This window comes from Cibotium barometz, chromosome 29 (assembly GCF_041138505.1).
Source record: "Cibotium barometz isolate CiBa-2024 chromosome 29, ASM4113850v1, whole genome shotgun sequence".
In the NCBI taxonomy this organism is placed as follows: Eukaryota; Viridiplantae; Streptophyta; class Polypodiopsida; order Cyatheales; family Cibotiaceae; genus Cibotium; species Cibotium barometz.
Window position 1 is genome coordinate 30,636,124 of NC_141074.1, and position 72,089 is coordinate 30,708,212.

General features: G+C 44.0%; 3 protein-coding genes across 3 annotated transcripts; 2 read left to right on the forward strand and 1 right to left on the reverse strand.

Moving 5' to 3' along the window:
* Positions 1-22,097: 22,097 nt before the first annotated feature.
* On the reverse strand, positions 22,098-56,501 carry LOC147622043 (maltose excess protein 1-like, chloroplastic). The gene is made up of 9 exons (XM_086823122.1): positions 56,159-56,501; positions 55,761-55,979; positions 33,598-33,888; positions 33,403-33,492; positions 32,157-32,258; positions 31,963-32,081; positions 31,780-31,842; positions 31,630-31,691; positions 22,098-22,447 (listed from the first exon to the last, which is right to left on the reverse strand). The coding sequence occupies exons 1-9, from the start codon at positions 56,381-56,383 to the stop codon at positions 22,353-22,355; spliced, it is 1,266 nt and encodes a 421-aa protein (XP_086679248.1). The 5' UTR covers positions 56,384-56,501; the 3' UTR covers positions 22,098-22,352.
* LOC147622044 (uncharacterized) lies at positions 50,260-50,820 on the forward strand (the record flags this gene model as incomplete). The annotated part of the gene is made up of 1 exon (XM_086822729.1): positions 50,260-50,820. A coding segment is annotated over exon 1 (561 nt), but the record flags the coding sequence as incomplete, so codon positions are not given.
* LOC147622045 (uncharacterized) lies at positions 50,842-51,682 on the forward strand. Its single transcript, XM_086823123.1, has one exon. The coding sequence runs from the start codon at positions 50,842-50,844 to the stop codon at positions 51,607-51,609; it is 768 nt and encodes a 255-aa protein (XP_086679249.1). The 3' UTR covers positions 51,610-51,682.
* Positions 56,502-72,089: the final 15,588 nt, after the last annotated feature.

The following is a 72,089-nucleotide window of genomic DNA, read 5'->3' on the forward strand; positions in this document are numbered from 1 at the left end:
GTCATTCTTCTTTAAATTCTTTTGAAATTGAGATGATGTTTGATGGTTGAAAATTGATACCACACTTGAAATATGATTGCTACAGTAAGTGGTAGAGATAGAGGATATTTTGGCATAGATTTGCCAGTTTGCCTTGCCAATGCTTTGGATAACACCCCTTTTATGGCATTAGGGAATATGATGCCACATTTGAAACCAAAGCCTTGAAGAACACCTGGTTTAGCAATATCCTCTGATGCGTGTACTTCTAACACTTGGTTTCATGCCGTTAAACAATTACTTCAACCTAGGATGTCAAGATATGGCATTGCTCTTTGGTTCCAAGTCCATAGAAAAGGAACTTTCAAAGTCCTCCTAAGAACTTGGATTCCTATGTGTGCTCTGAAGCCTAGAGATTTAAAGCTCAAGGATGACTGGCATTGTACAACTACCCATGGTTGCAAAAGGTCCCAAAGTTGTAAAGCTCAAGGATGGCTAGCTTTGCCTCCTTAATAGTTGTAGCATCATACTTTACTCTCAAGTACCTATTTGAAGATGGATCCCACTCTTGGACATCCATTCCATTGATGATAACAATGATACTATACAGAAAACAACCAACTGAAGCAAGATTATGTCTTAATCATCAACTGTGATGCAATCTTTGCAAGAAAATTGTGCTAATGTCTTAGATCAATAAAGGTTTATAAGATTCTCTTAATTACCTTAATTAAATCCAAACTAATTTAATCTTAGCATATTATATATGTAATCTAATTGTTTTACCCTCTACAATCTTTCTTGGCAAATTGCTTACATAACATGATTTTTTGCAAGAAAACAGTGATAAAGATTGAAAAGTTTAATCAAGAATCACTTATTGTTGCTTCAAAGTTCGATTTTTGCACTATCTTACATTTTCTTTATAAATCTGCACCAAGAAACTTGTAAACAATACTCTGCACACAACTTTGCACATCATATTTAGGAACATAACTGTACTTTAGACTATAATTTGCTCAATATACATCAAAATTGTAAACTGGAATGAAATCTATATAGAATCTTCAATTTGCACCAATTCTTGATAAGAATTGTACCAAAATTTGCATAACAATCTTCAATATTTTCCAAAACTGCCAAGATTTCTTAGAAACTAGGCAAATATAGAAAGGAACTAAGGTTTATGAACAAATTTTATGAAAAGAAGCACTAATCAAAGAGATTTAGCAAGAAAAGTCTAACAAAATTACTACTGAAAATCTTAATTCAAAAATCAAATCAAGATTCTGTCAAATTTGTGCAAGAATTAGGGTTTTTGAAATCTATGATTAGTATATATTCAAAAATGATTATCATTAATTCCATTGCTGATTCAATCAAAACAAAATCAACATAAAATTTAAAAACTATGTAAAAGTACTAATCTAAAAATAGATTAAGCACTAATCACTATCTAATCAAAACATCAAGATCTAAGCAAAGGGCTCCGATACCAATGCAAGAAAGCTACACGTAAATAATAACCTAATTAGCTTGAGATTAGCTTAGCTTAACGTAGATTAACTTGGATTAGCTTGGATTAGAAAGATACCTAGAGATGTTCAAAGGTATCCAATATCATAAAGGTTCTAAAGTAGTCAAAAGGTACAATAAACCTAGGACTAGTGTCTTGTACAATCCCAAGGCCCTCATGTCCTAACACCATATGTGTAAATGTCCACTAAGCTCCATATGCCTAGGCCCATTCCCCATGTGCATGTGTAAGCCTAAAATCCCCTTGTTTCCAGACAATTCTATTATGTGCACACATGTGAGTGTACGACTGTACACATGCGTAGTCTTGTGTGTGTACATGTGTATATGTAAGTGTACGACTATGTACATGTATCTATACATGTATACATATGTGAGTTTGCACGAGTGCATGTGAGTGTGTACATTTGTGCGTCTATGTGTGTGGGTATACATGTGTATGTATATGTGTGCATATATGTAGAATTTTTATTTTAAAAAAATATTTTTCAAAAATAGAAATGGTTGTTACTTTTACTTTTTTTAAATTGGTGGATATGTGTGGTGAGATGTGCTCACTTATTATATCCTTAAATAGATGCACCTCATCTATTCAAGCCTTAACGAAAACGGCTCACGTCACCCTCATGATGAGACTATATGTGTTGACTTTGTGTGTGCACACATATGTGTGCCAATAATCGCATGTGTGCATGTATCGTTTGTGTGCTTGTGTGTACGCGTACCTATATATATGCACGTGTATGTGTATCTATGTGAACATGCACGTATGCATGAGTGTGCACATCTATGTGTTTGTGTGTGCATGTGTACGTGTATATACGCATGCACGTGCGCTTGTGTATGGATACACGTGTATTTGCGTGTGTATGTGTATATATGTACATGTACAAATGCATGTGCACTTGTGTGTGTATGCATATACATGCATATGTGCATGTGTACACTCGAGTGTCTGCATGCACATATATTTGTATGTGTATGTATGTGTGTTTGTGTGTGTGTGTGTGTGTGTGTGTGTGTGTGTGTACAAGCATGCAAGTGTGAGTGTATGTCATGTGCACCTTTGGGTGTGCACACCGTGCATACGGGTGATTGGGTGCATGTGCACATGTACACATGCGGGTGTGTGCACGCACGTGCATGTGGGTGATTGGGTGTGTCAATTATGTGTACATGCATGTGAGTGTCTAACTATTTGCATGCGTAGTCATGTGTGCACATGTGCATATGCAAGTGTACCACTGTGCGTACATGTGCATGTGAGTGCCTGAGCGCGTATGTGTGTGCATCGGCACGTGAGTGTGCATGTGTGTGTGGGTATACGTGTATGTGTGCATGTATGTAAAATTCTTGTTAAGAAAAAATATTTTCAAAAATAGAAATAGTTATTGCTTTTACTTTTTTTTCATTGGTGGAGATGTGTGATGAGGTGTGCTCGCTTATTACATCCTCAAATAGATGCACCTTATATATAATGACAGCGGGTTCTATTTTTAAACAATGATAGAGAAAAAGAGAGATACTTTTTCATCATATAAGTGACCTACCTACAACGTTCCCTCATTGCACCAAAATTTGAAATGAGAATAAAGCTGATCCTTCACTCTGACTCTCCCTTCTTACATGTAGTAAAACAAGATAGCCAGAGTGACACACGGGTGAATGTTGTGGACGAGGACAAGAATAGTGAGAATAATAGTGTAGAGATATAAGCTTGTGATCATTCATTGTTTGCAAGTTTGATTTTCGCTTACTATGCATATGGTAGTGATGATGTTTTTTTTAAATCCACTAAAAAAGAAAATAGTATACTTCATGGTTTATTTCTATGCCTCCAAATAATAATTATTATTTCTATGCATCCAAATAATAATTATTATTCTTCCATTGACTTTTTTAAATCATTTTTGTAGGTGACACTCCTACAATGCTTGGGAAAAAAAAATTTAAGCCCAAAATAGACTTCAAATTCAAGCACGACTGCACTACTTATTACTCAACCTTTGATAGCAAATTTGATTTTTTTATGACTACCTTGCCAGTTTGCGCATCAAACATCTTTGAAAAAATACAACTAAATTGTCGTTTTTAGTTGAATAATTTCCTCTTGAATAATGTTCTTAATTACATATAGAATAATGTGTTTTGTTCTTAATTATATCTAAAATAATTTTGACCACATGGCTACATTATTATGTGGTTTATGGTCCTCTTCCGTTTTTGTTCTTGATATTACCTTGTTAGATTCATTTGTTTTGGCTTTGGAGCTTATGCTAATTGTCCGATGAAGCATAAGTTTCAATCAAATGTTCTTCAGAGTACCTCTTTTTGTGATGATTCAGAGCACACACCTCTTAATAAGATCTTGACCACTTAGGAGGGATAGCAATACTGTGGCCCAATCTCAACCCTTTCTCAACCTCTTTAGTTGAAGGAGAAGAAAATTTATTTCTTTGATCAGTGAATTTAATTGGTTAATGAAGAAAAGGGCGTTGGGAGGAGTGATTCTAATGAAAGAGAGTCCACTTGCCTGCCTACCCACCTCTAGTTCTTTTGCCTCTTGATTAACTTTATTAATGAATCCCCTTAAAGGGCCCCTAGAACATCTCAACCTTCCCCCTATTGTTTAGCCTTAATCAACGCTAATTATCAACTCATCACCATGGAATCTAAGGGTCTTTGGGTCCAAACAAACCTTGGTTTTTGGTCAAGTGATCAACATGTTCAATGCATGAGTTTTTTCATGCCCTCTTCAAAAAGTTTGTTTTGTAGGCTCCATACAATCTCATGCGTTGGCCTTCCAAGGCTTCCCTCCTAGATGCACTTACACAAAAAAGCATTCGTTTGGAATTGTGGACCCACTATGCCAAAGGCCCCCTGAAGGGGTGTAATTGTATCCCGCAAGATTTTGGCATGAACATTTTGATCGCCATCTTTCCCACACCAGAGGTATTTTTGAACCACCACCATATCTGTCCAGTGTACAAGGGAGAGGGACCAACACAAAGTGATTACCACACCATGGCAAAAAGTGCTGATCAACCACCACCGTCACGTGCACCCGTGCACTATGGTACACGGTGACAAACTGGCTCATCAACAGTGCAAGAATCCTGTACAGAAGTAGTACCTTTTAGGATATTTTGTCATATTGTCACATGCACTCTGCACTCAGTGCATGTTGACAAACTAGCTCATCATCAGCAGTGCAACAATTGTACATTATTAGAACCCAGTAGGATGATATTTGTCGTACGCCGTGACCCCATTGTATATCCTCAGTCCAGGATAAGTTAGGCACGAGCTACGTATCATTCCTCAGCCTTAGCAGGTCAATCAGTTAGTCAAGTCCCTTAACCCACTTGGAGAGAATCATTCATGCACGTAGAGTCAATAGAAGCCTTAGGGTTTGCATAAGAAAGCACTTTGCATCCTGCATAATATGCATTCATATGCATGTGCATCATTTAGAATATCCCAAAAGCCTTAGGGAATTTACTAGGATTTATCTGGTATTTTTTTCATATTTTATGGTAGTTATTTAGCATTTAATGTCATTTATAAATATAAACTTTATTAAATAAATGACCAACCAACTTGACCAGCCCCTAGTTATTATTAATAGGCTTGCATAGGGCTTAGTTCTCCCATTCAGTCTACAGAGAGCTAGGCGCCTTCATCCTCAGCACTAGGAGCATTCCCCGCCTTGAGCCTAGACTAATCCAGCCCTTCTGGAGCTTCTGCGTTCACCTCTCAACACCCCTGAAGCTTGCGTTTTTGCTCTCAGCAGTCCCTGCAGTTTAATGCAGCACATCAGCAGTCCCAGCAGTTTAACACAGCACCACAGTCCCTACAGCCCTCAAGCGCAGCCACCTGTACAATAAACGCAGCAGTTCAGACCTTCAGCCCATAGGTGCCTACATACAGCACCCTACCAGGCCCCAATACACCATGTTCCCTCTGCGTTTGAGCATAGATCACAGCCAACAAGTATTCTGGACAGTTCAGTCCTGTGTTTGCAGTTCTACAACAGTTTACCTTGCGTATTCAACCCTACAGCAATGCCTCCGCCTTCTGTGCATCATCCATACAAGCTACAGTCATCTCGTGAAGGTTAACATATCATTCATAAGCATTTACAGCATAGTTACACCACAATCATTCTCTCTAAAGTAATAAAGCTAATACTATCTCATTATTGGGATAGGGGACCCTTCAGTGGGTAATTCGGGACCCAAAATGGTGTATAGTTCTCATCTCTCTCTCTCATATCTCTTTAAAGTTTGAAGTATTAAAGTGGATTGCTAAACTCACGAAACTCAGGATACAGAAGAGTGTGAGCATTTGTGTGACGGGATCCTCCAATACAAAGACTTCCGCTGCATATTACACATATGTTGTGACCCCTTTGTGAGCCCCAGTCCGAGACATGTCAGGTGCAAGCTACGTAGGTTAGTCTCCCAGCCATAGAGGTCAGTGGGGCAGGTCGGTTCCCTTAACCCACTATGGAGAAGTCAACAAGTGTTCATCATATAGGTGCATGTAGAGGTCAACCATAGCAATAGTATACACTAGAATACATTTAGTTGCATTGCATGTAGTGGGGCCAGCCCTAAAGCCAGTCCCAAGGCAGCCCCAAAGATGGCCTAGCCTTGCAAGGGGTAGCCAACTCCCTAGCCATGCATCTAGGGCCTGACAGCCTTTTGGGGGGCTAAAGCGCAGTCGGCCAAGACCTAAAGCTTATGCACAGTCTGCCCAACGTTTGGTCACTTTGTCCTTGTGTTTCGCAGTCAATCAATCAGTTTGTCCGCTCAGTCTTGTGGACACAGTTTAGCTTGTATACAGTTCTCCAGAAGAAGAAATAAAGCAAATACTCTTGATTGCAAGGGGGACCTTGAGTGGGTAGTTCGGACCCATCTGGTGTCGTCTCTACTACATCTCTTTCATTTTCATGTATGTTATTTTAAAGGATTGCTAAAGACTCATTAAACTCAGGTTTAAATAAAGGCTTTGTTATTTCACACGGTCCTAGCCCAGCACATGCGACATTGGTATCAGAGCTTAGGACATGATTCAACCAGGCAACCTAGCGTGAGGGCATCCTATGGATGGTAAAGCTGAGATCGGGAAAACCCACTTGCCCATCCACAATGGCATCAAGCTCCAAAGACATCACTAAAGAAGAAGAACCAATTCAAAGAAACGCTTCCGCAAAAAGAAGAAAAAGATAACCAGAAGCCAAAGGAGCAGATAAGGCAACTCGAGATTCAACTCGAAAGAATGCAAATGAAAAAAAAAAACTGATAGAATTATAGGCAACATTGGCCCAACAGGAGACACCTAAAGAACAAAGTTCCTCAATGAAACAATGGTGTCGATGGATGACTAAAAAGGAAGAGCGAGATCGTGAAGCAAGACTAGCCGAACAGCTGGCCGAGAAAGCCAAACGCAAGGCCAAAGAGGAGCGATTGTGGGCAAAGCTCGAAGCGAAGGCGAACCACGAGCGACGGGCCAGAGAAGTCTTGAGGGACCAGTTCCAATAGACACTCCGAACTCTGGTAACTTCTTTCCACCCTTCTCAATCCTCCACAACCCCAGTCATAGCCTCGACAACAGTTGTACGTGCCTCACTGAACTTCACCAAGTACGATGGCAAGTGCGACCATTCGGTTGTGACTCAATTTGTTCACCAGTTTGTTGCCCATTTTCCAATTTCCAAAATCACAGACATCCAAGACAAAGTCCATCTGGCAACTCCACACTCCATAGGTGATGCAGTCACTTGGTGGCAACATTGGTCCCATTTGCACACAGATTCTTACACTGGCTTACCAGACTATGATTGAGACACCTTTGTGTCCGATTTGAAGACCAGGTTTCTACCTCCACAGTACATGACAAATCGATGAGTTCTACAAACTCACCCAGATTCCCTTGTGCTCACCTACTCCAACAAAGTGATCACATCAACTCAACAGTCGGGGAAATCCGAGGAGGAGAAGCTTAAGCAGTTCATTCGGGGATTGGATCCAACCATTCGGTTCCCCGTTCAAAATTTTGAACCCCAGACTTATGACAGGGCTTTGACTCTTGCGCAAAATCGTGAGATGATGCTCAATGGAGGCAAGCCCAAGACCGCTCCAATCGCCCCAAACATCAACAACTAGCAGACGCAGACCACCCAGCAGAACCAGGTGTCTAACCAACACGCAGGTGAGGGGGCTCCCAACAACAAGGATCAAACGAAGAAGGGCCAAAATAGCTCTTTTAATGGGAAGGAGCGACAAGATGGACCTAAGAAGACCCCTAAAGAAAATATCAAGGAGGGCCTTACTCGAGGATTCTTCCAGTCAGATGAGATGGAGCGGTACCTCAAAGAGAACCGTTGTTTTTTCTTCCACCGCACGTGACATGCCAAGAAGGATTGTAGCAAATGGCATGCGGAAAGAGGCAAACAACCAACCTCTACAATGGCTACTGCCACAATTGTACCACCCCCGCCCTTAACCACCAATGCTGTTCAACTTTTGCTTGCTTTGATTGTGGTACCTGCAGTGGTATTCAATGATAGGCAGGACGACGGAGTTGAGGAGCCTCAGAAGGGTCTTATTCGAGCTTATGGCACAACGAAGAGGCAACAATTTGTTGTTCCCTTCGACATGGGCAATTCCAAAGATGCCATCTCTCCACAATTGGCATCCGAGATAAAATGTTCTTGTGTCATATCATTTGGACGTGGACAGGTTCACTCCGGCCTACGTACCCATATTTTCTAGAAAGCTCAACAATTTTTCTTCACAGTCCAAAAGACTCAGTTTCAAAGGGACTTCATCATCTCGCCCCTTCTCGGGTGGGACATGATCCTTGGTATTGAGTGGTTCCGCCAGTATGCGCCCATTCCTGATTGGAAGCAAGACACCTTCACGATCATCGAAGGCTTGCTTGAGCCTACTATCATTCGCAGGGATCAGAGCATTCAAGGTATTCCACTTATTTTCCACCTTCAAGCTATTAGAAAGATAGCTGAGTGTGCGATGATCTACACGGCAGATAGCGACATCCATTGTGCGACTCCATTAGAGCCACACATGATAGGCCTCCTCCAGTAATTTCAGGACATCATCTTGAGGGACGATCTTCCACCAAGACCTCCGCCCTCTCATCCTAAAGACCATCATATAGATTTGGTACCTGGAGTTGAGCCACCCAGTAAGTTTCCATATCGTCTTTCCATGGTGTTGGAAGCTGAGTTGGAGATGCAACTACCATAGTTGCTTAGGTCTGGTTTCATCAGACCTTCATCCTCTCCATTTACTACACCGATTCTTTTTTTGCAGAAGAAAGATAAGACCGCCTGTCTTTGTCTGGATTACGGAGCCTTAACAAGTTGACAATCAAGAATAAGTTCCCCATGCCAAGGATAGAGTACATTCTTGAAAGACTCAACGGTGCTCAGTACTTCACCAAGATCGACCTCAAAAGTGACTATCATCAAGTCAGAAGGCCGAGATCCCAAAGACGGCCTTTCGAACAAAACAAGGTCATTATGAGTTTGTGATCATGCCTTTTGGTTCGACCAATGCACCAGTGACATTCAACAAGATGATCTCACGAGTCTTCGCCGTACTCATTGGTATTTGTCTATTCATTTTTTCGGATGACATTCCTATTTTTTCTACCACTGCAGAACAACGCATGAAAGGTGATTCTCAATGACACTCTCATCCAGTGTTGGCAGAACTCCGTACGAGACAGTCTTTGGTCGTAGATTTTCATCCCTTCTAACGAGGATGATCTCTCCTTCATTGGAAGCCAACAAGACGACAGAAACTTTTTTAGCCATCATTGAATCCGTCAAAGAGCGTTTTACCAAAGCTCACGAGGCTTACACCAAAAAGACAACCAAGTCACGGAGAGATGTCAATTTTAAAGAAGGTGAATGGATATATTTACGGATCAGGAAACAAAGCCTCAAGCAAGTGGGCAAGCGCTGTCCTAAGTTGTCATTTAGAAGTTTTAGTCCTTATCCCATTATCAAGAAGATAAACGATGTCGCCATGTAACTCAAATTGCCAACAGTTGGACGATGCACATCTTCTTCCACGTCTCTTGGTTAAAGCCTTATATTGGACCTTCATTGCAGAATGTTTCAGAAGAGCAGCAGCCAGAAATGGTTGATGAAGCATAGGTGATAGAGCCTGAGCAAATCCTTCTACACCGCTGGAAGCATGGTTCTAGACGACGTCTTCGCCAATTTTATACAAAGTTCAAAGATCGAGGGACCCATGAAGCCGTTTAGCTAGATGAAGAATTCTTCCTCGAGTATCCACAATTATTGGCGGAATATATTGAAGCTATGAACCTACCACCAAGCTAAGCACGAGGGAATGTCACATGCACCCATGCATTGTGGTACACGGTGATAAACTGGCTCATCAACAGTGCAAGAATCATGTGCAGAAGTAGTACCTTTTAGGATATTTTGTCATATGCCGTGATCCCTTTGTGAGCCCGAGTCCAGGACATGTGAAGCACGAGCTACGTAGGTCAGTCTCCCAACCATAGAGGTCAGTGTCAGGTCAGTCCTCTTAACCCACTGTGGAGAATTCAGCAAGTGTTCATCATATAGGTGCATGCAGAGGTCAGTCATAGCAGTAGTATGCACTAGAATGCATTTAGTTAAATTGCATGTAATGGGGCCAGCCCTAAGGCCAGCCTCAAGGAAGCCCCAAAGATGGGCTAGCCTTGCAAGGGATAGCTAACCCCCTAACCATGCATCTAGGGCCAGCCGGAAGCCTTTTGGGGGGGCTAAAGAGCAGTAGGCCAGGTTCAATGGGTGGACAGCAGTCCACCAGGATCAATGGGGCCTTGACAGCAGTCGGGCAAATACCATATTGTTGTCGGCCAGTTGAGGTAACAGCCTGACCAGTAAGAACCAGCCGACCAGGTTTTTAATGCCAATTTTCACCCAATCGTAGAATTTATGCAGGCCGACAGTCTCCTCAAGCAGCCGACTTGCATCCATGAGCCAAATAAAAAGGCAAGGCATATTGTAACTATTTGGTCCTCCATGCTCTTTTCACATGATAGAACTCATGCCCGAACACATGGACAGGATGATGGACACATGAAACCAGGGTTCCTAAAGCTGGAATTGGAAAAAGCACTCGTCTGGGTCAAAGAGCAAGAAAAAGCAAAAGTCAAACTTTGTTGACCAAAAAGCTGAGGGTACCGTTGGGAAGAGCATGTCGAACTGAGTCAAAAAGCTATAAGCCGCTTTTTCAAAAAGCAGTTCCAAGTTCAAAAAGCAAGGCCCTGAAGTTCCAAACGCACAAATCAAGAACTTTGACTATTTTTAAAGCAAATGCAAGGAGGCAAAGAAAAAGCACGGGAATAAAACAAAAGCTAGGGAATAAAGCAAAAGCATGGTAAAAAGCAGGCATCCCCTCGAGTATTTAAAGGGCCATGCACCCTCTTGGTCAAACTTTGTTGACCAAAAAGCTGAGGGCACCGTTGGGAAGAGCATGTCGAACTGAGTCAAAAAGCTATAAGCCGCTTTTTCAAAAAGCAGTTCCAAGTTCAAAAAGCAAGGCCCTGAAGTTCCAAACGCACAAATCAAGAACTTTGACTATTTTTAAAGCAAATGCAAGGAGGCAAAGCAAAAGCACGGGAATAAAACAAAAGCTAGGGAATAAAGCAAAAGCATGGTAAAAAGCAGGCATCCCCTTGAGTATTTAAAGGGCCATGCACCCTCTTGGTGGATCATAGAAGACTCGAAGAGAACCTTGGAGAAAGAAGTTGTGAAGTTCATCTTCATCATCATCCTTGCCAACTAACCTCTCCACCACAACCGGCCGCTACCACCCCTTTTAACCCCCGGCGTTTTGCCACCCTACGCCCCTATCTGAAGTGTACTCACCCGACTGCTGCCACCTTCACCTGCTGCTATGCGCCGCCTGTACCTGCAGTGTCATCATCCGCCGCTTCCTTCAGTTCTGTGCGCCGCCTGCAGTGCCAGCTAACGCCAGCACTCACATCTGGCTGCGCCGTCCTTGGGCCTTCTGTAGCCGGTTTTACTTCTGCTGTGCGCCGCCAGTACCTGTGCACTACCCCTGCCTTGTTCTACAGCCACCTGTGTTGCAGCTGTGCCATTCTGTGAACAGCTCTGTCTCTGCCTGCACCAGTACCGCCCCTGTTTGCAGCTCCGCCGCCTATCGCCTGGCGGCACCTCCTCAGTTCTCTGCCCTGAGCACAGGCTGCAGCAACCTGCCCTATAGACCCTCCTATCGCCAAGGTCTGCACCCCAAGACCTACAACACATACCTCAGTAAGCTGAACCTGAATCAATCTTGTGTGCCATCTCCTTGTGCTGTCTTAAGACACTGCCAGAAAACAGCACTAACCAGTTTTTCAGAACCCTTAGAAAGAAGGGACCTCTTGTGGAGATATATACCCATCTTGGTGTGAAGCTTTTTGGGATTATTGTGTCCGGATTGGATTGAGAACAAAGAGCTATTTGTGGATACTTGGATTCATTGGATTTCGGTACTAGCCCGGTATAATTCTCTTGTGGATCCTCCTTGTGGTGAGCTAGGCATCAGCTATCCTGTGCCTCGACATCGACCTCGGCCCGATCTCGACATCGACACTTTGTTTGATATTGTATTCATTTGTTGTATTGGTCCTGGCTTGGAAAAGCCCGTAGATTGTTCTTAAAATAAATTCCTAAAGAGGGGGCGGGGGCCTGTTCCCCGCTCGGCGTGGTGTATCGTGTGAATCCCCTATTCCCATATTTCTCTCCCCCCTTCTCTCTCTCTTTCTTTCTCTCGTACACGTGGTTGCAACTGTCACTGCATGTTCCGTTGGGCTTACAGTGGTATCAGAGTAGGATAAATCTTTTATGGGGTGACACAACCATGTCGAGAGTTGAGGGAGACCAAGGGCCACAAGAAGGGAACAACCACGAAGCCAATACAGAACTTCTGGAAGGGAACCAAGGTCAATCCGCCTCTCATGAGACCACAGTCATGACATCAACTAAATATCGAGACTTTCAAAAGGTCAAAAAGTATCTTCAATAAGAGGAGTTCCTAGCTTGGAGAGCCAAGAAGGAACAGGACTACAGAAGGGCCCAGATGTTCGAAGATTTCATGAAAGACCAGACTACCGAAGCCGAATGTGTGGAAGCCGCTAAAGCATACTTGCGTGGAAAAGGAGTTTCCTTTAGAGAAGAACCCAAAGCCACCCAATCTATCACTCATGGAGGACAGAGAGAAGCTTACCCCAGACTCGCTTTATCAAATCAGCCTTTTCCGGCCAAGCAAAAGAGAAGAAGGCAAAGGAGCCTTCAACCGGCAAAGTAGACTTCAAACCACGAGAGAAAAGCGTAAAGTTTGATACCTTTCATGGAAAGCGGGACACTCAGAAAGCTTTATCCTTTCTCAAATAGTTTGACGCCACCTTTGGAGGAAAGGACTTCTCCTAAAAGTCCAAACTCGGCATGGTTCGTATGCACTTAAAAGATGCCACCTTGAATTGGTGGCTAAAGGTGGTCCAAGAAGGGACCGAGCCTACCTCATGGGTGGATTTTAAAACCATGTTCAGCAAGAAGTTCCTTCCCACTACCTTTGAGGCAGATGTACAAAAGGAATGGGATGAGGTAAAGCAAAAAGCAAGAGAAAGTGTGGCAAAATATCTTAATAACTTTTCAGCCGTCTCATTGAAGTTTACCGCATATACTCCTATCCCACCATTGATGGAAATGCGAAAGTTTGTCAATGGATTGCAACCAAAGCTTTATCAAGCAGTCTATATATGTTGGGACCTAAAATCTTGGAAGAAGCCCAAGACAAAGCTTTGCAATCCGAAGCTCTATATATGCCTTGGATGGTGGGTAAATCAAAGAATGAGAATCGAGACTCATCTCGAAGGACGAAGTTTAGAGACCGATCCCCATCAAGAACTGTGTCAGAGAAAAGAAATATAGGAGTGAGGACAAACCCCCATTCTTTCGAAGAAAATTGTCCCTCAAGCAACTCGAACAATATACCAAAGAAGGGAACTGTTTCCAATGTGGAAAGAAGGGACACTTGGCTGCAAATTGTCCCAACGTGACAGATCAAGAAGCTAAAGAGACTAGAAGATCATCAAATTAACATCCTGCCATGAAGTTTTGGAGCAATTTTGTATCATGAGGGCTATGTAATGGCTTATGACAGTTTTAGATGAGGATCTCTAGGACTATAATGCAACATATTTTTGTGACTTTTTGTTATCAAGAAAGATTTAAGAGGGAGGGATTGTATCTCTAAGCCCTCTTCATTGTTTGTCCATATACAAATCTTGCTCCTTGGTCTTTCTGACATCTCTGCCACCCAAACTAGAGCATGTACAAATAAACATTATAAGCATAATAATGATCAATTCCAGTTCAATATATATATATATAATGTTTATAATGCTTATAATGTTTATTTGTACATGCTCTAGTTTGGGTGGCAGAGATGTCAAAACTGGAATTGATCATTATTATGCTTATAATGTTTATTTGTACATATATATATATATATATATATATATATATATATATATATATATATATATATATATATATATATATATATATATATATATATATTGAATTGGAATTGATCATTATTATGCTTATAATGTTTATTTGTACATGCTCTAGTTTGGGTGGCAGAGATGTCAGAAAGACCAAGGAGCAAGATTTGTATATGGACAAACAATGATGCCAGAACGAAATTTGTATATGGGAGGCAACAATGCCAAATGACCCATTGGACGGCAACGATGCCAGATATATTGGACTTCACAGTCAGGCAGTCATTGCGACCAGATAGCCCATATGACTGTATTGGATTTCACAATCCGGTGGTCATTGCGACCAAATGGCCCAGATGACTATATTGGATTTCATAGTCGGGCGGTCAATGCAACCAGATGGCCTAGATGACTATTGATGAACTCTCAAGCGGTCCCAGTGACCAGATGGCCTTGAGGAAAAGTCTGAGCAGTCCTAGTGACCAGATGGCTCAGCACGGTTTCAATGAAACCAAACAGGACAATCCATGAACAGGAGGATCATTATTTGTGCATTGCATACTGATGTATGTCTGAATTTCTTTGACTTCGTGTGTTGTTTTGATGCACAATGCTTGGATTTATGGCATGTGATAGTCCACTGGGCTCTAGACTACCTGGCCAGTACCTAGAATACCCAGTAGACGCGAATGATGCATACTTCTTGTTTGTTGACTAGCTTGTGTCTAGTTTTTGCAGAAGGTGAGTATGCATTTATTATCTAATCCCTGCTACAGGCTATAAAGAACTGTACCATCAAGAACACGGACATCTGTCAAAGAAAGGCATAAAGATATTGCCAGAGGAGCAGAAGACACCACATATGTGAGGAACGACTAGTTCAAGAGCACCAGATGGGGCTAGTACCATATCTATGCCACAGTTGAGGACAACTCTGATATAAGAGGGAGGGAATGTAACTACTTGGTCCTCCATGCTCTTTTCACATGATAGAACTCATGCCCGGCCCTGTATTTTTCCTTGGAGAGAATGCAGGTGTGCACGGGGACATGGTGGATAGTGTGAATGGTATCAGATTGGAGTTAAAAAGGAAACCCATGTGTGGACAACCCCAAGTGTGAAGGGGGCAAAGAGATTTTAATTAAAAAGGTTTTATAACCTTTGGTGGCCCAAAAAGGCTATTTTTGGGGAGGCTACTCTCTCTTGGAGGATGCGCCTATTTTTCTCTCTCACTTGCTTTTTGGAAAAAAGAAGGGGCTGGCGGGCTGTTTTCAGGCGCCTCTCTCTTGGTATACATGCACTGGGGCATTCTCTCTCGCACACTTGGAAAGGAGGCGAGCAGATGGCATGGCTGCTTACAGGCGCCTTTTGATGGATGAAAAAGCACACGGTTGCAGGCGCTTCTCTACTTTGGTGCAAAGGCGGAGGGCTAAATAGGAGGCGGTGGGCAGGAGCTGCGGCACATGCTCTCTCTCTCTTTCGCTTGGCACACGGAGGACTGGACTGCTACACGTTGGCTTCCTCTTTTGCACAGAGGCGGCTGCTGGACAGAGGAGCACACGTGGGCTGGTTCTCTTTTTGCAAGGACAGCAGGCTCTGCAGGCTCTTGATGGTTGCAGAAGGGAAGGTGTTAGGTGGCTGCTGGACTGGCTGCAGGTGGACTGAACAGCTGCTGCAGGTTCAGGTGTCAGCATGTCAGCATGTCATGCTTTCTCTGTCTTTCTCTTGGCAAACGAGTGGCTACAGGCAGCGCTGGACAGACAGTGCATGCTTTTCTCCTGGGTGGCCAGAGGCTGGTTTCACTGGACATAAAGGTGGACAAGGGCTGGTTTCACTGGACATAAAGGCGGACAGGGGCTGGTTTTTCATGAACATAGACATCATGTCGATGGCGTTCAACTGATGGAACTCTCAGCTTCCGTTTGCTTTGGTTCGGGACTGTTTTGGAAAGGGTTTATGGACTGTTTCGTGGCAGTGCATGTGGCTACGAACATGAGCAATTTTGAGATTGTTTATGGGCTGTTTTTGGTTGGCTGCAAATTCAGCTATGTGCTTGGGTTTCCGGCTGCAAGTACAGGTCAATTGAAAGTGTTTCTTGGCATGGGAGCGATGCAAGCTCGCACGGCTGCGTGCTCATGGAGCAGATTGTTTTCTTCCTGCTAGAAAGGAACAGAGGAACCTACAGTTATGGGCATCTCTATGTTTCCAAATGTTTCACGAGGGAACAGGTAACTAGATGTATGCCGTTGTTGGCACTGTTGTTGAATGGTGCTGTGAATGGTTCTGTATGAAAACAGGACAAAAGTTTCAAAGGGAAACAGGCCTAAGGGTTTCATGTGGAAACAAGTCATAGGTTTCTCGAGGAAACATGTATTTGGGTTTCTCTAGGAGATAGGTCATATGCAGGCAGCGGTGACAGAAGTGGACACATGTTTGGTACAGCCTTGCTACTGATTGGACAGGGGACAGGGAATCCATGACAAAGATGGATAGCATCTTTGGAAGGTAGAGAGGGAGTGTACAGGTGTGTCTACTCTATGGTATGCTGTGCTGTGATGCGAGTTCTCTTATGAGAGACGGTTTGGGAGTCTGATGCAGAAGCACTGGATGTGTCAGGGTGTGATGCTATTCACAGGGTGAGAGGCTATGGATGGTTGTGGCAGCCCTAATCATGGGAGAAAGCTTCTGTATACAGGACTCAATGTGTGAGAGTGTTTTGATGTGAACAATGGCTGGACTTGTTTGTGGATGCCAAGTGGATATGAAGCCATGATGCAGGGTCTTTGCAGGCTTCAGGAGTTCTATTGTGACGGCTGAGTTTCCAGCCTTATTGTAGTCAAAGCTCTTATAATCAATTAAAGAAATACCGCAAGGGACGCCACTGCGTTTTGGGGCCAATCGGTGTCCGTGTACTGTTTGCAGGAGTACTCTAGCTCCCCCTGTTTATTTTCCTTTTCTAGGTCCTCAATGGTGTTGAAGTGTTTTGTGTGCATGTTTGTTTTTGCACCGCCCTTTGGTTTTGTCTGAAGACCGAGGCCGGTTTACACCCGGACACATGGACAGGATGATGGCCACATGGAAACAGGGTTCCTAAAGCTGGAATTGGAAAAAGCACTCGTTTGGGTCAAAGAGCAAGAAAAAGCAAAAGTCAAAACTTTGTTGACCAAAAAGCTGAGGGCACTGTTGGGAAGAGCACGTCGAACTAAGTCAAAAAGCTATAAGCCGCTTTTTCAAAAAGCAGTTCCAGGGCAAAAAAGCAAGGCCCTGAAGTTCTAAAAGCACAAATCAAGAACTTTGACTATTTTTAAAGCAAAAGCATGGGAATAAAGCAAAAGCATGGTAAAAAGCAGGTATCCCCTCAAGTATTTAAAGGGCCATGCACCCTCTTGGTGGATCATAGAAGACTCGAAGAGAACCTTGGAGAAAGAAGTTGTGAAGTTCATCTTCATCATCATCCTTGCCAACTAACCTCTCCACCACAACCGGCCGCTACCACCCCTTTTAACCCCCGGCGTTTTGCCACCCTATGCCCCTATCTGAAGTACTCAACCGACTGCTGCCACCTTCACCTGCTGCTGTGCGCCGCCTGTACCTGCAGCGCCATCATCCGCCGCTTCGTTCAGTTCTGTGCGCCGCCTGCGGTGCCAGCTAACGCCAGCACTCACATCTGGCTGCGCCGTCCTTGGGCCTCCTGTAGCCGGTTTTACTTCTGCTGTGCGCCGCCAGTACCTGTGTGCTACCCTCGCCTTGTTCTACAGCCACCTACATTGCGGCTGTGCCATTCTGTGAACAGCGCCGTCTCTGCCTGCAGCAGTACCGCCCCTGTTTGCAGCTCCGCCGCCTATCGCCTGGCTGCACCTCCTCCTCGGTTCTCTGCCCTGAGCAGCAACCTGACAGACCTCCTATCGCCGCTGTCTGCACCCCCAAGACCTACAACACACACCTCAGTTAACTGAACCTGAATCAATCTTGTGTGCCATCTCCTTGTGCTGTCTTAAGACACTGCCAGAAAACAGCACTAACCAGTTTTTCAGAACCCCTAGACAGAAGGGACCTCTTGTGGAGATATATACCCATCTATGTGTGAAGCTTTTTGGGATTATCGTGTGCAAAGAAGCTCAATCTCTTCAGGAGTATTCAGCTCACCTACCCTCACTCTCGGGCCAAGATAGTTTCACAGTCGCCTAAAGCTTATGCACAGTTCTGGTCAGCGTTTAGTCGCTTTGTCCAGTACCTGTGTGCCGCCCTCGCCTTGTTCTACAGCCACCTGCGTTGCAGCTGTGCCATTCTGTGAACAGCGCCGTCTCTGCGTGCAGCAGTACTGCCCCTGTTTGCAGCTCCCCCGCCTATTGCCTGGCTGCACCTCCTCCTCAGTTCTCTGCCCTGAGCACAGGCTGCATCAACCTGCCCTACAGAACCTCCTATCGCTGCCGTCTGCACCCCCAAGAACTGCAACACATACCTCAGTAAGCTGAACCTGAATCAATCTTGTGTGCCATCTCCTTGTGCTGTCTTAAGACACTGCCAGAAAACAGCACTAACCAGTTTTTCGGAACCCTTACAAAGAAGCGACGGACTTGTGGAGATATATACCCATCTTGGTGTGAAGCTTTTTGGGATTATTGTGTCCGGATTGGATTGAGAACAAAGAGCTATTTGTGGATACTTGGATTCATTGGATTTCGGTACTAGCCCGGTACAAGTCTCTTGTGGGTCATCCTCGTGGTAAGCTCGGCATCAGCTATCTTGTGCCTCGACATTGACCTCGGCCCGATCTCGACATCGACACTTTGTTTGATATTGTATTCATTTGTTGTATTGGTCCTGGCTTGGAAAAGCCCGTGGATTGTTCCTAAAAAAAATTCCTGAAGAGGGGGTGGTGCCTGTTCCCCGCTCAACGTGGTGTACCGTGTGAATCCCCTACTCCCATCTTTCTCTCCCCCTTCTCTCTCTCATTCTTTCTCTCTCGTACACATGGTTGCAACTGTCCCTGCACACTCCGTTGGGCTTACACATATTCAGTCCCAGAAATCAACAGGTAAATCCAGAGATTATCAAAAAAATTCAAGCATGTATGCCTAGGCTCCTACCTATGCATGCTTAGTACTTACAACTACTTATGCTTTCAGCCCAAGGCAAAGAAGCTCAGTCTCTTCAGGAGTATTCAGCTCACCTACCCTCACTCTCGGGCCGGTGTTTTTCTCTCGAAGATAGTTTCACAGTCGCCTAAAGCTTATGCGCAGTTCTACCAGTGTTTGGTCACTTTGTCCTTACGTTTGGCGGTCACTCAGTTAGCTTGTCCGCTTAGTCTTGTGGACATAGTTCAGCTTGTATACAGTTCTCCAAAAGAAGAAATAAAGCAAATAATCCTGCTTGCGGGGGGGGGGGGGGGGGGGGGGGGGGCGCTTTTCAATGGGTAATTCGAGACCCCATTTGGTGTCTCCTCTACTACATCTCTTTCAGATTCATGTACGTTGTTTTAAAGGATTGCAAAAGACTCACAAAACTCCGGTTTAAGAAAGGCTTCGTTGTTTCACACGGTCCTAGCTCAGCACATGCTATAACCACCACTGGCTGCCGACCACGACAAGAGTCGTACTCCATTATACAAGTTTCTTGCATATATTTTGCAGGAGGGGGGACTGCTGCTGCTGCAAGAAGCCCAGGAATCGAATGGTGCCCCTTGCCTAGGGCCAGTCTCCTCTCCCCAGGCAACCCAGCCGGGAGAAGGGTGGGGGGGGGGGGGGGGGGCTTTTTAGTGGGTAATTCAGGACTCCATCTGGTGTCATCTCTACTACATCTCTTTAAGATTCATGTATGCTGTTTTAAAGGACTGCTAAAGACTCACTAAACTCAGCTTTAAAGAAAGGCTTCATTGTTTCACACGGTCCTAGCTCGGAGCACGCTATAACCACCACTGGCTGCCGGCCACAACAAGAAGAGTCATACTCCATTATACAAGCTTCCTAGCATATATTTTGCAAGAGGAGGACTACTGCTGCTCCAAGAAGCCCAGGAATCGAATGGTGCCGCTTGCCTGGGGCCGATCTCCTCTCCCCAAGCAACCCTGCCTAGGAGGGGGGGGGGGGGGGGGGGGGCGTGGTGGGATCAGCCAGAAGCCATGAGATCTCGTAGAAGGTCTCTACATAGTACTGATAGTCAGTCTTCCAGGTCATAATAGCCTAAAGAAGAGTGCAAGCATCCTATATTTGAGACATGGCGCAAGGATAGTCTAAAGTTTGCTCTTGCAGGGAACAGGAGCTGTAAAGAAGCAAGCCTCCTATACTTGTGCTGCTGCTCGAGGAAGGCAGCCAGTCTAGCTCCAGCTGCCTCCTGGAGATATTAGAGTCACCTAGGGAAAGGCAAGATGTAATGCCTAGGTCAACAGCTGTCATCTGCCAGATGGCCTTATCCACTCCTGCATGTTCAGATCTCCTAACAGGATGTCTCGGATCCTATAGGACTGTTGTGTGTTGCTCTGTCATGCATAATCTGGCAATGGGAGAACAGCACTCGATCGATCAGCTGGTACCAGCAAGAATGACAAGGGTTCCTCTCCGATTCGTCACCCCTTCATGTCTATCTTAGTAAGGTCAAGGTAAGAGTTGTAGCAATCCCTGCAAGAAAATGGCAGGCTCCCAGACCAGCAGAACTCCAAAGCTCTTCCCAGAGGCCACTCTTACTGCCTACTAACAAGGAGTGACTGTTCCTCTCGTCTGTCCTTAGTGACTCAATCATGTTGAAGTCCTCTGCTAAACACTAAGCCAGAGACCCTGTTTCACCCAGAGCAAGAAGCCAATTCTATCTCTAGTGGTGTTAGGGGCAGGAAGATTGGGGAAACCACTTTGCTCCATGTCATCCTGCTTTACAACTCATTGCACCTTGCCTAGAATTAGGCAAAAAATGGGGGAGCAAACAATTGTGCCCACTAATCCACCCCTTGATTACCTAGTGGCCCGATGTCTTGGGACCAAAAAATATGGCTTAATTCGAGTATTTCCACATCTTGCTGTTTTTGCTATCCGTGAGGAGGTAGTCCAGATGTCAACTTCACCACCAACCAAGGCTCTCATAGCTCCTCAAAACAACCATTTTTTAATTGTGACTCCACTCTTACGACATCTAGGAGACAACCGGCATGGTTTAGGGGAAGAGGATTCTGACTTTGTTAAAATAATGACAAGCATAAGGTTTGGAGGGTGAAAGTGAAGATCACCTTTTAGCCCGTCATGCTCTACGCATGCTTGGAGACGCAGCAAATACTTGTAGGTTCACTAGAGTACTGGAGTCTTCCTATAAAGCAAAGCCTTGTAGAAGCTCCTCTCCACCAGCAAGAAAGTGCTGAAGAAGAAAAAGCAGCCCTCCATCTGTGTTCAGAGGTCCTCCTCACCCTTGAAACCAAAAATATTGATGATTGCCCTGAAGCAAGTCACGAAGAAAAGCCACTTGTTCTCTACAAAGTGAAGGTGAAGCGTTGGCAGGTTGAATGGACATGCAGAGAAGAAGTGTGCAGCACAACAGAGATGCCAAGAAATGGCAGTGTGTATCAAAAGGAAGAAGTGGAGAGCGAACCAGAAAGCAGGAGGTGCTGGCAGCATGCACGGCAAGAGGTAAGACTGCACACCTTTTGTTATGGTGTGGGTATGTGGGTGTGTATGTTTTTTGGTGGGTGGGGGTGGGAGGGAAGGTTCATCCTTATGCTGCCAACACATATGCACACAGACACACACTTACAATTATTATTCTTATACATACCAATGCACATTGAAGAAGGCTGAAGATTTTGTTGATGCCTGACGCTAACACCTTGCATGAGTAAACTTGGCATTTGAGATGTCTCATGGAGTTTATAAACATCATCCTTTGAAACAATCTAAACAGCTTTGAAATAATTATAGAAGATGTAATATCATTATGGCCTAATGATAAAAACGAACTCCACCGCACTGCACACATTACCTGGCAACAAAGAGCTACTAGCAGACTATATCAAACAACTAAGATGAGGCGCAAATGAGTATAATAAAGAATAACTAAGGGCTGTGATTTTGCTTCAATGTCAATTTACATTCTTTGTTTGCAGTATCAACAATCTTCAAACATCTTCTCAGCCAACAATCCCCACTGAACCACAATGCACATCTTGCAAGTTTGCAATTCCATGGACGCTGACTATTCTCAAGTCTTACCTTCACATACCTCTTCATAAAGAATTGATTCCTCAGCACCCACACCTCATTGTGGACTCGCAACTTTTCTAGGCCCACAAGTCATTGGCCCACCTTGTTACCAGTGACAAGTTCAGCAAGAGGACTGAATGGTGAAGCTAATGAGTATGCTTTTGAATCCATAATAAACATATTTCCTGCACCAAAAGGTTGAGATATTTCTCTCTCTCTCTCTCTCTCTCTCTCTCTCTCTCTCTCTCCACATCCGTCACCCTACCTCCACCAATCTATTTACAACCACATAAATCACCAAAGCCCTACCGAAGCTGCACAATGGTAAAGCCAAGAACCATGAGGACCTCCACATGGAACTCTTAACCTTGCACACATCTTCAACATGGCTTTGCATAAGGCTTTTCCCACAATTGGAACAGACATACCATTGTTCCCATCCATAAAGAAGGAGAACCCACAGACCTAAACAACCACTGAACCATCATGATTGGCCATACCTTGGCCAAGATATATGGAGCACTACTCGAAGCAGAGATTGGTACCTTGGTGGAGAGAGAGAGAGCCAGAGAGATCCTGGCAAGGTGGGATTTAGAAGGAACCAGAAGACATTAGATCATATCTTCACCCTCCGCAGGGTATTTTGGTTTTCACTCGGTCCTCCCCGATCACTTCTTGTCCATCTACAGGAGCTGCATTTTCCACATGAGATGATCCCATGAGTGATGGCATTGTATGAGTGACCCGCAAGGTCCAAGCACCAAGATGGCTTTAAGGAGAGATTACAAGCACCACCAGGGTTAAACAGGGCTGCCCTCTCTTTCTGACACTTTTGGGACTATGTACTGAAGAGATCTATGGCTTCGTTGACCAATTGGGTGGCACAGGCTCACCGCTAGCCCAGAAGATGATGCCCATCCTCCTATATGCAAATGATATGGTCCCCATCTCATATGAACTTGGATGCATTGCAGGCCTTTGATGAGGGAAATCCTCTTACCATGCTGCATCCAAGCATTCTTTCACATTAAAAAGGTGATGTGGTAGAGGTGGTCAGATCATATGTATATCTGGGAATCACTTTTACCAGCCCACTCTGCACTATGCGCACAGCTGCTCAGGCGATACACCACCCTTGCCTGCTGGAGTGGCAGTGTTTCCAGTCGTGAGAGGATATGCCGCCCTTGCCTGCTGGAGAGGCAGTGTTTCCAGTCCCTTTTCAGGAATCTAGTACCAAATGCTGGTTATTTGATACTTTGGTTCACCCGAGGGTGATGTATGGGGCAAAAGAGAATGCAAGTTATGATGCTTTCACGCATGATCAGGAGGAAACCCTCAGTGCCACATGCTATACTATTTGGCCAAGTTTGTTGGATTAGCCCCTGTGAAGGGGGGGTCTGTCAGTCCGGGGGTATGGCTGAGTAGATGGCCAAGGTAATCTGGCATCGACCCTGAATCCTATCGAGGCATCTGTCCTGTACCTTTGGAGGAGAGAGGGGGGGGGGGGGGGGGGGGTGTTGCAAGGGGTGGCCACTAGGCATCCTGAAGAGGGGATTCCACATCAAAGACTGGCCAAGTCTCTCCTCATCTGTAGTCGAAGGCAACTAGGAGAGGGCAGGCTTGAGGTATCCCCAAGCTCTACTCAATGCAAAGCAGTCCTCAAAGGAGGAACTAAGACCACGGGCACAGGCCTCCGTGAAGATCTACCGCACACTATGGGCCCAAGGGCCACCGAGGGGGTGGGTGCAGGCTGAAATCCAGGTGAAGACCTCGAATGACCAACTTGCCCAAAAGGGCTCTGCTCTAGATAGCTGGATCAATGATCCCCATGCCCCCACGATGATGAGGCTGTATGATCACCCTTCACGCCACCTTGGCCCAGGTGGGCCGACTGTCTATCCCTGCCCAAAGAAAGTTCCTGATCAGCCACTGCACCTATCACGTATGCTCTGGAGTAATGTACCACATGGTAGCCATGAGCACCAGGCTGGCCACAACCATGTGACGAGCTAGGGAGAGACGAGCAATGCTCTACTAAAGGGGCTTCTTCCAAATGCTTAGAACAAGAGCAGCAAGCTGTTGATTAGGCAAGATATCTATCCCCACCTGACAACACAAATATCTGACGGGGTGCCATTGGGAATCCACTGAAAAAGACTCAACTCGGCACCAAGAAGGGATGGGTGAAGAATCAAAATCAAATACACAAACCACATGACTTGTGCCAGTTGATCTCAATGGAAAGCACAAATCTCTGAAGGTTCCCTTCCTCTCCTGAAAGGTAGGCAGCTGTGTCATCGGCGAACTCAGAGTCAAGAAGCTCCTCCTTGGCCCTGATGGGGAGACGAAGGCCCTGAAGTCGTGTCCCCTATGCGGGCAGAGAGCTGCTCATCACCTCTGTGACGAAGAGGAAGAGGAAAGGAAGGGAGGGCAACGCTGTCGTCGAACCGATCTGGTGATCGGGAACTTGTCCCCTTTGGAACCTTGAATGAGGACCTGGCTGTGGGCGGCAGAATAATCCAACCGACCAGGAGTCCCATCCAAAGCATTGTGTCATCGAGAAAAGCCCAATCTACTCTGTCATAGTGTAAGATACCCCTTACCATGTGATAAATTAACAGGGGGTATTGCTGTTTTATGGTGCATATTCTAGAGAGAGACGATAAATGCATATTTTACATGGGTCATGTTATTTGGGTAGCTAGTTTTCTCTCTTTCATGTTTTTTTGGCATACAGCCACCCAAAGATCACATATATTACTTTGGGTCTATCGTAGGCGTAAATCTCTCTCTCTCTCTCTCTCTCTCTTGTTGGTCATGACCACTCCCAACTAGTTCAGGTGTAAACACAACTTACTCACGGGCATTTTTTCCCTGTGACTGGACACAGGTTTTTTCCCCGTGTGAACACACTTATGTGTTGGGCACTTTTCCCTAGGCTACTTTTATGTACTCACATTGTACTTTCATAATTATCATTAAGTACATCTTTTGTAGCACTCTTGGGCTTCATACGTCTTCTCTCTCTTGCAACTGTGTGTGTGTGTGTGTCTGTGTGCAGGCTTCTTCCCCCATACCCAACATTAGTATTAGAGAATTAGGGTTAGGATTTCTCCCTGCATCCTGCATTAGGGTGTCTGAGCATTAGGATTAGGATTTCCCCTACTTCCCTCTGCATCCGCCCTCAGATCCGCTGCCCGACTGTACCTGTGCCGCCTATATCGTACGGCGCCGCCTCTCAAGACTGCGCCGCCCAATTCGCTGCATCGCCCTGCATCATACCTGTGCCCCAAATCTGTGCCGCCCCAGTTCGCTGCGTCGCCCTGCATCGTACCGGAGCCTGAGATCTGTGCCGCCCTAGTCTGCACCTGCGTTGCCCGTACTGTGCCACCTTGTGTACCTGCCCGTACTGTTGTACCCGCCGACTGTACTATTGTACCTACCCAATTGAAGCTGCTCATAATTTGGGGTATTTCTGCAATTTTTTCAAATACTCAGAAATTGCTAAATACACTACATTATTTTTGGGGTTTTTCAACATTGAGCTCAAAATTGTGAAATTGGCATACATTGGCACCGATTTTGCCTGATTCGGTGAGTAATTGCACTAGAAATTTGGGGATTTTGCAAAAATTGACACCATTTGCAGGTCTTTTATAGACATTTGCAGGCATTTTGGGTGTTACACGAAGATTCGGTTGAGATGAGGCATTTCCCCCAAATTTTTGGGTGTTACAACATTGATACTTGTTTGTACACACTTGTGACAGCCATGTCTGGGAACACTAGTGATTTATTTGGAATGCTCTCTATTGAGGATAAGTTGGATGGCACCAACTATCCTATGTGGGCATACATGATGAAACATGTACTTGTTGCAAAGCATTTGTGGGTTTATGTATCAGGGGCTGATGTCAGGCCTATTGCTCATGCACGAGCAGCAAGTACTTCAGGAACCATTGATGCAGGTGATGATGTATCTTCAGGTGGTGCTACATCTTCTGCACCTTTGCCACCCACTCCAAATGGGATGCCAAGGATACTCAGGCACATGCTTTGATGCCCTTTCATGCAAAAGGCAGGTTATACCGCACATTCGTTCATGCACTTCTTCTAAGGGTGCATGGGATGTACTTGCTTCTTTGTATCAGGTTCGCAATGAGGCTCTGTTGCCTATCTTCGCAAGATTGAGTCTGAGCATATGGATGAGGGTGATTCAATGGACAAGTTCCTTACCCGCATCAAGGATTTGCAAGAGCAGGTCATCAACGTTGATGAGGTCATTCCAGATGGTTCACTTGTATCTACAGTGCTTCAGGGTTTGCCAGAATCCTATCAGGGTTTTGCTACTACTCTTCGTCTACTCATGAAGGGTAATCCAAACTTGTATACTTTGATGAGTTGGTGACTCTCTTATTGCAGGAGGAGCAATCTTCGTTCTAATAGAACCACTATGCTTTCTACTGATCAGGCATTTGGTGCCTTTGATCGAAACAAAGATAAATCTAGGGCTACATCTAGTGGTAAACCTAAGGGCAAACCACATGCCCATTCAGATTCTACCTCGTCTAAAGAGGTTGACAACAAGAAAACGAAGAGATGCAACTATTGTAGAAAACCTGGCCATCTTATTGAGGAATGTAGGAAGCGCATTGAGAGTGAAAAGAAAAAGCAACAGCAAGGTTTGGCTGCTACTATGGACACTAAAGAAGAGGCTAACTTTGCTCATGAGGAATATGCATTGGTGGTTACATGCAGTTTGCCTGCTTCTCGTATGTCTATCTCAGCTGGAGAGTTGTCTTTGACAGTGGTGCTTCTAAGCACATCACTTCTTGCAGAGATCTATTTGCCGATTTGCAAGATTCACCTCCAGGTGGCATAGTTATGTGTGCCAATGATGCCTCTTACTCCATTAAAGGCATTGGCAATGTGGAGCTAACAGCATGTAATGGGGATAGTTTTGCTCTTTGTGACACTTTATATGTACCAGGCATTAAGAAGAATCTCATTTTTTGTTTCAACCCTTGCATTATCTGGGTTTAAGGTTCAGTTTTCTGACCATTGTTGCTCATTGTATGACAGCAGAGATTCAGTTTCTCTTATGCTTTCTGGGGACATTATGCAGTGGCTTGTATAAGCTTGACATGTATGACAAGAGTACTTATTCTCATGATGCTATTCTTGCATCCGCCTCCCGTGTGTTGACACTAAGTATGGCATGCTCGGTTTGGTCACTTGAACTTCCCATCTCTTGTACACTTGCAAAAGCAAGGTATGGTGCATGAGCTTCCTCCTATGCAGGTTCCCTTCAAGCATGTATGTGAGGGATGCATCCTTGGAAAGATGTAAAGGAATTCCTTTCCTAAAGATGGTGCTATGAGGGTTGTCCATCCATTACAGCTCATTCATAGTGATCTTTGTGGCCCCATGAGGGCTCCATCTTTTGGAGGACACTTGTACTTCATCACATTCATTGATGACTACACTTGGTTTTGTTTGGTGTATGGTTAAAAATGAAGTCAAGTGCCTTTGCAGCTTTCAGAGACTTTCATCCCATGGCTGAAAATGCTTGTGGACACAAGCTTGTCACATCGCGTACAGATCGAGGGGGGGGGGGGGGGGAGGGGGGGGGGGGATATATGTCAAATGAGTTCACAGCTTACATGCAGTTACATGGTATTTCTCATCAGTGTACTACTCCCTATACTCCTCGGCAAAATGGAGTTGCAGAGAGACGTAATCGTACACTCATGGAGATGGCACGTTGCATGCTCAAGAGCAAGAATCTGCCCAGTAAGTTTTGGCTTGAGGCAGTTACATGTGCCAATTATGTGCTGAACCGTTGCCCCATTAAAGCCTTAAAATCTATGACTACCTGTGAGGCATGGAATGGCAGGATTCCAGTGGTGACTCATATGACAGTCTTTGGGTGTTTGGCATATATGCATGTGCCCACACAACAAAGACATAAGCTTGATGCAAAGGCAATCAAATACATTTTCATTGGTTATAGTACTAAGAGTAAGGGATACAAACTCTATGTGCCTAATACAGGCAAGATCATTGTGTCAAGAGATGTTATCTTTGATGAATTGCATCTCAACCACTTGTCTCATGTACCAGACAGCCATCTATTGGGCCGGAAGATGTGTTTGATACTTTGTTGCCTTTATTCAATTCAAATGTGGACAATGTAGAGCCCGTTTCAGCTCATTTACAGCCACCTATGCCTGCTGAAAACAAGCAAAATCAGCAGCTGAACTTGCCCCAAATTGATCCTGAAATGCCTCAGATTGATCAAGATACCTTGGGTGATGCATTGGCAGAGGAAGATGCAGATACTAGGAAGTCAAAAACTGTTCCTAGATGGCTGGTTGACACTTTGTGTGATAGCAAATAGTCTACATTTATACCAAGTCGTACACGTGCTGCTTCTCACCATGCATCTTCACATTATGTGGATACAGCTTTTGTTGCCACCGCTTGTAATGAGGAACCCATTTCTCATGTTGATGCATTGGAGGATGACAATTGGGTGGCAGCCATGCGTTCGGAGTTGGACTCCATTGACAAAAATGGTACTTGGGAGTTATGTGACTTGCCTCCAGGCAAGCGTGCTATTGGCACAAAATGGGTTTTCAAGCTTAAGCGTAAGCCTGATGGTTCAGTTGATCGCCATAAGGCTCGCTTGGTCGCCAAAGGGTATGCCCAACATGAGGGCATTGACTGAGGAGACCTTTGCTCCCACTTCACGTATGACTACCATACGTACTATTATTGCATTGGCTGCCCACAAACAATGGCATGTACATCAGTTGGATGTCAAAACTGCCTTTTTGAATGGCGATTTGCAAGAGGAAGTTTATGTGTCTCAGCCTCTTGGCTTTGTTCAAAAAGGTGCAGAAAGTAAAGTATGCCGTTTACATAAAGCACTCTATGGTCTTAAACAGACTCCTCGTGCTTGGTACCACAAAATTCATGCATACTTGACTGCCAAAGGCTTTCAGAATAGTTCAGCTGAGAGTACACTTTATGTACGCCACATTGGGAACAATGTTCTCATCCTTATTCTTTATGTGGATGACATGCTCGTCACTGGCCCTGAAGAGGGTGATATTTTAGCTTTTAAAGCTGATTTGCAGCATGCATTTGATGTCACAGACGTGGGGCATTTGCATTACTATTTGGGCATACAGTTTATACCTTTTGAGGGGGGTATCATGTTATCTTAGTGCAGATATGTTGAGCAACTCCTTGAGCGTTTTCACATGACAGAATGTAAACCTATTTCTACTCCTATGGAACCAGGTCTAAAACTGTCACTTGAGCATGCTAGTGAGCCTTTTGATGTTGCACTTATCAGCAAGCTGTGGGATGCCTTATCTATTTATGCTCTACTCGCTTGGACATACAATATGTTGTTTCCTAGTTAAGCAAATTCATGCATTGTCCGAGCACTATGCATTGGCAAGCGTGTAAGCGTGTCTTTCGCTATCTTGAAGGCACTACAAACTTTGCCTTATTTTATGGCAGTTCTTCTACACTATGCTTGCTTGCATTTACAGACAGTGATTGGGCAGGTTGCTATGACACGCGAGTGTCAACCAGTGGTAGCTGTTTTCTTCTTAGCATCTCATGGCTTAGTAAGAAGCACCCTACAGTGGCCACTTCTAGCTGTGAAACTTAATACAGGGCAACCTTGACAGCTACTGTGGAATGTGTTTGGCTACGGCGACTTTTAGCCAATCTTGGTGGTGGACAGCAATCCCCTACCACCATTTACACTGACAGTCAGAGTGCTTTGGTAGTTGCACGAAACCTAGTATTTTATGCCCGCACAAAGCATATTGAGGTTCACTATCATTATGTCAGGGAGGGAAAGGCTCCATGTAGGAGAGATTGAGTTGGCTTATGTGTCTACACATGCCAATATAGCAAATGGGTTTACAAAAAGTTTGAAGCTTTCCGCAAAGCTTTGAGCTTACAGCCTCTACCAAGGTAGTCTGCTCTACACCCTGTCTCCGTTCACACCATTCACTTGAGGGGGGTTTGTTGGTCATGACCACTCCCGACTAGTTCACGTGTGAACACACCTTACTCACAGGCAATTTTTCTCTGTGACTAGACACAGGTTTTTTCCCGTGTGAACACACTTATGTGTGTTGGGAACTTTGCCCTAGGCTACCTTTATGTACTCACGTTGTACTTTCATAATTATCATTAAGTACATCTTTCCAGCACTCTTGAGCGTCATACGTCTTCTCTCTCTTGCAGCTGTGTGTGTGTGTCTGTGTCTATGAGCTATCCAGTTGGGCAGATCCAGACGCCGGAGGGTTCACGGATCCTCACATCGGAGACGGTGCCTACACCAGGGGATTCAGAGCATCATTGCAAGGCATCGGGCTCATCCGACCAGGCATCTCACTATGGCAGATATCCAGGCCATCCGGCAGAGACCCATGCTAGAGCTCCTAGTATGATTACCACTCCAGCCATATATTGTTGTACTCACTGTCACTTTTGTACTCCCCCATATTCATGTATTCATGTATTCATGTATCCATGTACTCATGTACCCATTTTGACTAGTAGAATTAGCTTCCCACTCTCCCTAGTTGCTGCTTCCGGATGCTCCCTCTACTGATGTATTGTAGGGCTAGATACTTAAGTACCTTCAGTTCTTTCTTTTCTTTTCCAAGACAGTGTATCAGATGTCACATGGTTGTAACTTTGGTCTCATAGGTCACTTTGGCCTTTTGAAGACGTTAATATAACATTTCATTTCTCTCTCTCTCTCTCTCTCTCTCTCTCTCTCTCTCTCTCTCATTGATCAGCATATAGAAATTTTAGGGCACTATCGTTGCCTGTTCAGGGAGGTGGAGCCAGAGGAACATGATGTACATCATTGTTCAGCATACCATGAGAATCACAGCCCTATCATTGTATGTTCAGGGAGGGATTCAGCCCTCTATGGAGTCACCCATGATTAGGACCAAAGATGTATGTGCATGACGGTTGTAGGCATAGGGAGAAACACTTGAAAAAAGCACATTTGCACGCTGACAGCAAACCAAACACACAGGAAGCTAATTAACAGCAGCAGGAAAACTTGTCATATGACAGTCTTTGATAAGGCTGAAGATGAAAAGCTTGCTGTAAGGAGGACCCTCTATTTTCCTGAAAACCTTTGGGTGAAGACAGGCCAATCGAACACCAGCAACAACAAACTTTCAAACACAAACTTTTGGACTTTATTATACAGACAACATGAACAAAAGCCTTTCTACAAGCTTGTAATGATGTTCGTCTCCTGATCTGACAAGGTAGCACACTCGGTACACACTAAATTTTTTCACACAAATCATACCAAGCCAAAGTGCAAGCCCACAGCTGATTCCAAGGAACACACGTCCCGTAACACATTTGTTCCTGAGTCCAGTCAACCACAAAAGTCTTCAGCACTAAATTTCAAGACAAATCCTTTGAAGAGGAAGCCTGCTGAGATACAAGTACTCACATGTACATGCTTAAGAGGATACCCCAGCCTTGCAAAAGAGCACCCCATGATGATCCCGTAAACCTGTACCCTAGCATAATCAGTGACTGGATAGAAAGGGATTATAGTATAAAGAAGTTAAGAACATTTCAAATAACACTTGCTTTGATTTACACCATTATCAAACAATACATCTTAGCATACCACATAAGGTCCCGAGTGAAAAGGGCACGAGGAAGAAGAAGGCTATTGCCGGTCATGGCCAGTAAGATTGTCAACACAGAAAGCCCTCTGATATTTGCAGGATTTATAAAGTTGGTCCACTATGCACACATCATACAAAAACATGGATTAGCACAAGGATCAAGATTAAGTATTAAAATTAAATAAAAACTTACCATTTGAGCGACAGGACCCCACATGAATAGCAGAGTGGCAGACCAAGCAGCCACCCCTCCCATGAACTGGGACATTTGTTTCGGCAATTTCTCCAGGCGTCCCTACAACCAGGCAAAAAGAGATGGATTAATGGTTTTTTTAGCAAACCCTCACTGCCAAGGTACTCAAACCTTCATTCATACAAAAGACATAGGTCAGATAAGACGGTATATCTACACAGAGTAATTATGAGGGGCTGAGGGGTTTCAAAGAAAATTCCTCTGGAATTAGATTGGGCATAAGTACATCCATGTGGGGGATGCAAGATGACCTAAATAAGGTAAGAAATCCCTTGAACGAAATGGATTTGGAACAATTGATGAGGTGAATCTATTTGGGACATACGACAACTACAGCAAGAGGAAGCCTGCCAGAACGTGCAAGAAAACTTGCTCTTTTCATCAGCAATAGATGAAATCCGAAAGACTCACAAGAGCAACAATAGTCTCTCAGCTCACCTAGCTGGTGGATAGGCACAGACGGGATGGTGATGGTAATAGGTGGTGCATCCACTTCGGAAAGGCCCTTGAAGGGACCGCTCACCAAAGAGGCTCAACCTCTATGGCAACTTGAACCACTTTATATAACCGCAAGCTCCCAAGGGACACCCACACTCATCACGAATGGAATCAATCCACATGGATTGATGTGAATTGACTCCCTCAAACCACACTTAAGCTTGACCCATGCTCAAAAACCATCTCTAGCAAGATTCATGTTCTCATGCTTGACACACATGCATCACATGACATACTCCGATAAGTGAAGAGATTCTTTCATGGCTGATCACTCAGAAGGAGACCACGCATAACAACTTCCCTTAACTATACTTTGCATCGCATATCTTATTTAATAACACCCAAACTACCCTCACGCCTTGGAAACATCATGGCTCCCAAGAAATGTGTGCCATGAAATCACTGGTAGCATCATACCCTGACCAAACCATGAATCTCTAGCAAGATTCATGCTCAAACCAGCCGAAAAGAAAGGGAAGCAGCATCCAGTTTCTTTCTGTTTTGGGTCTGCAAAATAGCCCAAAACAGGGCACCCAGGTTGCACAAGTTTGGGCAGGTTTGGCAGCCCCCTTGAGGAATCAGCATGGCTTACAATCTGTCTTTTGCATTGTCAGGTGCAGGGCAACAAGCCAATGAGCATTCAATTTTCTACCCAAAAAGCACACAAAAAGAAAGCTTAGACACATACCAGAATCACCATTATAGTTGCCAAAACCAGAAAGATAGTTCCTGGCAATATGCTTGGGTTTACAAATGGCTCAAAGGTTGTCCACATGACCTACAAAATTGTTGCATAGAGTATTCAAAAGGGTTGAAAATTTGAGAAAAAAAAAATCCTATATTCTTGTAAATATGCAAACGGGATGTTACTTTATATGCAAACCTGTGGGAGAACAGAAACACCACCAATGCTGATAACTTCTTGCCAAAATCTCCAGATACCAGCACTAAGGAGGCCATTGTAATTCAAGAAATTCACAACAAACCCGACCACCACAGCCACTGCAGTAGCTATAAAAACAGGCCCTGGCATTGTCCCAGCAATGGCCAACTGTACTAGCACAATAAAAGTTGATAGGACACCAACAGCTTGCACAACTGTGGCACCTCTTTCCCTCTTTCCAGCAAAGTAGGAGAGAAGGGATAGGTTTCCCAATAATCCAGTGAGCAGACCCTACAATCCACACAAACAAAAAGAAGAAATGAGTGAGACTTTGTATTAACTACAAGGTAGCATTACAGAGGTCCAGCTCACACCCTCCCCACTTGAGCCAGCCCCACCTACACCTGCGTCTCCCTTCACACCACCTGCCCCTACCACCTAAGACCAAACCACTATCCCCCAGTCTTCTACCACTCTCTCCATCCCCCCAGCCATGACCGCCACTTTTCCATTCTCCCTACCACTCCAACCCTTCACCGCACCATAGTTGCCAAACGTTTTTTAAACGGAAAGTATTATACGAGTTTTATACTTTGTTCTTTATTTTTGGGAAAGTTTTTAAAATAAGTTTTTTATTCATTATTTCTTTTAGCTATAAATATGACCTGTATATATAGTTTTTAAGCCTCGGAACCACAAATTTCGTGTATAAAAGTTAGTTTAATTGTGCATAAAACTCAAGAGTGAACATTTTGAAGCCTATGGCTATCATAATTCATTAAATCATAATGATAATACATTCATATGGCCCTAGGCTCCCATGGGTCTAGTGGCGGCGATGCCATTCAACATTAACTTTAATATTGATTTACCAATGACCATTCAACATTAACTATTCATGTACATTGTAAACTTTAAAAACCGAAAGAATAATAACTGAAGAACAATTAAGACAGTAGAGGCTAGAGCTAAAAGACAACAGTAACATAATCCACCATCCATGATCAAAGTTGAATCAAAATGATACATCAAACTAAAGTTTGGGGCAACTTGCAAGACCCAAGTGGCAAGGGCCAAGACCAAGCAAGTGGCAAGTGCTCAAAAACTCGAAAAACTATGTAATACGAGGATGTTGCATCACATGCAGCAACCATACAAAATACTATACATAACACAAGTGCCGAGTACAAACGAAATAAAAATTATGTCAAGACTCAAGACTGACACTCTAGAGTCTACACATCCATCTCAACATCAAATGCCTCAGCCTTTGAATCTGTAGTGTAAGTAGATGAATCATGTGAATCATCCGGATCTGCCTCCTCTCTCTATGCTGCAGCACTCCGACTCGTGCGAGCTCGAGCACTAGATCTTGCCGCTAATGAGCTGGTGGCGGCCTGAACAATAGCTCTAACTCTTGAATGGCTCCGTGTGGTGCGAATCGGCTGCATGGCCTCCTCGTAGAGCATAGCATAAATGTCTCACTCATCTAGTGTAATTTCCTTCACCTTCTCGATGTTGATCGAGTCGACATTCACCTGACGAGGCTTGATGGGATTACCTTTCTCCTCAAGAAGACAAAGGTTGCAGTGGCAATACACCAATGCTCCAGCTTAGCGGTAGATAATATGTTCCTCTTCTTTGTATAGAAGAGGACCCAAATACTCCAGTCTCTCTCACAAGGACCCAAGCTGCAATCCTGTGAGAGAACTCTCATGGCAATGCTTCTCTGCCATTCAGAAATGGAAAGAACTTAGAAGCTACTATAATAAATGAAGATTCAAGAAGTTGAGAGGAAAATTTAATGACACTCCATCACTTTACGACCACAAGCAACAAAGTTTTTATCAAATGGGGAGCACCAATGCCATATTTCTCCCACCATGACATAGGCTCAAGCTAGCACTCTTGTAGGCGAGAAGTAGAGGATCCAAAGTGTTTTCCTGTGCCATTCCAAAAGTGTAGGCGCTCTTGTTAGAAGTCATCTCCTGTCTTTATCTAGACACCAGGGCCTTTGTTGTGGGTGTGCCCGCCCTTGTAGGTGTTGTTCTCATTTTTCCTCACTCCCCGTATTTTTTTCCCATTTTTACTAATGGCTTGGGAGGCAACCCTGAGGTGGTGGGAGGTCCTATTCCTTAGCCGACTGTATCTATGTGTTTACTGGTGCTAGCCGACTGTGCGGATATCTTCTTGATGCTCGCTGACAATACACAAAGCTGGCCGACTAGGTGTTATGCTAGTCGTGGAGATTTGGACTCTTGTCGGCTGCCTACAGCAGGCCGACTGCTGTTTGGGGGCCATATAAAATGGCCCCACAGCCCCTTGCCATTTGTGTATCATTATTCGGGATCTTCTTTGTGTATATAGAGCAGAGTTACACACCTCTATCTCTCTCTCTCTCCCTCTCTTGTGCTGTTTTTCTACATTGCATTTGCTAGTGTTCCCAGATTTAGTCATCATCTCCGCTGCGCATTCTGACATGGTATTAGAGCCCTAGGCTCTTGATAGTTATTGGGATTTGTGTTGTGTTGCTAATTGGTAGACTGTTCGGGACTGTTCAAGAAGAGAAGCAAGAGGACGGCGGGCTGATTTGCTGGACAGTAACTTGCAGGTGTAAGTTCTTCTTTGTTCCCACCCACCCACCCTTTTTTAAGTTACATCCCCGCAATGGCAAATTTGTTAGAGATGGATGAGAGGCATGTGAAGATCCCTACACTCCCCATGTTCCCGGTGGACCGTCAGTTGGACGGGAACAACTACGGCATATGGAAGGTTATGATGGAATCTGTTCTGGAGTCTTACGACCTTGCTAATTTCATCATTGTTGGGGTTCCACAGCCGGAAGAAGAGAAGGGGGAGTTACCGTCAATTCGTAAGGACCGGGAGGCACAGGCACAATTGTGGGATCGTGTCAACGCCAGGGTCCGTTCATTTATCTTCCTCAACTGCACACCGCAGGTAATCAATCATATCAAGCATATGACGCTGGCCAGAGGTATATGGCAGCATTTGGCTTCTCTTTACAGCAGGGTATCACCCATGAAGAGGATTTCCTTGGAAGTACAGATGCGGGTTATGAGCCCTGCAAAGTCGTCGACAATGCGGGAGCATATTAACAAGCTACATGCTCTTCAGCAGGAAGTTCTCCAGGCTAGGAAGGAGATATCGTCAAACGACATGGCCGTAACGTTGCTATCGCATTTGCCTCAGCATTTTACTCCTCTTTGATTACCAGTGGCAGGCTCAGCACCATCACATGGGAGGAGCCCATGGTCTTGGACCAGGAGGAAAGATTCTCGAACCCTCCTCAGGGTGGAGGTTCGGAGGACTTAACTGGCCAACGATCGAAAGGCCGTAACACGGGCAAAGGGAAGGCTTCATCGGAGAAGGCAGAGTGGAGAATGGAATTTATAAGCTTTCAGCACTCTCTCCCAGGTCCTCAGGTTTGTGATGAGTGGCAATCTGGTAATGGCCACTTAAGTGTGGATATGTTGCAGGCGCAGGCTTTCTGGGACCAGATGGAGGATAGCTTGCCAGTTGATGGCAGCAGTTGGCAGAAACTTTCCAGTACTGATGTTGGTGGTTCTTGTGTTCGTCAGTCAAAGGAAACTGAACAGGTAACTTATGCTCTAATGTCTCGTAGTATTCGGGACAAAGAAACTCTTGTAGATGAGAATGTTCTTTCCACGGGGACCTCTCGGAAAGCTAGGCAGGTGTCAATTGATTACTTGCAGAAGGAGGTGGATTCTCCAGGCTTTGTGGTTCCAAATTCAGAGGGGGTGGTTAACAGGTTTCAAAAGGCCTTGCGTGGTCTTCAGCAAGTTTCCAGGACTTGGCTTTCCACCGTAACAGGTATTGATCCTTGTGAGCAATGTGATGCCTCTTTGACTCGGAAGCAAAATGGTTCATTGATTTGGTTGATGGATACCAGATTGGACAAGAGCTTCCTGATGAGGCAGTTGAGCTCAGGGTTGCAGATGACTCTTTGGGAGACACGATTGCGTATCTTGTGGTTTCTGCGGCATGCGAAGGATCATGGACTCTTTTACACAGGAGGGGGATTGATGGATGGAGTCCTACTCCACGGTTGGAGTGACTCAGATTGGGAAGGAGATCCAGACACGAGGAGATCTACTTCAAGCCCAGGAGCAGTTTTATGGAGCAGTAAGAGGCAGTCATCTTTTGCCTCGTCGTCGACAGAGGCAGCGTACCGGGCTGCTTGTGAGGTGGTAAAGTTGCAGAGGTTGCATGGCAGATTGGGCTTCCACTGGAGGAACCCACGGTCATCCAGAGACACTTTGTTCGTGAACAGATCGTTGTTGATGACATCTTGCTAGAGTTCTGTTCGACGGAGGACAGTACGGTGGACCTCTTCACGAAGTCGCCATCTCAAGATTTGCTCAGGCGGCACCCCAGCTCCCTGTGGTCGGTTTCACAACCAGGAGCTGAGAGGGGGTGTTAGAAGTCATCTCCTGTCTTTATCTAGACACCAGGGCCTTTGTTGTGGGTGTGCCTACCCTTGCAGGTGTTGTTCTCATTTTTCCTCACTCCCCGTATTTTTCTCCCATTTTTTTCCATTTTTTCTGTGGCTTGGGAGGCAACCCCGAGGTGGTAGGAGGTTTTATTCCTTAGCCGACTGCATCTATGTGTTTACTGGTGCTAGCCGATTGTGTGGACATCTTCTTGATGCTAGCCGACAGTACACAGAGCTGGCCGACTGGGTGTTATGCTAGTCGTGGAGATTTGGACTCCTGTCGGCTACCTGCAGCAGGCCGACTGCTGTTTGGGGGCCATATAAAATGGCCCCACAACCCCTTGCCATTTGTGTATCATTATTCGGGATCTCCTTTGTGTATGTAGAGCAAAGTTACACGCCTCTATCTCTCTCTCTCTCTTGTGTTGTTTTTCTACATTACGTTTGCTCGTGTTTCCAAATTTGGTCATCATCTCCGCTGCGCATTCTGACAGCTCTTACTCTAGTATCCTCAACTGCTACACATCTCCACCAGTCAAATCATCGATGTACTCCCTCCAGCTACCCTCCAACTCCTCACATAAGAATTGCTTATCATCTCTCCATAAAGGATAGAGGATGTGTGCAACAGCATGAATTGGTCTATGAAACCAATCCCATCGATTGAACCACATAAAACATTGAAATTCGATATCCAAGTTATGTATAAATGATATAACTTACAAGTCAAAATTACAAAGATAAGGGTGAATGTTCAATACAATAATGTACTTACTCCTCTTCTTCCAAGCCTTGTGCCTTGTTAATGCATTACCAATCTTGTCCATATACTCATAAAATAAGCCAAGTGTGCTACCCTCCATATCGATGATGCGTAAGACACTGTAGAATGGCTATAGAATCCTCACCAACACTTCAGCCTTCTTCCAAAAGACTTCCTCTCCCATTATAGTGGTTTCAAATTTCACATATTTGGACCTTCTTTCTTTCTCACCTCGTTCATCTCAAACCATGCGCGTGAAACAACTCTGCGCGAGAGTCCAGCCCGAACTCATAGTACCCTGTCAACTAGAATAAACATATAGGCAAATCCAGTGGAGAAGGATTTTTGGAGCTGCAACTCGCTCTCTACTCTAAAGATGTTCAGCATCTTTGGCCTCTTTGTCACAAATTTGACAATAAACTTTGAAGTGGCCAACACTTTGGCAACCCACGGCATCTTCCCACATCCTCCATCATCAAATCCAAGCTATGTGATGCACAAGGAGTCCAAACAATTTTTGGAAAGTCCTCATGCAACATACGGCCCATACTGACATAATTAGAGACATTATCTGTAATAACCTACACTATGTTCTCTTGGCTTATCTCCATCACAGCCTCGCGCAAGTGTCTCCAAATGAACTCTTGTGTCACCACTGTACCTACCTGGCAAAGAGGCGTCGATAGCCTTTAAGAACACAGTGCCCTTGCACGACGACACCAAAATGTTATACACACTTCTTTTATGTACATCTGACCATCCATCACATAGAAGTGTGCACCCATATTTCTCCCATGTAGCTCTAATGGTTGTATGTCCTCTTCTACCTAAATACGCTCTCCTAAGCTCACGGGTGTGCAAGCCCTCTTATGAAGGTCCCTCCCGATGCGGCTCACTGCCCTCATGCAACTTTTCCAACACTTTGTCTTCAATATGTGGAAGGATAATGCACATTGAATGAACAATTTGGTTATCTCCCTCGTAGCCACTACCACAGTTTGCTTTTGGATGCCCGCTTTCACACTCCCCCTCTTCAATGCATTTGTAGTGGACAACTTAGGTTGGCATGATGGTGCACCACTAAACAGGCATTTGCATGTGCACCAAACTTGAAGCCACATCTTGCCCAGCTTGACCCGATCCTTGACTTTCCTCTTCCTAATCCTTTGCCCTTTTGGTCACACCTTGACCACTACCTGAAAAATCCTCAACTCCCTCACCTTGAGACTTTGCAGCCATCTGTGCTCGCACCTGATTCACCACATCTTTGGGCACTCTACGACATACAGCAATGCCCTTCCCCTTAAACCCGGCCAAGTGGCTTCGATACGGGTAGCCTTCCCTGTGTAAATGTCACCGCAATAATTACGTCTCCACCTATCTTGGCCACTCTCGTTGTGATTGGGAAGCTCCTTTACATGTGCATTCATTGGATCCGGAGTTCGGCCCATTTTAGGAGCACATGGGGCAGAGGCAAGAGCAGAAGGGGCAGTCGGGAGAAATGGGGCACAGGCGGGAGCAAAAGAGGGCAAAGGCGGGAGCAGCAGAGGGGACAAAGGCGGGTGCAGAGGGTGGGGGACAGAGGCGGAAGCAGATGGTGGGGAGGCAAGGCGGGCGCAGAAGGGGCAGGCAAGAGTATGGCAGAGGTGGGAGCAGATGGTGGGTGGGCAAGGCAAAAGCAGAAGGGGCAGAGGCGGAAGCAGAAGGGAGCAGAGGGTGGGGGGCAGAGACGGGAGCAGATGGTAGGGAGGCAAGGCGAGAGAAAATGGGACAAAGGCAGGGGCAGATGGGAAGGCGGCAGCACAGTTCAGCAACACAAGCTCAGTTCAGGGTAGAATTGGGGGTTTTATAAAATGTGAGGGCAAAAAAAAAATTATAAAAAAAAAACTGCCTTTAAAAAAATGCGTCCCAAAAACTGGGAGGTTATGAACGTACACATTTTTTATTTTTTCAAAAAAACGCATTTTTTGCAACTATGCACCGCACACTTTTTGCCCCCAAGAAAAGATCATTCATTAGTCATAAAAGATAATATCCACAAAAACAAACTACAAAGCAACTCTCAACTGGCACAACATGTACATCTCTCAAGTGAGATAAAACAGAAAGACAAGAGGGGGGACTCCCTCTCCAGCTGGCCGCTCTCAAAGAGAGGCTACATCGGGGGCAAAGGGAGGGAAAGCCACACTGGAGACCTGTAGTGCCACGTCGGGTGGTCAAGTCCCCTGGTGAAGAAAGCAGCCACCCTGCCCCCCCCCGCCCCCACCCCCCATATGAATAGAAACCCTGCATGCTGCTGCTCCATCCTGTCAGAGCCGCCTAAGAGGCCCTCCCATCTCCTCCAGCCACGTTTCATAGAGTGTGGAGAACACTTTTGAGTGTAAGACGGGCGGAAGAGGAGGTGCAATGTCTCAGAGTGATGCATTCAGATGTAGATGCCTTGAGGCATGAAGTGGAAGAGCTTAAGGCTCTCTAAGATGACCCTGACGTACAAAGGGTGTTGGCTGTGAAAGCCGAAATCACTGGTGAGGATGTACTTTTGAGACAATTACTAATGAGATGGGTGTTGAGAAACCCCAGAAACTTGCAATTGCATATCTGATTAGCAAGGCTGATGTGGTTACAATGCAGAGGGTAGATTGTCCTTCAAAAATCCACCCCGTTTGGCTGCCCATGGTAGTACACATGATTCAGGAAGAGTGAAAAGCAGGATTGAGGAATCTTCTACATACTCCCGCTATGAGATATCATGGCATGATGTTTCCATGTGGAGAGTGCCGCTCATTCTCAGTGTGACCCGAGAACAAGAGAAAAGGCATCATGATTCCCCATGACGATATCATCTTCATGATGAGAATATAGATATACGGAGGCATTTTCACCACAACAAGAAGCCTCGAGAGTTCAAGCCGGGAGATAAGGATGTGAAGTTTGAGAACTACAATGGTAAGATGGACACCACAAAAGTGCTTGCTTTCATACGGCAGTTCGAGATTGCCTTTTGTATTGAGGACTTCGGTGAGAGAAAACAACTTGCAAAAGCACCTCGCCTGCATGCAACACCCCCCCCGTGCCTCTTCGTGGCCCCTCTCCCCACTTCGTTGACCCCCATTTTTTCCACTTTTCTCGCTGTGTCCCTCAGTTCTCTGCTCGACTCCCTCACCTCTTCATATCACTCACCCCCGTTTTCCAGGCCACCTTCACCTCATCGTGCAGAGTGTTCATCCCTCACAGTCTTTTTTCTTTGTGCAGCAGTTCGTGGGTTGTTTTTTTCTGAGCACCGGTCCTTTCCCCTCAAGAGGAATCCATGCCAGCCACTATGTCATCCCCGATCGATGCAGCCCCCCAGTGCTTTTTATCAGAAGGGGACTTTCAGCTCCTCACCTCTCCAGTCATTGAGTTGCAGGCATGTACGCTTATCCGCAAGCTTATCAGCAACTGTCCGGCGAGAGGGCAGCTTCGAGACATCCTGCAAGCAAGCCTTGCTAGGTCCCAAATAACTGACATCCACTGCCTGGGCAAAGCATACACCAGGCTCCACGGCAGCCCTTGCCAAGAGTTTCCTTGCACGGAACCGGATTCTTCTTGTTTAGGAGGTGCAAGTTTTCTTGGCGTGTGTTGGCACCACAGTTTCTCTCTTCAGTCGGACCCCTTGGCTTGTTGGGTTTTATGCTTTGTATGCACCCAGAGGAGTGCTAGTGATCATCAGTAGGTTACTGGGGCACTTTTTACTTCAGTTAGTGGAGGTTTTTTCCCCCAGTTTAGTTCAGTTTCACTTATATGCAGTTTATAAGTGTTTTGGTCCACCCGGCACATTTATGGCCGGACATGTGAACACTTATCCTTTAGGGGTCACTATCATGTGGCTTGTACTTGATTTTTATCTATCATTGAAGAGTACAGCAGTCGTGTTCACTCCTTCACCTTGGTTTCCACGCCTGTTTGCTTTCTGTAAACCCTAACCCTAACCCTGTTTTGTCTTCAAATGGTATCAGAGCTTTGAAGCTCTACACTACCTGCCCGTACACATCTTGCGCCGCCTTCAGCAGAGCATTGAAGCTCTGTGTTGCTGCAGCCCGTACAGCTGTACCAGCCCGTACAGTCAATCGAAGTCACCTTCACCTGTGCGCCGTCAGTTAACCACTGCGCCTGCTGCCCGTATCTGGTCGCCTTCAGCCGGGTACTACAGTACGCCGCCTACAGTCACGACACTTAGCCTTCACGTCGCCTTCAGCCCAAGTACCTGTGCGCCACCTGCAAGCGCCGCCTGCAGCCCCAGTCAGCGCTAATCAACCCGTGTACCTGTGCGCCACCTATAAGACGTCGCCTACAACTTTAGCGTACGTGTACCAGCCACCGACAGCGCTTAAAGTCACCTGCGCAGTCATACGCCTTCAGCGCTGACTGTACCTGCACAGTAAAGTGGTCGCCTTCAGACGGGTATTGCATCAGTCAAGCGCCGCCTTCGACTTCTGTACATTGAGCGCTATTTGTCACCTGCACAGAGAAACGTGCACTGTGTACTTTCAGTGCAGCATTCAGTGCTGTGTATTTGGGGACTGTACCTGCAGAAATAACACAACCTACACAGTCATTCGGTGGTAAGCATTAAAATTCAATTTTTGGGCATTTTTAATTTTCTCTGTGAAAATATACAGGCACAACAGGCAGATTTTCTAGCAAGAAAATATACAGGTTTTTTGCACAGTTTGGGTGCAGCAAATTTGGGCATTTTTGGGGCATTTTGGCATTGTGTACGCCATTTGCTGCTCTACTCAGTCATTGGTGCATTGAGCTGCACATTCAGAGGATTGAGAGTGCAGGCAGATTTGGGTGAACTGTATTCAGTGGAGTACAGTTGTTATCAGGTTTTTTGCTATTGGGTTTTTTGGTAAACAGGTACAACTTTGTGCGTAAAGCATAATGGCAAATCAACAGCAAAGTGATGTATTCACATATTTGTCTAAGGAAGACAAATTGGATGGCACGAACTACTCCTTATGGAGTTTTATGCTGAAAAATGTGCTTGTGGCAAAAGGTCTTTGGGATTTTGTTAGTGGTGATGAACCACGTCCAGGTCCATTGGCTCCAGAGACTCCTCCCCAAGGGGGTGCTCGTGGACGAGGACAACAGGTACAGGCTCCAGGACAGCCATTGCCTGTTCAGAGAACAAATGCTCAAAAGACATGGGATGCCAGGGATGCACAAGCTTTGTCACTCATTGCATTGTCAGTTCAGAGGTCCATTATACCTCATATTCGTTCAGCTGGCTCTTCACAGAATGCATGGGTGACTTTGGAGCAAATGTATGCTGCTCGTAATGAGGCTAGGATCTCATTTTTGAAAAGAGAGCTGGAAAATCAGAAAATGAATGAAGGAGATGATATGTCTAGCCACTTAAACAAGCTGCAGGATTTGAGAGAGCAACTCATCAATGTGGATGAGATTATTCCTGAGACACAGCTTGTGTCCACCATCTTGCACTCTTTGCCAAGATCTTACTTGGCTTTCCATACCTCTTTGAACCTCAGCATGAGGAATGCTGTTGAACCCCTCAAGTATCAGGAACTTGTTGCTCTCTTACTACAAGAGGAGCAAATGAGGAAGAATATGAATATGAACACAAATGCTGAACAAGCATTTACTACAGGTCAAAAGGGGAAAGGGAAATCTCAGCCAAAGAGTGCAAATCAAAATTCAGGTGATGGTGGTTCTTCACAGGATACCAAGAAAGGTGATGGACAGCCCAAGAAGAAGGGCAAATGTCATTACTGTAAGAAACCAGGTCACTACATCACGGAATGTAGGAAGAGGATTGCCAAAGAGAAGGCAAAGGAAGCTAGGATGTCTGTTAATGATGCTCCTAAAGCTCCTCCAGAGACTGCTTCTTTTGTTGAGGACAGGGATTACTGTTTTTTTACATGCAGCTATGATGCCTCTTGGTCTTCACAGGCACTCAGTTTGACAGAGCATGCATATACTTGGTATTTTGATAGTGGTGCCTCAAAGCATATCACATCTCGCAGGGATTTGTTTAGTCATGTTGGCCCTGCCCCTGTTGGCAAAACTGTTCAGTGTGCCAACAATGCTTCATATCCAGTGTGTGGCATTGGGGAGATTCAGCTTACAGCCATTGATGGCTCCATTCTCCGCCTTACAGATGCTTTATATGTACCAGGGATAAAGAAGAATTTGTTGTCCATTTCTTCTTTAGCACATTGTGGAATGCAAGTCCACTTTGATGATGATAAATGCATGGTCAGAGACAAAGCAAATGCCTTGACCTTGATGCTTACTGGTACATTATGTCATGGACTTTATGAGTTGGATGCATTTCAGCCAGTGGATCAGACTGCTTATCATGCATTCACTCTTACTCCAGCTATGGTTGATGCGGAGTTATGGCATGCTCGCATGGGGCATGTAAATTTTGGTAGTCTTATGCTTATGCAGCGACATAATATGTTTACAGATCTACCTCTCATGGAGAAGCCTCAAGATCACATTTGTGAAGGATGTATTTTGGGAAAAATGCACAGGTTTTCCTTCCCACGTGATCAGGCTCTAAGAGCAACTGCAAAGTTGCAACTTATACACAGTGATCTTTGTGGTCCCATGCAGACAAAGTCATTAGGTGGTTGCTTTTATTTTGCAACATTTATTGATGACTTCTCTCGTATATGCTGGGTCTATCCTTTGACACAGAAATCACAGGTATATGATGCATTTTTGGCCTTTGTAGCACTTGCTGAGACAGAGTCAGGATGCAAGGTGAAGACTCTCCGTTCTGACCGAGGGGGGGAATATATGTCACATGTGCTGAATTCCTTTCTTGGGAGTAGAGGTATAAAACATCAGTATACTACTCCTTACACTCCACAGCAGAATGGGGTTGCAGAAAGGAAAAATCGGTCACTCATGGAGATGGCCAGATGTATGCTAAAGGCAAAAAGACTACCACATATCTTTTGGGTGGAAGCAGTAATGTGTGCTTGTCATATTTTAAATCGATGTCCCACAAAGGCATTGGTTTCTATTACTCCTTTTGAGGCTTGGCATGGCCGCAAGCCTTCTGTATCGCATTTTCGTATCTTTGGGTGTCTTGCTTATGCACACATACCCAAAGAGTTAAGGAGGAAGCTTGATGATAAAGCCACAAAATGCATTTTTGTTGGGTATAGCCGTGAGAGCAAGGGCTACAGGTTATATGACCCACTATCCAGGAAGATATTCATCAGTCGGGATGTGATTTTTGATGAAAAATCAGAATTATCCATGGCTGGTTATGAGGCAAATCAGGCTGAAAATGATGTGTTTGAAGGTCTACTACCCATGGAGTTTCATTCCACAGTTGGTGATCCAACTTATGAGGGTACTGGACAGCCAGCAAATGATGTAGGTGGTGCAGAAATTCAGCAGCCAAATCAGCCAGAAGCTGAACCAAATATGGGACAGCAGGCACCACAGGTCAGACATATACCTAGATGGTATTTGAGGACATTACAGGACAGCCATTTAGAAGGTCCTCTTGCTGGTCGTACTCGTAGGGAGACAAGGACCAATGAGCATGCACACATCATGGATTTGAATCTGGTTATGGCAGCCAGTTTACAGGATGATGATGAGCCTGATTCATTTGTGGATGCACGAGATAATGTGCATTGGAACAAAGCCATGCAGAATGAGATTGATTCTATTAAAAAGAATCCAACATGGGATTTGGTTGATCTGCCCAAAGGCAAGAAAGCCATTGGTACTAAATGGGTCTATAAGTTGAAAAGACATGCAGATGGATCCATTGACAGGTACAAAGCCCGTCTAGTTGCAAAGGGCTATGCACAAAAAAAGGGCATTGATTATGAGGAGACATTTGCTCCTACATCCCGTATGTCGACACTTAGGTGTGTCATTGCATTGGCTGCACATCGTGGTTGGGTTGTTCACCAGTTGGACATAAAGACTGCATTCCTACATGGGGACCTCGAGGAGGAAGTATATGTATTTCAGCCCATGGGATTTGCAGAACATGGTCATGAGGGGAAAGTATGCAGGCTGAAAAAGGCCTTGTATGGTTTGAAACAAGCTCCACGAGCTTGGTATGCAAAAATAGATGCTTTTCTACTCACTCAGGGATTTGTGAACAGTCCATCAGAGACCACTTTGTATGTGAAGAAAGAAGAGACAGATCTGCTGGTCATCAGTCTTTATGTGGATGATCTCTTGCTCATGGGATCAAATGATGACAAAATTGCAGCTTTTAAGGAGATACTGCAACAGACATTTGACATGTCTGACTTGGGCCTTGTACATTACTATTTGGGCATACAGTTTGTGCAGGATAACAGAGGCATTGGGTTGTTGCAATCACGTTATGTTGCTAAACTTCTGGAGAAGTTTAAATTTCAGGATTGCAAGCCTATTAGTACTCCTATGGAGCCTGGGATGAAACTGTCACTACAAGATGACAGTGTTTCCTTTGATGCCACTACATATGCTCAGGCTGTTGGGTGCCTCATTTACTTGTGTAATACAAGGCCAGATATTCAGTATGCAGTCTCTCAGTTGAGCAGATTCATGCACAGCCCACGGTTGTCACATTGGCAAGCTGTGAAGCGTGTATTCCGTTATTTGCAGGGTACCTCGTCTCTTGGTTTGCTTTATCCTGAGGGGGGTGACATGCAGTTACACGCTTACAGTGATTCAGATTGGGCTGGTGATTTTGATACCAGACATTCCACTAGTGGGAATTGTTTCTTCCTTGGCGCTTCATGCATTTCTTGGCTAAGCAAGAAACAAACCACAGTGGCCACTTCATCTTGTGAGGCAGAGTACAGAGCAGCCTACACTACTACTGTTGAGTGTGTTTGGCTGCGTCGTCTTATGACTGATATGGATATTTCAGTGGAGGAGCCTACACCTATCTATACTGATAGTCAGAGTGCCATTGCTGTGGCCAGGAATCCTGTGTTTCATGCTCGCACGAAACACATTGAGATTCACTATCATTTTGTTCGGGAGAGACTCCAGGCAGGAGATATCAGTCTGATCTACTGTCCTACAGATCAGAATGTGGCAGACATCTTCACCAAGGCATTACCACGTCCGAAATTTGAAGCATTCCGCAATGCTTTGAATTTGTTTCCTTTTGGTGGATGATGTACAGTGATCACATATCACTCCAGGGGGGTTTGTTGGGTTTTATGCTGTGTATGCACCCAGAGGAGTGCTAGTGATCATCAGTAGGTTACTGGGGCACTTTTTACTTCAGTTAGTGGAGGTTTTTTCCCCCAGTTTAGTTCAGTTTCACTTATATGCAGTTTATAAGTGTTTTGGTCCACCCAGCACATTTATGGCCGGACATGTGAACACTTATCCTTTAGGGGTCACTATCATGTGGCTTGTACTTGATTTTTATCTATCATTGAAGAGTACAGCAGTCGTGTTCACTCCTTCACCTTGGTTTCCACGCCTGTTTGCTTTCTGTAAACCCTAACCCTAACTCTGTTTTGTCTTCATGGCTGGGTGGCAGGTTTCCTGGTCATAGTTTGCTTCCCGGATCTTCCCATAGAATACTTACGGATACTTCCAATGCTCGGCAGTACCCTTGCACAGGTGATAAGAGTCCCCACCCTCATCGGCTTCCATTTTAACTCAAGCGACAGGCCTTCTGACAATTCGCATTCCTTGCCGGATTCTAGGTGTGAACCGTTAGGCACCGTCTCGTGAACACTACGCACAAAACAATTGAAAGATACATCACTGCACAAGATAATCTATAAAAGACAAGCATTGCACAGTACACCACCACTTGGGCCGTGAAAGGGCTGGTTCTTCCCAAGAGCCTTGGTGAAGATATCGGCGCAGTTTTGCTCTGTAGAGCAATACTCTAGCTCCACTATCTCATCCTCTATCAGCTCCCGCACATAATGATACTAAATCTCAATGTGCTTCGTGCGAGCATGAAACACAGGGTTCTTGGAGATAGCCATGCAACTCTAATTGTCGCACCTCAAGACTGTAACCTCCCTGATCTATACTCCCAAATTAGCTACCATACCCTTTTTTTGCATCTCCTTTAGCACAGCAAATCCAATGTGACTAAATCGCTCGTGTCAAAGCTTGCTTGTGCTCTTATCTGCAGACACTGTAAGGGCACTCAGCTCGTAGAGATTATTGCACCTTACTCCTTTGCCGACTACCTTGCCAACAGCATCTAGAATTTCTGCTTCAGTTTTCTTGAAGCGTACTTCAAGCCCACGATCCATCATCGTAGCAACTGATAGTAGATTTCTCTTTAGCTATGGTACATAGAGCACATTTGACAGCCTCATCTCTTCACCTGTAGTTGCCACAAAAGATATAGTTCCAGACCCTTCAGCTGGACATTTAGCATTATTCCCAACAACAACACTGATGGGTTCCTGTAGAGGCTTCCAGGAACTATACCAGCCCTTCTTACTGGTCATGTGTCTGGATGCTCCAGTATCCAAAATCCATGAATCATCAACTGGAGCCTGAGCAGATGAACATACCTCTGCAATGGCAACCCAAAGTTCAAGCTCAGTCTCGACCATGGTTTTTTTCCAACGCGTCCATTTCACATTCCATACTCCTACGCCCACGTCCGCGTCCGTACACGTTTGGATATACCGTACGGTGCCCTAAATGTTGGGCCTTTTGGATTTTTGGTCCGCCTGGCGCCGACAACGATTTGACACTTCCCCTACACGGCTACTGTTGCATGTACCCGACTGTGGACTACTGTGACCTGTCGCCTCAGGCTTGTACACGGCTACTGTCGCCTATACCCAAGGGCCAACGTCCAGGACACGACTCACGACTCGCCTTCAGGACCCGTCACCCAGCCTCCCGAGTCCCAAGTACACCGTACACCCGGCATTGTTACAACTTAGTAACTTACCTGTATGAGACTCGACTCTCGAGTTTATGCATTTTTTGCCTTCTATCTGCGCCCCCTTCTAGTATGATAGTATCTGCCGTGCCTACGCCCCCTTGAACCTTCTAAGTTCTATGTAGTACATTGTATTGTGTACACACTGCACAGTACATAGTGATACTGTACTGATACACTGTAGTATGTACAGTATACTACATAGTACATAGTACAGCCTGCGCCTTTTTTCTACCTTGGTCCTTCGGCCCCCCTTCCCACTCTCGTGAGACTTGAGCTACGAGCAACGACTCTAAGAGTAGTGCTGCTGGGCCATTGGGATGTGCACACTTACAAAGTTACAACTTACAAGTGTGCACTGTGCACTGTGTGCCTTCCCTTTGAGGCTCTGAGCCCTCTTCAAAGTTCATACTTCAAAGTTCAAGAGTCAAGTTTGTTCAACCGTGCATTTTGTGCCCAATGTCGGCCTCTTCAACCTCTAACGAAAGTCTGTCTAAATCACCCTTTTTTCAGATGGGTCGATCCAAGCGTCCGGAGTGGCAATATGTGATCCAAGTAAAGGCCCTTGGGAAAGGGCAATTTACCTGTAAATGCAATTATTGCCCTCATCAATGGGATGGAGGCCCGCTACGCATTCGGGCACACATTTTGGGCTTGGTTGGCCATGGTGTGGGGCCTTGCGCAAATGTATCAGAAGAGGTTAAAGATGTTTGCAGGAGGTTGCATGCAGACAATCATGGCGATGTTCATGGCAGAGAGGCTTTTGTGGATGCTTTGGTGGATGATATGGGTGGAGATGTATCTCAGGGTGCAGGGTCCGCATCAATGGGCACACAGGGAAGTGCACAAGTTAGCGGTAGTGCAAATGTTGGGTCATCATGTAAGAAGAGAAAGATGTCTAAAGGGAAGGGGGAGTTGGCAAATGCATGGAATGTACAAGCACGAAAGCAAGCAACCATTACGGTGCGCAGATTCTTTTATGCAGAGGACATTCCCCATTGGAAAGTGAGGAGTTCTTACTTTTTGGAGATGGTGAAGGCAATTGAGGCCAATAGGATAAAAGAGATCAAAGATCTATGCATTGGTAGATGGGGAATGATGCACACACCATTGCATGTTGTGGGCTATATCTTGCACCCTGTATGGAATGGAAAAGAGCAAGATAGTGACTCAGAGGTGCATGAAGGATGGATGACATTGTTGGAAAAATACACTAAGGGTGATTTGGCCTTGCAAGGAGATCTCATTGATGAGCTGGACAAGTATAAGCGAGAAAGCGGCACATTTGCTCGTCCCATTGCAAAAGATGAGAAAAGAATGCAAGAGGGTGTGAAATGGTGGGAGACATTTGGGGCTTGTACACCCAAATTACAAGCTCTTGCACTTAGGGTGCTTTCTCAAGGCACATGTGCCTCCCCATGTGAAAGAAATTGGAGCACATTTTCTCTCATTCATACTAAGAGAAGAAACAGGCTTCTTCCTTCTCATACGGAGAAGCTTGTTTTCATACACACAGACTTGAGACTCATCTCCAAGATCAAAGAAAGAGGCTATGAGAGAATGGAGATCACATTGGATATGCTTAACAAAGAAAAAGATGAGGAGCGCTTGATTGCCTTGCAAGATTTGCAAGAGGCTATTGCAGAGGATGATGAGGCTTTGGAGCCTCTTTTGATTGCTCCACCCTCTATAGATGGCCAGCCATCCTCTAGCCATGTTGGGACATCATGCTCAGTTGCTACCGAGGCTTATGAGTTTGATGATGATGATGAGGAGGAGGAGGAGGAGGAGGAGGAGTTTGCAGATGAGGATGAGGAGCCCATTGATCATGCTGAGGATGAGGGGAGCTTTGATGAGGCTTAAGCATTAGGGTTACTCAGTATTCTTCCACTCTCTACTTATGTTTTGTTTTTCCTCACTGCTCAGGAGTCAGTCTACAGGTTTTGCGGCTTGCCCACTGTGCAGTGAGCACTCCATCATCCATCTTTTTACTCGCTTCCACTCATGTTTTACTTAGTTTCTTAAGGCTTGGACCTCCTCATGTTTGTCCACATGGCATAGCCTACATGTGACAGGTTTTGGCATTTTCCCACTCCACTCCCTAGTCCCTACTTATGTAACATGTTACATGATACATCATTGATCATACATGTATGATGTAAACAAGTTACAGTAATATAAAGTTCGGACTCCGGAGTTGGATTTTAGCTCTACATCATTTATGTTTTTTCTAATCCCAAAATCTTTGTAGATTCAAGTTTCTTTGGTTTTTTGGGTAATATGTGGCATGTTTTTCCTTAAATTTAGGGTACCGTATGGTATCCAACGTATGGAATTTCTTAGAGGTGTGAACCGTACTTTTTCCATACTTCCATACCCGTATGAGTTTGCCGTATGGTTGCCGTATGGAAAAACTATGGTCTCGACATTGTTGACTGACTCCTTTCCCTTTCAAGAAGACTTCAAGGTGCCGTTCTTCTCGTCAGCCTGCTTCTTTCTATAGTCTTTGACAGCGTGACCCTTCTTGTCACAATAATAACAGCTCCCTTGAAACTTCTTTTTTGGCTTCTTCTTCTTCTCATCACAAGATGTCGTGCCTTTGCCTTTAGCATTGGCCGAAATGCAGCATCACTACCATCGCGGGTCTTCAACCGCATCTCCTCCTCAAGTAGCATAGCACTAAATTCTTTAAATGATAAAGATGATACTCTAACTTAAGTGTTTAGTGATGTAGCCAAGCCGTCATACTTCTGTGGAAGAATTCGGATGCACCTTCGGGCCAACTCCTCACTAGTGTGTGTAATCCCTACAACATCCATTTGATCTCGCAGATTTTTGATCCGCGAGATAAATGCTTCAGAAGCTTCTCCTTCAGCAAACTTTTCGACAGCAAGCTGATTCTCCAAGTTCAAAATCCTGGTCTCATTGCGAGTCTCATACTGAATTCTCAATATGATCCAAGCCTTTGTAGCCTTGGTAGTATGTTGAATTAGAGTGAGAACAGAATCACTTACGCTGGTGACGATGGCACAAAGTGCGTCAGCATTGCGCCTTCTCTATGCCCAAAGAAGTGTAGCATCTGGTGGAAGCATGTTTGTAGGGTTTTTGGGATCGGGACTTCCCACTAGTTCTGCATCCATTCCCAGAACAATTTCTAGGAACTCATAAGATCTAGAATGGCATTAATTTTGAATTTCCAAAGAGTATAGTTCGTCCCATCAAGCTTTCCCTTTGTGAAGGCAAGTGGACGAATGCGCAAGATTGGTGCAACAGCAGCAGTAGAGATAGAAGCCATCACTCCTAGGGTTCTATGCAAAAAAAGACTAAACTTTATGCACTCCTGCTAAGAGCACCTAAGCTTTGATACCATAAAAGAATATGGCACAGCGGAAAGAGATAGCAAGACAAAGCACAATAGACAATGCAATAGATACACAATGGAGAGAATTTAAAATTCTGATTATACCAAAGAGGTACAAGTGATGGTGCTGTCCACCCGTGCGCTCTCAAGTAGAGCTTAGATGGCGATCTAGACAAACTCTGGATGGAGTATGTACGAGGTGTAGAAGGGGGTGGATAGTCACAAGCATTGGATGCCGGCAACCATGTCCATATATAGTACTGTAGGCAGTGTGGTAGACGCGTATACAACAAGGACGGTTACACTGCATAGACACGGTCACCGCCCGCGTATCAAGAGCGCAGCCCACCGACCACCGCCCACTAATGATGGACCTAGTATCCGAGGGAATATTCCTCAGCTAACGCTCGTACCCTGACCATCTCCTAACCATCATCAATGGTCACAATAATGACTCCATCGACGTCTAAGCCAGGGTTCCCACTAACGACATATGCACCATGGCTACTCCTCATAATGGGGACCTAACAAATGTGCATTATACATCAAAGTGAGATACATGCTGAGAGGCAGGCATTGAGTGTATACTAACAATAATAAGGGCAAACAGAGGACTGGTTATGACTAGTCACACTGCCCCCATGTCCACATGGATAATAACAGCTTAACCCGACACAAGTCCAATGCTTGTGGCACACAAAGTATCCATGACCCTTGGTCATAAGTTCCTAATAACATCTACCATCTACTATTCTAAAATGATTATTCCATGGAAAAAATGTCATCGCCTAACATGTCTAGTATTGGACAGCCCAAAGCTATGGCCTTTGCCCCCCAGCTTCGTAGCCCAATCATCCCCAGCATCTCCGGCATCCTTGGGCACATTCTTAAGTGGCTGTCCATCCTTTTTCTAGGGGTCACATCCTCATGAGTGTCATCTCCCTTGTATGAAAATCAAGGCTAGACAGCCTATGAAGACATTGGAAGCGTTGGGTGAATTAGGGCTGGAAGCCTACATAACTATGAGCGTGCAAACATGTGATGGTGGATATGGACATGGGCATGCATACGGATCATATGGATGGTTCCCATCTGTCCATCCCTTTTCTAGTGGTCACATCCTCATGAAGGTCATCTAGCTTGTACGAAGCAAAGCTAGACAGCCTATGAAGACATTGGAAGCGTTGTAGGGTTGGAAGCCTACATAACTATGAGCATGCAAACATCATGATGGTGGATATGGCATGGGCATGCATATGGATCATATGGATGGTGCAGCGTGCCCATATGGAGTGAGCTCATATGGAATCGGGCCTTATACACATGGAATACTATAAAGGCTAGGTGATATCCATGGTCCATGTGTGGATTTGTACACTTGGTGTCTTGAGATGGCAAGCGGAATCCTAGAAGTACAAGAAAGCAGATGGGTGATTCTCCAAGTCTACAAGTGCATATGCATAATTGATGCATGTCTAGACATTATTTTTCTTTGTGTGACATTGTTTTCTTGCCTAGACAATGCTTGATATTTCTGCCTCTGATTGTCCATGGGGCCGGAGACAACCGGGCACCTTGTGGACGCATGTGTGCACATATCTTATGGGTTTTGGAGGTGTGAAGTGTGCACTAAACTCAATTTACAGCTTTTAAGTAATTTATCACTAAGGTGTATGGTTGCAGGTCCACACCTCATTTAAGAGAGGCCAGACAACTCACAACACGGGCACGCAGTTGGGACTAGGTGTTTAAACATGTAAATTTATAGCAAGGGCCCTTAGAACTGTACATGTAGCACATCTCAACACTCCAAAACTGGACGAGTTGCTAAAAGAGGAGGCACACCCAGTAGAAGGAAGGGGGAAAAGCTGAGTGCTGCGACTACACCCAGGCACTTCCCAGGGCTGGTCAAGTTCTTTGCAAGCTGCAAATTCTGATTTACAAGGAGTATTGGCTGGATACAAGTGTTTGACCTGGCTGTACAGCTCCAGGGTCAACTGCAGAACAACACGAGCCCACACGTCTGAAGAAATTGGGTGGGTGAACTAGTGAAAGCTAAAAACAGGGCAGAAGGACATGTGAAGACTCTAGTAGGGCGGATGTACTTATGTAGACTCTTGTACACGGCAGAAGTACTCGCAAGAACTCTTGTGCAGGGTGGAAGTACTTGTGAGAACCCTTGTGGAGGGCAAAAGTACATGTGAATATTCTTGATTGCTAGGAGTATCTTATGGCCTGGTGACTTGTCGTCACAGTAATTCTACTTATTTGTTGGGTATACTGGTGCAAGCCAGTGGTGAAACCCCGGGCACCCGTGATCTTGTACTTGGAAGCAGACTCCTTTTGGACAGAGGGTGCACAGTTCTGGAACACAACAAAGGGCAATAAGCAGCTTCCATGGCTGGCTTTGTCCTAATCCATGCACTTGGCTTTTCAGGGAGTAGACAGCTGTTGGTATGCCGGTGAATGACAGCACATGACCTATGATTAGTTTTTCCACTGACAAGATACAGGTTTATCCATATGCAAGCATACCTAGGAACGCTTGGGTCAAAGATGGTCAAAAAATGCATGCACGTAGGTAGAAAATCCATGGAAACGTCCAGAATTTTTCTAATGACGTGTGGAGATTATGTTTGTTTTGGTTACAAACCGTCCATGGAACAGCAGCAAGTGCAGCAGCATTGCCAGCGACAAGATTTTTATAGTTGAGGATGATCTGCGGAAGCTGGAGCAGGAGGAATGCAAAAGTTGCCGATGCAGAAAGCTGCTCTGTCGTGCTGTCCCAGAACTGATATGTTGAACTTTTACTATCACCTTCTGATTCCAATGCTTTGCACTTGATTCCTCGGCGAGCCTGGCTTCCAAGAGCCTGCAAAGGACAAGGGTCGCCATTGCATGTGTCACAGATTTCAACATGAGCGATCGAAATTTCAACATGGGCGATTGAGAATTAACATGGGCTCGCAACAAATCAAGATGGGCGACCAGCAAACTATCAAAAAATCAACATGCACGATCCAACAAGGGCCTAAAGAACACATTGCTCACCTCGTACCTCCATAGAGCACTCGCTTTGAAGAAGGGGACTCCATTGCTGGCAAGACGTAAGTTATTGGCCAAAGGGCGTCGCCACAATGCAGGCTGTGCTGGTGGGTGAATGCGCCTCAATGGTGAAGAAGATGGTGAGTTGTGAAGGGACCCAAATGGGGAAAACAACTGTGCACCTCTCAAAGGTTCGTACATAATGCAAGGCTTTATGGGGGCCATAGCCATACCCGAAGAAGAAGGAGAAGAGAAAACGCCTGTTTTGGAGAATTCTGGCTAAGCCTTCAACTAACTCGGAAATCGTGAATACGTTGAACGTAATAGATGACGATTATGAAGAGCACGAAGAGGTTCGTACAATTGCTCATCAAGTGAATTTACACCTCCAATCCCACCATCCCTCTCCATCCTGTGGGGGGCCTCACCATCATCAAATTCATACCACTAGTGGGCAAACCCGTGCTTAGCACACCTTTTTTGAGACCTCCAAATTCATAGTCTACCCGAACCTCCTGCTCAAACCTTTCGAAGCTCCTAGTGGCAGCTTTGTGAAACTCTTCCTTTATATAATACTAGTATTGCACCTGCGTATTGCTGACCAAGGTTCCAGAAAAGAACTATTCCCTCTCTAAAACCATCTCTCTCTCTCTCTCTCTTTCACACACACACACATACACATGCACATGGCCCTCTCCCTCTCTCTGTCACGTACACACACTCTCAAATGTTGAAACTCTCTCTCACACACACATGCACACACATACACACCTGCTCTCTCTCTCTCTCTCTCTCTCTCACACACACACACACACATGCACACACTCCCTCTCTCTTCTTACACTCTCCCACACATAGAATCGCTCTCTCTCTCTCTCTCTCTCTCTCTCTCTCTCTCTCTCACACACACACACACACATACACATATGTAAATGTATAGTATGTACAATATTATGTTTTAGATACATATACCTATGCATAGACACATATACTTATACATATATACATGTATTTAAAAATATAAATACAAACATCAACATAATTTAATTAATTTTGATTAAATTTTAATGTGTGGAGATGGGTGATAAGTTTTGGTCACTTTTAAATATATAGATAGATTTATCATACACACATCGAAACACACACAAACAAACATGTGTGTGTGTGTGTGTGTGTGTGTGTGTTGTGTACATATACATACATACATACATACATATGTATGTATGTATAAATGTAAATAAAAACGCACACATATATACATATATGTTTTTTATTTAATTTATATTTCTGTTTATATTTTATTGTTGCACCTGGTTCCTCTCCCCATGATATTTATGATGGCATCCGAATTATTGCACACACTCATATACCAGCCTGTGTATAACAGTCGCAAGGAGAGCAGTATCTGGACATCTATAGTATCACCATTGATTATAACACTAATACTTGTGTAAAACTAATATTTAACATCACTATCACCATTGATTATATCATTATTTTGTTGGGCATTTGGCAGCATTCTAGGATAGAGTCCCCTATTTTGCATCATTCTAGGATGGGATGGACTCCCCTATTGGCTTTATGGAGGTGTAACAATCCTTCTGATTGGTCATGTGTCATGATGATCCATGAACCATCAAGTGCTTTAGCACACTCTACCTTTAGGAGATCTCTTTGATTGCTACAAAGAGTTCCAATTTTACTTAAGTGCATTGTTACTTTGACTCCTTCTTTGATAGCTTTTCAAAGTACCATTCTTATCATTTGCTCCTCCTTTTTTCTTGCATGCGGCTAGCCTTGTCCTAGTGTAGAAATTGGAGTACTTTCCATTACCTTTCTTTGTGCTAAGGAGAAAGCATAATCACCACCATCTGCTAGTCAAAGAGCTTTCCATAGCCTTGCCGAATCATGTGTCATTGTGCCTTGTGTTAGAGTCACAATTGCAACTTCCCATTGTGGGTGTGCTAGCTCGTCCGTCGACATCCTCACACCATTGTCACACTGGAATGCTCCTTGCCAATGGGATGAAGAGAGAGCCCTCTTCACCTAGATGGAGGCAAACAAAGATTGTCCTTCGCGATGGTTCTCTCTCATAAAAGGTAGGGGAAGAAGAAGAAGCTAATGCAAGAGGGAATCCTACAAGCAAACCTATTCAAGCAAGTATCCATCCAACATACATGAATCCAACAGCATACAAGAAAGCCAGAGTAGAAAAGAGAAGAGCTCACAACTCCAAGGGAATGATTGTCTATTACTTAGTGTCAAAAATGACATATACAAAAGCGATTAGTTTAACACGCTAGGCTAGCCAAACTAAAAACAATGGTTGTTGCATGACAAATGAAGATCAATACAAGGATGCAACAAAAAAGACACTTAGGGCTCTTGAAAAGAGTTCAAAGTTGTAGATGAATGTGGGAGAGGGCTTGACAATAATCCCACATGGGAACTTTTGAGAGTTCTAGAATTTTTGTATAAAAGGTGGCTCATTTGAGAGCTAGAGGACTCTTTGGTCATTTGGTTGAGAGGCTCATAGAGAGAGCTTGCTCCATAGCTCCTTCTCAAGTGCTCTCCCAAGGCTCTCCATCTCCATTCATGCTTCAATCTTGTACTCTCTATTCTTTACATTTTCAATGATATGAGGTTTTGGTCTACACTCTTGCTAATCTAGATTTCTTAATGATGTTTTGATTTGTGAGTTGTAGAGTGCTTGTGATGAAGCTTGTGCTTGAAATAATGTGTAGTTGAGGCTTGTGTGATAGCTCTTTGCATATTAGGTTCCTTGCATAAGTTGCATTTGTGTGCTTAAGTGTGGCCTAATCTTGATGCTTTGATTATGTAAGATTGATTACTTGAGTGATGAAGAAGGATTGAGTAGGACTAGAAGTCATTAGTGTGTGGTTAACTCTTCTTCTCCCATTCGGGATAGCCTCTATGCGCTAACCGGGTTGCATTCACGGATTGACAAGTGTGTGGGTTGGAGTGTAGCCTCCGCTATGCTATGATGTCCCAAACAATGGCGCCGCTGCCGGGGAATGCACACCTAAGTTAGTGAAGGGTGTTAACCATTACTTCTTACTAAGTGCTCCATTGATTGCAAAATCGTGGATTAGGATAGATTAGAGTAGAGTTTGCAAGGGCATTGAGTGTGTGATCTCAAGGGCGCCTTGTGTGTTTTCGTTTTTTTGATTAGAAGCAAAAAAAAAATTAAATCCCATTGCGGTTGAGTAATCCCGCCATTAATTAGGATTAAGAGTTCTGTTTTTGTATTTTTTAGCATATCTTTTTTTTCACTAATCAACTAACACACTACGACCAAGAGGCAAGCAGTGGAGGCGCGGGCTGTAGCAAAAAACGTTGAAAGCGGCTGAATATATATATATATATATATATATATATATATATATATATATATATATATACATATATATATAATTATATATATGCGCTGCAGCGTAGAGTAGAAGAGCAAAAGATAAGGTTGTCGTTGCAGGTAACATGGCAGCTGACAGAAAAAGGCTATTGGAGGCGCATGGAGTGAAGGCGAAGGTGGCCAAAGCCGTGGATTGCGCAGTAGCATAGGTGGGCTGCAAGCAGGCGACCTGCGTGGAAAAGCAAACGAAGGCAGCGAAGAGCTATGGGGAGACGTCTTCATCGGGCGGCCGTGTGAAGGCATTGTTTGTTGGCAACCAAGCACCAGTAGTGAAGGTGTGTGGAAGCGGGCAAGCAAAGGTATGAAGGGCCAGCTGTAGCAAGAGGCGAAGTGAAACCGCTGCTGTAGACGTGCGAAGAAGCGTGGAGAGGTGGAGGCGCAGCAGTAGCTAGTTGAATGGTGGCTGGCAAGGAGGAGGTCTTCGCTGCAGCAGTTGGAGGCAGCGTGGAAGAGACGGTCGCAGAAGGTTTGCGTGGAGAGTGCAGGCGATGAAGGCGGCCAAGGGGCGGTGAGGTGCAGGAAGCTAACCTGCAGGCGACGAAGGCGCCACACGTGCGTGCCGGCGCGGAATCCGGGCGAGCCGGGAGGTGGAAGATAAGGTAGGTGCAAATTTTAATTTTCTTTATTTTTTTTATTTTTTGTATTTTTTCATGTTTTTTTTGTATTTTTAAATAAAAATAAAAATAATAAATATAAAAAACAAAAAAAATATTTTTAAAAAAAAACAAAAAGAGAAAAAGAGATTTTTTATTTTTATTTTTTTTATTTTTAAAATAAAAAAAAAGAAAAAAGAAGAAAGAAGAAAAAAGAAAAAAACAATTAAATTTAGAAAAAGAAATTTTAAAAAAAAAGAAGAAAAAAAAAGAGAATTAAAAAAAAAGAGGAAAAACAATTAAATTTAAAAAAGAAAAAAAACAATTTTTATTTTTTGAATCCATTGTTCTTTATTTAAAATTTTTGCATAATTAAAGTAGCTTGCATTTTTTATTTTTATTTTTTTAGAATTTTTATAAATGATGCATAATTAGTAAATTCATATTTTTTATATTTGGCACGAAATTTATTAGTTTTAAAAAAAACAAACTAAAAAAAAACCAACAAAAGGAGAAAAAAAAGAATTTTTTTTTAAAAAAAAAATCTATAAATCAAGTGTTTTTTTAGGAGTCATTTTTTTTGCATATTTTGTAATTCTTCATTTAAATTTTTTGCATAATTAGTATTTTCTTGCATTTTTTAATTTTTGTAACTTTGTGCATAATTAGTATTTTTTTAGTGTGATTTATAATTTTTGTGTAAATTTAAAAAAATAAATTAAAAAAAACATAAAATCAACAAATCATTAAAAAAACCATTTAAAAAAATAATAATTAAAAAAATAGGATAGATAGTTACGCCGCACATACTCCTTTTAGTGCATTTAGTGATTAGGTAGGTTAAAAATATATATTTAAAAAAAACAAAAAAATAAAACAAAACAAAACAAAAACACATAAAAAAAACCAAAAAAATTTGACCTTATGCACTTGCGGTCGGGACGTCTTGTAGATTCTGCCATAGGGCCTAGGGCACCTTCTAGAGTACCTACGCAAGAAAGTGGGACCCAATCGGTAGGCAATTTGGCAGATATTGCTGAAACCCTTTCTGAATCCCAATCCGATACCCTTTCCTCCAGAACAACTAGTTCATTGTCCATGGACAATCTAGGGCCGACAAATTGTCATCCCGTAGCCCCAAATAGGACACCCTCAAGATCCTTTAATCCATTTGAAGCCGACACCATGGGGTTAACACTCAATGTGAGACTCCAATATGTCTACACAAATGCTCAAGGAGCTGAGATCTTTAGGGATCCACAACAACGGTATCTTGTTAAGATCGCAGACATTTTCTCAGAACTTGATAGAGCACCTCTAGTCAATGACCAGGGTAACATGTACATGGGTGGAGATGGTGTTCGCTACGAAGTCACCTACCATCCAGAAAAGGTAGACAAATTAGGGGAGCTCTCTAGAACCGAGTTCTTAGACTTATCAGAACTTTCCAGAGCAAGGGAGTCTAGAGATGATTGGCTCATCGAGCCGGACATGCCTGGACCCTCCAATGCCCAGTCCTCAAAACCATCCATAGATGATTTACTTCTTGTAGATCTAAATTTGGAAAGGGATAGGAAAGGCAAGTGTAAAATGGATCAGGGGGCTGAAAGCCAGTTTGTACGACAAATTCCTATGACAAAGGTCTTACAGGATGACCCACTTCAAGAGGTCTATAAGGACTCGTTAGAGGGATATTATGCCACAACTAGATTGCCACAGCTGGATCTTCCTCTAGCTCATGTGGTGGTAGTTGAGAAGCTTGCAGGACACATGAACAGAATAATTGATAAATGGGCCAATGAATACCGAACCTTAGATTGGAAAGAGATTCGGGAACTCACGTGGAAAGGACAACCATTATTCATGAAAGTGTTCTCAACAAATACAACCAAACCAGGAGAGACAGCCTTTCTTGGAGAAACTGTTGCTCCTCCCCTACGAGAGTTCACTAGAGAGGGACCTTCAACATCTAAGTGGACCACTGCTAGTAGCCCAACTCTAGCACTAAGATATCGTCCTACACCAAATGTGCGACCACAGGTCACACCACACCAACATCTTTCTCACTATAACAATCGGAGGGTAGGGGAGCCAACTCGGCCTCCCATAAATGCACCTCCTGAAATGCGGGTGACAAGATCTTTGGAGGGGTTTGGTGAGGCTGGTAATAGGGTACCCACACCAATTTTGGAAACATATAGACCATCTTTCCAAAGAGAGGAACAATTCCCACTGAGAGTGAGAGGCCGTAGGCCCTATGATGAGTATTCACGACAAGTAAGGCCATCAACTCTTCAGAAACTGGTAAAGAAGTATGAAGGGTCGGGAGATCCATACGACCATGTAGCAGCATTTAGGCAAGCAGTTCGAGCTGAGCAAGTGGCTGATAAGCATACTCAAATTGAAGGATTTGGACTCACTCTTGAGGGAAAAGCCCTGGCTTGGTTTCAGGCATTAGAGGCTTCAGACAAATCTTCTTTACGAGTTTTGGAAGAGAGATTCATTGCTGCTTTTTCCTTGATGGGAATTCAACATGACACGGTAGCACACATCTACTCTTTCAAGCAAGGCGAGAATGAGAGTGTTAGAGACTGTGTAAATAGAATGAAGCAGTACATTAATCGTTGCCCTGATGAAGATGAGAAGCCCGCCCAAAGTCGATTAATTTCTCTCTTCTTAAAAGGACTCAAAAATTCGACTCTGCATACACATCTCTATGCGAAGAAGCATACAAATTTCAATGAGTGTTGCCATGATGCTATGGATTTCACCGATAACTTCAAGTTCCAAGATGGTTCTGGCCCAGAGGTGAAACCTAGAGATCAGTGGGGAGACGACCAAAGTTCAGGGTCTAGCGCGCTAGTAAATCCAGACCAGATAGCTAACCTAGTACTAAGGAGATTGGGACAGACCTATCGTCCACCCATGCAGCCACAACAACAGCAGCAGAGAATGAGGAGTGTACTTCCTACAGGTCCTCATCTTTGTGGAGCATGTGGCGGTAACCATAAAACAGAGGATTGTAACACCTTTTCTCCTCTAGTCACAAACCAACCCACAAAAAAGTGGTGCCAAGCCTGTGCTTGGAACTTTACCCACACCACACAGGAATGTACTCGCATTGCGAGAATGAGACAGGAACGTGAGCAGCCAAGGGGTGGAGTGGCTCCACAAATGTATCAACAATATACTAATTTTGAGCGTAAGCCACCGATGGTACAAGAGCAAGCACGACCTGTTCTTGGTGCTCAACCTCCTGCTCCAGGGACTGCTCCTGTGAGGGTTGTCGACTACGACAATTCAAATATGTGTAGAGAATTGGTAAACCCAGGCTATGTGGAGGAAGAATATGTATCATATTCATCCAAAGAAAATATCTTTGAAAGTCCCGCATACCCAAGCCCAGCACTAGACGTTCAACCAGGGGAACAAAACTCTTTAATGTTGCTAGGCGGCTACCAACCTAGGACTCCAGGCCCCTCAGGTCAATGGCAGCCAAGGAAAGTAGAGGCCAAACCAATGGGCCCCTGTTATGAGTGCGGAGAACCCCATTGGGCTCGTGATTGTCCACATCGCTCAAGGCAAGCATCTCGGTCCAATACAACAGTACAACAGTTTCCACCAATTGAAAGATATTGTCTAGGGTGTTGTGTAGAACACTTCCCAAAAGACTGTCTGCTGAAACCACATGAGGAAGGCACCTCTCAACCAAAGGTCTCACTCAACCTTGTAGGCACAGTTCCATCACCACCTTCATCTGAGAATGAGGATGTCGTGCCACAGAGTCATGACTAGATCACAGACACGAAATGCCGAAATACAGACTGATGAGACACCTTGAACTAGGGATGCAAAGACAAATCTAGTGGACAAGACCCTACAGTCCAGTAGAAAAAAAACCACTCGGAGGAAGAAGAACCGAAGCAAACAAACTAAAAGTGCATCCACTAGTTCTCAAGAAGCCTCAAAACAAAACATGAGGGATAAAACTTTTACATCCCAAGAAGTGCATGAGGAACATCAACCTCAACCTGGGCCTAGTGTTAAACAAAATGAGGCTAGTACGACTGAGGATAGTTCTGGGGGTTCTGTTTTTGTGGATAAAGTGAATGAGACTCTAGAGGCCATCATTGATGCTCATAGAAGTCGCATTGCAGCTTTCTCTGAGCTACCCAAGAAGCTTCAAGAATACCCAAACCCTCGTGAGGAGAAGATCAATCTAGCTGTACATCAGCAACTCATTAGGGAAGCTCAGTCAATACTTGAGGGACCACCACCACCTATTCCTCGGGGCCCAACCTCTCTTAAGCCAACATTAGAAACCATACCAGAAGTGTCATCGAGTCGGGAAATGAAAAGTGAACTCCTTTCACAAGCTCATAGCGAAAGGTCTGCACCAATTGACACCCAATTGAAAGGGGGTAATCTGCCACCACCTAGCCTTGTCTTCCCATGCAATGATGAAGTTATTGATGCTAATGAGGACATGGCAAATGAGATGTGGGCCGCAGTTCATGAGAAAGTTCATGAGAACAGGTCTTCTATTAGTTCGCCTCCATTCTCTGAGGTGGATTTTACCAGGGGCACGGAAAACAAATTTAGACACCCGAGCATCCAGGAGGAAGTTCAAACAATTGTTTCTCCTAGAAGTAAGCATACAATGAAAACCTTACCATCATATCTGGGAGAATATGAGAACTGTTCTCAAACCTTGAGGATACCCTCCATGCATAAAAGGTTGACAAAGGAGAAAGATATGAGTATGGTGCAAGCTATTTTGTCAGCACCGGTGGCTTGTACCTTACCTTTGCTTGATTTGATAAAAATTCGACCTGAGTTGTGGAATGATATTGCCACATGTTTGTCAGAGCAGGTATTGCTACAAAAGGGTCACCATGAGTGTACTATACACCCTGAGACAAAGCATGTAATGCCAGTTCCTATCAACAAAGTAGGAAAATTTTGTGAGGACGATCAGGGAAATGCTACCCTCCCATTAGAAGTGTGAAAAGTATCTTCAACTGCAATACTTGATAGTGGCGCAGGAGTGGGCATTGTGACAAGGTCCATTTGGGAAAAGTGGGGCAAACCAGCTATTAGGAGTACCAGGATGCGCTTGCAGCTAGCAGATGGAAGCTTAGAACATCCCCTTGGGCTGCTTGAGAACATATTGGTCACCACGTGTGGGATTGAATATGAGCACACCTTTGCAGTAGTAGATTTTGGAAAACATCCAAATTATGAAGTGATATTGGGTAGACCATTCATGCGACAATTTCAAATGATTCAAGATTGGGGATACAATTATTTGTACCTCCGACATGATTCTGTCATCACAAGGGTCAACCTAAGGAATCACTCATATCGTGATGTAACAAGGTCTCCAATAGATGAGTTTGATTCTGCTTCATCTGAGGGCTCAAGAGTTACATTATCAGACGGACGAGAAGATCTCTGGATGTGTGGAGCCTCATGTAGGGATTTCAACACTAAGAGACTTAAGGGTAATCGAAGTGTATCAGACGAGGCATACATTCCACAACCCTTCCCTGAGCATTTAATTGATCCATTAGAATGGAGTCATGTCCTTGCAACATTATCGACATGTGCTTTACCGAAACCAATTCAATTTTGTGACTCAGATGGATATGATATTATTACTATATGAATGGTACAACCACGTGATCTTCTAGATGATTTGTACTATAGGAATGCATCCACAACAGCACTGCATGTAGAGAAAGTCTCTGCTACTCAACAAGCTTTATCATGTCAAAAGGGTAATGTTTCTACCTTACACAACCCACTTTCAAAATCTTCTCTTGAAGCTCCAAAACAAATGATGTGGATAATTGATGAGTACTCAAGTGAGGGCCATGGCTGGCATGTTCCAACTACTCTAGTTGCTGCTCAAGGAAGGCCAGGTAAGAAGGAATTATCAATGTGGCTACCCAAAGATGCGTACAGACTTGTACCATCTAGTCCAGTTGCTAAGCCTCTTAAGAAGCACATCATTTCCAAGCCTAAACCTCGGCGGATTGTTAATCGATGGGTCCCAAAACATGTTCTCAAAGCACAAGGCTATTATGAGGGGGCAACAGCAATTTGGCTTCCAAAATGCCATGCTTTGCTAGGGGTAAAAGAGCTGTTTCAAAAAGATTCCAAAAGCCACCCTTGATTTTCCATGTCAGTGGGTGCAAAAGAACTCAACACAAACTCTTCAAGAAAGGAAAGGTGGCTGTGATAGCACCTACAAAACTACTTGTGGTGATCTTCCTAAAACATGTAATGAGTCACCAGTTGTCCCAAATTCTCCTTGTTACACAATTCCACCATCAACTGGTGTACCTAAGACACATCCAACTCCAAAGGAGTCTCATTTGAGCATAGATTCTAGCATTTCAAAGCCTAAATCCTCTTATCTTGCTCAAATTCCAAGACAATTGATAAAATTTCCACTCAAGAAGGACATACCTAACACCAAAGATAAGGCATTAACACTACAATTGAAGCTCTTTGGTAGATCAATGTTTGCATAGTGTGGTTCCTTAGGCCTTTAAAGGATTATGTTCTTTTTGAGATGATCTCCACTACCAGCGCAAGGGTAAGCACATCGACTCCACAATAAGATCGACAAGCCAGGGCACTTTTCTCCCATTGGGTTTTTCCCCTCGGCTATATTCGGTGTTTGGCACCAATGGCAAATTTTATTCTTTTCTTTTCTTTTCTTGTTTGTTAATAAAAATTTTGTAGTAATCTCCGTAAAAAACAAGAGCATTAAACACGCCCCAATAGTCCACCTATCGTGCACACAAATTAGGAAGGGGGGAGACATGCTACGCCTACAAAGATCAAGGAGGAGTAATCTGCACAAAATCAGCAATGCATCAATGCAAACGAACAACATCAACAGGGCACTACAACAGGTGTATTCAAATCTTAATCTTTATTTCTTTATGTGCTCTTATCTTTCGAATATATGGTTTGCATGTTCACACAATGTTGGCTGGTTTAAGTTTTTGATTAGTTGTTAAAATATGGTGAGTGAATTCTAGAGTCTTAGAAGACTTAGTAAAAGATATTTCTATCTAAAGACAGTGTAGGATATATACCATTGGAATATGCCAAGTTCTTATGCTTTCAAAGTATATTAGTTATCCCTAGTGGTAGCTACCTCTTAGATATGAGCTAGGTGCTAGGAGTAATAAAAATTTATAAAAATTATACCCTAAAAAAAATATATACAAAGTAAATTGAGACATGACGTGTCTACAGCCCTGTGGAATGCTTGGTAGGACCTGGGGTTGTCTTAGCACCTTGGGGCCGATGCCTTGGTTTCCATGGGGTGAACACTGATGTCGAAAAGCTTCAGAAAAAGACCTTTGAGGAATCTATCGCTTTGATGGATGTTGGTAGGACTCTAGGGTACACTATGGGCCCTCAAGACCGATGCCCTCATCTTCATAGGGTACTCCTTAGGTCATAAAAGAAAGAAAAAGGGTCTGTCGCCCTTGAGATACTTAGCGGTCTTTAGATTCTCTTGGCGGAGGTCTCTTGGCCATTGCTTGGGTCTCTTTGGGATGGAACCTTAATCTTTATCACCTTCTACACACACATCAAAAAGAAAAAAAGAAAAAAAGAAAAAAAAGAAAAAAAAATGAGTTCCAATCACCTTTGCTCATATTTAGGAGTAGGTTTGCCACTTAGGAATAACTTACATACTTGTAGGACATTGAGACTGCGGTCATAACCGGCGGTGTACAAAGCACACTTGCCTTTGCATAGCACTATCTACCACTTAAGTCTCACTTTGACTAGTCTTGACTCACCTATTTTAGTACTCATTAAAACTTTAATCAGCCTTGCACTTGTATGCTCACGTGTGAAATTAGTATCTTTGCTAGTTTTTCTTTTCTTTTCTTTTTTTCAATAAAGGACTTTACTTGTATCCATTGTTTTTTTGTTGCAGCTCTTGCTACTACCGCGCTCGAGGACGTGCGCAAAATAGGAAGGGGGAAGTGTTGCATGACAAATGAAGATCAATACAAGGATGCAACAAAAAAGACACTTAGGGCTCTTGAAAAGAGTTCAAAGTTGTAGATGAATGTGGGAGAGGGCTTGACAATAATCCCACATGGGAACTTTTGAGAGTTCTAGAATTTTTGTATAAAAGGTGGCTCATTTGAGAGCTAGAGGACTCTTTGGTCATTTGGTTGAGAGGCTCATAGAGAGAGCTTGCTCCATAGCTCCTTCTTAAGTGCTCTCCCAAGGCTCTCCATCTCCATTCATGCTTCAATCTTGTACTCTCTATTCTTTACATTTTCAATGATATGAGGTTTTGGTCTACACTCTTGCTAATCTAGATTTCTTAATGATGTTTTGATTTGTGAGTTGTAGAGTGCTTGTGATGAAGCTTGTGCTTGAAATAATGTGTAGTTGAGGCTTGTGTGATAGCTCTTTGCATATTAGGTTCCTTGCATAAGTTGCATTTGTGTGCTTAAGTGTGGCCTAATCTTGATGCTTTGATTATGTAAGATTGATTACTTGAGTGATGAAGAAGGATTGAGTAGGACTAGAAGTCATTAGTGTGTGGTTAACTCTTCTTCTCCCATTCGGGATAGCCTCTATGCGCTAACCGGGTTGCATTCACGGATTGACAAGTGTGTGGGTTGGAGTGTAGCCTCCGCTATGCTATGATGTCCCAAACAATGGTCTAGTCTCTATTACTAATCTTAAGCAAGTATGTACACGAAGTCCTTAGACTTTCTCTATTTGACATTAAGCACATTGCTTTATATGTTTTGGCATCATCTTACAAAAAATAAGTGCTCGTTTGAGCATGTAAGCACCTTACGAGGTTATTACGATAGTTGCGGTAGGTTGGGGGTCCTAGGGATTACATACCCCCCTTCCTAATAGTGATTGTGTCCTCGTGTCACCCAAGTCGATGGTGAAGTTGCCTATCTAGATGGAAAGATGTGAATGATGGTCCAAGATACGCCATGAAGTTAGCATGTAAGGTTAAGTGTTATGGTTTGGTTTGATCCATAGCCAAATGTAGGGCATATCGGTGATAAGCTTTGGGTAGCCCTAACGACCTGGCATGAAAGGTATGGAAGTTCTTCATGCGTGGCCTTCTTTTATTCTAGAAATGGTTGGGATCCTTCAAAATTAGATAGTTGGTAGAAGTAGTCCACATATTGGATATTTCGGAGTTAGTCTGGAGTCTAGTCAAGTGTCCTTAGCGGTGTGAACACCCCTTATTTAGGTCTAGGTAAAGGCGTTGCTACCGCGGTTAGGCCCCCAACTTTGCCACTGCCACCCACTTGGGAAGAGAACCCTTGACTCATACAAAATAAGAAACTAAGAAGTAGAGGAAGAAACCCCCCTAAATGCCGATGTAGGTCCGTTTGCATCTTCATTGCCACACGATGGATATTTGAGTCTGGATCTCAAGCATGAATGTTGAAGTAGATCCCATGGTGGAAAAGATGGGTGTTGTGGAGGCATGGAACTTATATGCGGTGTAGAAGGGCTCAAAAGCCAAGCACATGAAGGTGTCCATGTGAACAACAACTTGTGAGCTTTGATGAAAACACCTCATAAACGTATGAAAAAATGAAAATACCTTCTCCAATTTTTAAAAAATGTTGAAGCTACATTTTAAAAAAAATGTTTTACTAATGAAGAGCACCTTCTAACCCTGTGGTGGCGTTTTGCTGAAAGTGCTCTAAGGGATTGAGTCTAGTGTAATTGGCGGGCCTAGCCGGGAGCCCATCGCAAGTGGGTAAGTAGGAGACGTAGTCCAGCCCAGGCAATCCCCCCAAATCTGAGTTATTTATTTTGGATCTTTTTGGATTTTGTGACACTTTATTTTCATACAAGGCTCCTCTCCATGATAACCTCTATTTTGGTTACCACAATAGTATCAACAAAGTGTTTTACAGTGGCAAAAAATATTTATTTCATCAAATTTTGATGGCATTTATGCCTTTGTAAAATTTTCTTGCAATATTTTATAACCACTTTGTAAGTGGTTGTAAAATTTTCTTGCAATATTTTATAACCACTTTGTAAGTGGTTGGCTTTAATAATGGGTTCGCAAATTTGTAAAAGCCAATGCACATTTAAATTTTTTCATTTCCTTGGTAGCATGAGAACCTTAGTCAATTAGAAAATAAAGCCTCAAATGGAAACCTTAGGATAAAGAAAGTGGTATACTTTTCAATTTAATAAAGTATTAAGAAAAGGTGGTTTGGGTGGTGTACAACTCCTTGAGGTTGTGTCTTTTTTTTCCCTCTCTTCCACTTTCTTTATTCTTGCATTTTCTTCTCTATCGTGTGCAACCGTGTCTCCTTTTAGTGATGGAGAGAGAGAACAAGATCAACAAAGCACCATAGCTTAGATGTGTGTAATTTTTGAGCATTTTCTTGTGTTAATCACCTTCTTAATCTCCTTCCCAAGCTTAAAGCAAATCTTTCAACATATACTTTGCTGGTTTTTTACCCACAAAATTGGACTACAAGGAGGGATTTCACTCCATCGTATCCTTTTTTCCCTTGCTTAAGGCGTCGTGGGGGGAGGGGAAGTAGGATGTCTTTCTCTCTCTCTCTCTCTCTCTCTCTCTCTCTCTCTCTCTCTCTCTCTCTCTCTCTCTTCACTATGATGCTGATATTTCATCCTCCATATCTCCATGTGTGATCCTGTGGATGCCAACACCACACCCTAGCGAAATGAACTCTAGGCCCACCATGGAATGATTTACATGGGTAAATGGTGGTCTAGATCTTCTTGGTGTGTAGCATGATAGTATATTGTCTCAATCACACAATGTGATGCTTAGAAATTATGTTAGAAATCTAGGGTGGTTCAAATGTAATTGGATGGGTAAATGGTGGTCTAGATCTTCTTGGTGTGTAGCATGATAGTATATTGTCTCAATCACACAATGTGATGCTTAGAAATTATGTTAGAAATCTAGGGAGATTCAAATGTAATTGGAGCCATGAGATTAGTATAACAATATTGCTAATGAAAAGAGATAAATACTTAATCACATGAGCAAGATAATGAGAGCATAATGATGTAAAATGAGAGAGTTGTTTTGCATTAAATGCGTGCCAGTTTATAGGCAAGTGATACAAGTTAGACACATCATCAATGAGATCATCTGATTCCATATTATCCTCCACAATTATCTCCTTGATTCTCTCCCTAGAATCTCTCCATGATTCTAGCTAAGTGGTTGACCTTATGTGCTCCATGAGTGATTCTAGGAGATGCCAAGACCACTTGTATTTTGCATAGATTCTCAGTAATAATTGTGGCTTTTACATTTGATTTTGACCTTTGATCAACTAGGCATTTGATTTTGACCTTTGATCAACTAGGCATATTCGGCCCTTTAACCCCTAAGGCTCTAGGCATTAATATTTGTTTGCTTATTCCAACACCCCCCCTAAAACAAATATTCATGGCATTGCTACTATTATGATGGTAATGCTGGTCCTATTAGGGATTCCCACTCATGCTTATGATGCTGGTGCTCTTTTGGTCTTACCCAGTTATAATGTAATGGTGGTACACCCAGTTAGGTTTATGATGCTAGTTATGATGACCTCTTGGGTTTACAATGCTACATGTTGGTTCCCATGTAGGTATCCAATTATGCTTACAATGCAGTAATTATGCTTAGAATACTGGGGTGGACAATGGGTAGGGCCATGCCCTTGTTGATCTAGCAGGTACAGACTTCTTCAAATAATTGGGCCTTGGATGAGGCCACCTTCTTCTTCTTTATCTTGGATCTGGAATTGGTGTCGATGAAAATTTTGTTGATGTAGCACTTGATCTTCTCTTTGTTTGATGACACCCTTGTGGAAGCCCAACTTAATGTGTGCAATAACTTCAT

Excerpts from the sequence above, each read along its gene's own strand:
- LOC147622045 (XM_086823123.1), top strand. The coding sequence starts at position 50,842 with ATGATGCACACACCATTGCATGTTGTGGGCTATATCTTGCACCCTGTA.
- LOC147622043 (XM_086823122.1), bottom strand. The coding sequence starts at position 56,383 with ATGGCTATGGCCCCCATAAAGCCTTGCATTATGTACGAACCTTTGAGA. Across the intron at positions 32,082-32,156 it reads GGGGTCCTGTCGCTCAAATG|TGGACCAACTTTATAAATCC; the intron begins GTAAGTTTTTAT and ends ATGTGTGCATAG. Across the intron at positions 31,692-31,779 it reads ATCCTCTTAAGCATGTACAT|GAACAAATGTGTTACGGGAC; the intron begins GTGAGTACTTGT and ends GACTGGACTCAG.